This window comes from Ascidia mentula, chromosome 2 (assembly GCF_947561715.1).
Source record: "Ascidia mentula chromosome 2, kaAscMent1.1, whole genome shotgun sequence".
Classification (NCBI taxonomy): Eukaryota; Metazoa; Chordata; class Ascidiacea; order Phlebobranchia; family Ascidiidae; genus Ascidia; species Ascidia mentula.
This window is the reverse complement of record NC_138567.1, coordinates 13,690,855-13,760,664: the sequence shown is the minus strand read 5'-3', so window position 1 is coordinate 13,760,664 and position 69,810 is coordinate 13,690,855. Positions and strand designations below refer to the sequence as shown.

The 69,810-nt window shown below is 40.0% G+C and overlaps 8 protein-coding genes and 1 pseudogene across 11 annotated transcripts; 7 read left to right on the top strand and 2 right to left on the bottom strand.

The window, feature by feature from the left end:
* Positions 1-2,633: 2,633 nt before the first annotated feature.
* Positions 2,634-3,269, top strand: LOC145890195 (uncharacterized). Its single transcript, XM_082981223.1, has one exon. It carries the CDS (start codon positions 2,634-2,636, stop codon positions 3,267-3,269), a length of 636 nt encoding a protein of 211 aa, XP_082837349.1.
* Positions 3,270-7,890: 4,621 nt separating this feature from the next.
* On the bottom strand, positions 7,891-8,519 carry LOC145890194 (uncharacterized; annotated as a pseudogene).
* A 13,257-nt stretch (positions 8,520-21,776) lies between these two features.
* Positions 21,777-22,316, top strand: LOC145890411 (uncharacterized). The gene has a single exon (XM_082981403.1). It carries the CDS (start codon positions 21,777-21,779, stop codon positions 22,314-22,316), a length of 540 nt encoding a protein of 179 aa, XP_082837529.1.
* Positions 22,317-22,401: 85 nt separating this feature from the next.
* On the top strand, positions 22,402-26,125 carry LOC145890193 (uncharacterized). Its single transcript, XM_082981222.1, has 5 exons — positions 22,402-23,162; positions 23,216-23,840; positions 23,971-24,824; positions 24,960-25,508; positions 25,846-26,125. The coding sequence occupies exons 1-5, from the start codon at positions 22,402-22,404 to the stop codon at positions 26,123-26,125; spliced, it is 3,069 nt and encodes a 1,022-aa protein (XP_082837348.1).
* Positions 26,126-27,611: 1,486 nt separating this feature from the next.
* Positions 27,612-30,521, top strand: LOC145889544 (uncharacterized). Of its 2 annotated transcripts, XM_082980522.1 has the most exons (8): positions 27,612-27,765; positions 28,149-28,238; positions 28,659-28,734; positions 28,819-28,895; positions 28,961-29,126; positions 29,200-29,339; positions 29,685-29,822; positions 29,888-30,521. In XM_082980522.1, exons 1-8 carry the CDS (start codon positions 27,655-27,657, stop codon positions 30,128-30,130), a joined length of 1,041 nt encoding a protein of 346 aa, XP_082836648.1. In that variant the 5' UTR covers positions 27,612-27,654; the 3' UTR covers positions 30,131-30,521. The 2 variants fall into 2 exon arrangements, with proteins under 2 accessions (XP_082836648.1, XP_082836647.1); XM_082980521.1 differs by having other exon boundaries at positions 28,659-28,895.
* A 591-nt stretch (positions 30,522-31,112) lies between these two features.
* Positions 31,113-37,958, top strand: LOC145890192 (cysteine-rich protein 2-like). Its single transcript, XM_082981221.1, has 8 exons — positions 31,113-31,253; positions 32,832-32,926; positions 33,013-33,070; positions 36,284-36,354; positions 36,604-36,673; positions 36,931-37,025; positions 37,092-37,149; positions 37,884-37,958. The coding sequence occupies exons 1-8, from the start codon at positions 31,214-31,216 to the stop codon at positions 37,949-37,951; spliced, it is 555 nt and encodes a 184-aa protein (XP_082837347.1). The 5' UTR covers positions 31,113-31,213; the 3' UTR covers positions 37,952-37,958.
* A 1,138-nt stretch (positions 37,959-39,096) lies between these two features.
* LOC145890191 (cysteine-rich protein 2-like) lies at positions 39,097-44,966 on the top strand. Its single transcript, XM_082981220.1, has 9 exons — positions 39,097-39,201; positions 39,455-39,549; positions 39,617-39,674; positions 40,360-40,390; positions 40,942-41,038; positions 42,036-42,129; positions 43,329-43,423; positions 43,514-43,571; positions 44,487-44,966. Exons 1-9 carry the CDS (start codon positions 39,162-39,164, stop codon positions 44,522-44,524), a joined length of 606 nt encoding a protein of 201 aa, XP_082837346.1. The 5' UTR covers positions 39,097-39,161; the 3' UTR covers positions 44,525-44,966.
* A 5,141-nt stretch (positions 44,967-50,107) lies between these two features.
* On the top strand, positions 50,108-51,967 carry LOC145890404 (cysteine-rich protein 1-like). The gene is made up of 4 exons (XM_082981396.1): positions 50,108-50,217; positions 50,700-50,794; positions 51,173-51,230; positions 51,455-51,967. Exons 1-4 carry the CDS (start codon positions 50,175-50,177, stop codon positions 51,505-51,507), a joined length of 249 nt encoding a protein of 82 aa, XP_082837522.1. The 5' UTR covers positions 50,108-50,174; the 3' UTR covers positions 51,508-51,967.
* Positions 51,968-52,159: 192 nt separating this feature from the next.
* LOC145890403 (uncharacterized) lies at positions 52,160-69,053 on the bottom strand. 3 transcript variants are annotated; one of them, XM_082981394.1, is made up of 12 exons: positions 68,852-69,053; positions 68,445-68,638; positions 68,176-68,382; positions 67,848-68,010; positions 67,225-67,327; positions 58,096-58,230; positions 57,263-57,403; positions 54,619-54,756; positions 54,135-54,320; positions 53,573-53,628; positions 53,056-53,296; positions 52,160-52,808 (listed from the first exon to the last, which is right to left on the bottom strand). In XM_082981394.1, exons 1-9 carry the CDS (start codon positions 68,919-68,921, stop codon positions 54,224-54,226), a joined length of 1,248 nt encoding a protein of 415 aa, XP_082837520.1. In that variant the 5' UTR covers positions 68,922-69,053; the 3' UTR covers positions 52,160-52,808; positions 53,056-53,296; positions 53,573-53,628; positions 54,135-54,223. The 3 variants fall into 3 exon arrangements, with proteins under 3 accessions (XP_082837520.1, XP_082837519.1, XP_082837521.1); XM_082981393.1 differs by lacking the exon at positions 53,573-53,628; XM_082981395.1 differs by lacking the exon at positions 53,573-53,628 and having other exon boundaries at positions 57,344-57,403.
* Between the last annotated feature and the right edge of the window lie 757 nt (positions 69,054-69,810).

The window sequence follows — 69,810 nt, the reverse complement described above, 5'->3', positions numbered from 1 at the left end:
TTTGCTAATTTACCAGCGGTGGCACTACTATCCAGATTGTTTGGGTTTTGTTTGTACAGCTCTTCGTAAAAATTAACAAGATCGGACAAAATAAGCTTCTGGTCTGTTATAATCCCGTTTCCCGAACTTAATTTATCGATGGTTTTCTTTTGGTTGTGCCGTTTCTCTAAGTTTAAAAAGTATTTAGTATTTTTTTCCCCGTCTTCGGCCCAACGTGCTCTGCTTCTGACGATTGCGCTTTTAGTTTGGCGCACAACAAATTCGTGTAATTTGTCCTTAAGTTGCGCTAACTCGGTTAGTAAACGTTCGTCTTCCCCCTTTTCAGCTAAAGTATCTTGCACTTTTTTTATACGGTTTTCGAATTCATGTAGGGTTGCTAAACTGTTTCTTTTAGCGTTTGAGGCGTAACGAATTGTTTCCCCCCTAATCACGGCTTTTAGTGTGTCCCACCTTGTATGTGGATTTGTGTCATTTGGTGGATTTTCGCTTTCGAAGTTGGTGACTACTTGAACTATTTTCTCTCTATAGTTGGTATCATCGAGCAGGGATACATTAAGCTTCCAGTATCCTCTTCCGCAGGACGGAGGGTTGGTATTAAGTTGTAACGTTATCATACAATGGTCTGACAATATTCCAGGGTCGATATCGGCATTTGTAACATTAGAAGTGAGTTGTTTGTCTAACAAAAAGATATCAATACGTGAGGCGGCGTATGGATTTTTCTGAAATCTCGAGTATTTCTGCAGATTTGGATTTTTTTGTCGAAATATATCTTGCAAGTTTCCTAGAGTTGTATATTGCTCTAACTTTTTCTTCGCATTCCGGTTAGCATGTTTATCGGTACCCGATTTGTCGAGATTATCGTTTAATACTAAGTTAAAATCTCCGCCTAAAATGACATGGGCATTTGAGAAATTGTTTAGTGATGAAAACAAGTTATCTATAAATTCCGGTTCGTCCCTGTTTGGTCCGTAGACATTGACAAGGACCAGTTTAATAGTATTGATTGACATTTCAACCATTATGTATCGGCCATCTTGGTCTACTCGAACGTTATTTGTATGTTGCGAAGTTGACTTGTCTGAAGAATTGCAACGCCTCTACTATTAGATGTGCCATGTGCCCAAAACGCTTTACCTCCCCATTCCATTTCCCACAACTTAACTTTGTAAACACTGCTATGCGTTTCCTGCTAGAACGCAATGTTACACTTTTTACTTCGAAAATATTGAAATATCGATTTGCGTTTCATTGTGTTGTTTAAACCGCGAATATTTTGCGAAAAGATGTTGAGAGCCATAACTTGTGTAAAAAAAAATTCTCCGTTGATATTCCTATGTTCGATTTACTCCGAGTTCCATGTCCCATTCGTATTTCATGCCACAATCGCAACGGTAAGGACGACTGGGGCTAATTTGGCGTGCCGATATCTTTTTACACGTACAACTAATTATTCTGCATTTACAGATGCTATTTCTACATGCAATCCCCAACGGGGACTTAGGCACAACATTTACGGTTTCACAATCACACTTAAGAGAGTTTTTACCTTTGGCACTGCACGCATTCGAACATGTCTCCATCAAGGCGATACTCTGGTTGAAATTCTCTGCAGCAGGGCATAAGTCTCATTGCGTTCTTGCAGGCTGGGCACTCACATACTTCCATTCCCTTTTCGGCCAGGAATACTTCACTGGTGCAGCATTCCAATCCTACAGCATATTCTGAGCCACATGACCAGGATGTGAGGGTGGTTGCATTGCCAGGTAATGCTGCTTCTTTTTTGCATTTCTTGCAAGTAACCGTGTTTGTTTGTTCACACAAGCTAATTGATTTGCTTTTCGTCTCCTCCGGGCTTCTCAGACTTCTCTTTTTGCTATTACCTTTAAGAGGAGTACTTGCTTGCATTTCTCTTTCATGTTGCTTGAAGGTACCTCCTGTGGAGCTCTCTGGAGCCTCGTCGTCAGTTGCTGCGTGTTTTGCAGCCCTCTTATCAGTTGGGTCTCTGTTATCAGACTTTTTGGTTTTTGCGGCGTTTCGGTGTGGTGTTTGTGTAAACGTCTTTGTTCGTTTTTTTTCACACGCTTTATTTCTTTTTGCATTTTCACTTCACCTTCACTTTTACTCGCATGTTTTTCTTCGTTTACTTACACTCACCTTTTATAATATATTTGTAATTATTTCTATTTTACTCGTTTTTATACGCCCGAGCAGTCACGCTTGCGTGGCAAACGTGGGCTGTGATAATTGGTGTAAGTGCTGGCGGCGAAAAGAATAAGCGAAAAGCCAGGCAGTTCTCTGGTGGAGGCGAGTAGAAAGCACTGTTTTTATTGTGGCGAGAAGTAATTGTTGTGAACGCTATATGTGCAGTGGAAAGTCCTTTTTGTAAAAAAAGCAACCGTTGTTTTATCCGTACTTTTACCATTTTACTCTTTTATACTTATTAGCGTTTCCATATTATTAAAAAACTAGCCACCTTGGTCGTGTGACTCCAGGTCTTGGCGATAGGCCGCTAGTGCGGAGTAACCTGGGCGTTAGCCGGTTTAGAGAGAAGCTAATTTCGGTTACATTTGGCGGGCACGCCAGGACTCTGCTATCGTTTATAAGGGGCCACACGGCTTTCAGAGAACTTAATGTCTTTTAATTTGTTTTTATCGCCACCGCGCTTTGTACCGGGACAAGATGTTGGCCAGTTTGTTGCCTTATTTGAATCGTACTGTGAGAGTGCGAAAGCTAGTGAGGAAGTTAAGCGTCATCTTTTTTTGACGTCAATTGATGATGACCTCCGCTGGCTAGTTCAAGGAAACGACAATAATGTTTTTCAACTGAAGTACGATGAGTTAATTAGCCGCGCCCTAAAGCAAGGTTCTGACCACTCGCGCCTCCATGAAACACGCGCGATGTTGTTTGGCCGGCGGCAGTTGCCACAGGAAAGCAGTAAGGACTTTGTGAATGCTTTGAAAGCTCTTGGCGACATGGCTTATCCTACGGAGGAGACTGTTAAAAATGAGGTGTTATATTCATTACTCTTTGTTGGCATGTTGGACCAGCACATGGCCAGATCCCTGGCGCAACGGTTGGAATATAAACGGGACTTTTGGACGGCCGCTCAGATGGTCTTGTCCACGCATGTACCAGAAATGTCCCAGGTTTTAGGCGTGTGTCGTCGTGACGTTCAAGGTCCATCAGTATCAAGACAACCGGAAAAGGATGCAGACATCAGCGTTCGAGAATTCCAAAAAAATGACCGCGCTCCAGAAGGACATTGAGCTGGTACGCCGCGAGGTGCAGCGATTGGGGAAACCAACACCACATCAGATGGCAGACAGGTTGGATCGACGCTGTTTCGCCTGTGGTAAACCAGGACACTTGCAAAGATTTTGCCCAATGCAAGGCAAGCGCGGCTTTCATACCAGTTTTACGCCTCGCAGGAATTTCAATAAAAGACCTGGTACCCCTGTGACCCAAAAGGAAAAAGCAAGTGTATGTTTGAAGGACACCGAACCCAAAACTTCGAATCCTACCAATAATCAGAACACGAGCGAGAATCCCACCAAACCCCCATTAGTACGGTTTGTCAACATTTCTATCGCTTCAGAGCCGGTATGTGCTTTAGTTGATACTGGTGCAAGTGTCTCTTTGATTAGCCAAAAGTGTTTAGAGACGTTGAACAATGATCGCCTCAAAATCTCCCCGCTGGGCCAAAACGAACGTTTTTCTGGAATTAACGGTAGTTTGGTTTCAGTTATTGGGAAAATCACTGTAAATGTTAAACTGGGAGGGCTAGATGTTCCCACGTGTTTATATGTCGCGTCGGGCGTCGCTCACCACTTAATTTTGGGTTTGGATTTTCTGCAGAAGAACCGCTGCAGTGTGTGTTACGACCAAAATTTGTTGACAGCGGGCCGTGCTAAGGTGCCATTACTCTCGTCGTCTTTCGTACAACGTACCAGAGATATTTGTGTGACCGACGCCACAGAAGTCCCTCCAATGTCGGAGGTGTGGGCCACATGTCGTTACCACCTTGACGTCTGCGGAGAAGACATCCCTGACTTTGAAGTGTATATTGCGCGAAGACCGGGGTTTACAGAAAAGATTGGACTCTGTACAGCGAACTGTGTTTCAACTGTGCGGAAAAATGAGGTAAACATACGTATAGCCAATTTTACCGATGACCCAATCCTAGTACCATCAGCAACTAGGGTTGCTGTCGCGATTCCAGTACACGCTTTTGGCAACGTTGCATGTCCATTATCGGAATGGTGTGTTGTTGTTGAAGATAGCAGTGTGCAACCTACAGAGAAAGTTTGAAATATCTCCTATGCACAGACACCGACCAATGAAGAAAGCTGGGAATGCATTCACCAAGGCGTGAGTATCGGAGATGGGTTGTCAGCAACCCAGAGGGAGGATGTTTTAAAACTTCTTCGTCGCCATCAAAAAGCATTTTCGACATGTAACTTTGACCTAGGCCGGACTGATCTTGTTCGATATTCGATCGACGCCGGGGATGCGGCACCAATTCGTCAACATCCTCGAAGAATGTCCATCCATCATAAAACGGAGGTTGAGAAGATCATCAACGAAATGCGAAGCCAAGGACTCGTGAGACCTTCAACCTCGCCATGGTCAAGTTCGATTGTTCTGGTGAAAAAGAAGTCTGGTGAGTTACGATTTTGCGTCGACTATCGACAAGTAAACGAAGCAACCAAAAAAAACAGTTACCCTATTCCCCGGGTTGATGATAGCCTGGATGAAATGTCTGGGTCACGTTTCTTTTCCACCCTTGATCTAAAATCTGGCTACTGGCAGATCCCCATGGACGAACAATCAAGGGAGAAGACAGCCTTTGCCAGTCACATGGGTTTGTTTGAATTCACCGTCATGCCTATGGGATTATGCAACTCAGCGGCAAGCTTCCAACACCTAATGCGTATTGTGCTGCAGGGTATAGAGTGGCAAGGAACACTCGCATACTTGATGTGATTTGTTTATGGTAGAAATTTCAACGAACACATGCAGCGTCTTGAAGATCGTCTTGAAGATTGTTCTTTCACGCCTAGAGTCGGCTTGACTTACACTAAAGCCCACGAAGTGCGACCTGTTCAAAGATGAAGTGCGATTCCTTGGCCACGTAGTGTCAAAACATGGAATACGATGCGACCCCGATAAGGTACGATCAGTTAAAGATTGGCCAGTACCAAAATCTGTAAAACAGGTGCGTCAATTTGTTGGTCTTACATCGTATTCCAGAAAGTTTTTTAAAGATTACGCTCGTATCGCCTCCCCCTTACACAAATTGACAGAAAAGGGACGTCGTTTTGTCTGGACGGACAGTTACCAGCAGGCGTTCGCCAGCCTGAAAAGAATTCTGACAACAGCTCCAGTCCTATAGTATCCCGACTTTAGCCGACCCTTCGTGTTGGACACCGATGCCTCGGACACAGCCGTAGGTTGTGTTCTCGGTCAGGAAATTGACGGTAAGGAGCATGTGATCGCCTACGGCAGTAGATCATTGAGCAAAGCTGAAAAGCATTATTCCACAACTCGCAAGGAATTGCTGGCCGTCATATTTGCGACTAAGTTGTATCGCAGTTATTTGCTCGGATCGAAATTTTTGTTGCGCACAGACCATTCATCCCTTCGCTGGCTGTGGAGATCCAGGGAACTCTATGGACAATGTGCTCGATGGGCCGGCCCGGAAAGAAGCACACAAACGCAGACGGATTTCCTTACACAGTTCGTGAGGATGAGTCGTTGGAAGAGGTACTTGCACTTGATTTAAAGGCGGAGTACGGGTATGAGTCCACCCATGTAGCAGAAGCGCAGTATGGGGACTTAAGTTTGCGTCCTGTAGTGAAATGGGTGCAACAGGGTATAAGGCCGTCTTTTCGCCACGTCAAACGACTGTCGGCAGAGACAAAACACTTATGGAGCCTTTTCGAGCGGCTATCATGTCACGGTGGGGTGCTATTCATTACAGACGCTGGTGCGGTGCCAGGTTTAAACGATGTTCAGAAAGTGTTGGTACCCTTTGCCATGCGCAGCGAAGTGCTGTCCGCGTGCCACGACCAGGTACACGGCGGGGGACACTTGGGAATGGCTAAAACCCTGAGCAAACTGTCACAGCGTTTTTACTGGCTAAAATGGAGAGAAGAGACCGAGGCTTATTGCCGTAAATGCGAACACTGTCAACGAAATAAGAAACCAACCACTACCACCCGAGCACCGTTAGTTCCATCACAAGAAATGCGACCGATGCAACGCGTTGAGATTGATGTGCCTGGTCCACTTCCGTTAAGTAGGACAGGTTACCAGTATATCCTAGTCGCTTGTGATTTATTCACAAAATATGTCAGAGCGTGGCCTATGCGGCATCAAACCGCACATGAAACAACGAGCATTTTGTTGCACAGGTGGCTAACGGTACATGGGGTACCTGAGGTAATTCACTCCGATCAAGGGGGGAATTTCGAAAGCAAATTATTTGCAGAACTGGTGAGGTTGATGGGTTGTAAAAAGACCCGAACGACGCCATATCACCCCGCAAGCAACGGCGGAGTCGAACGCAACAACCGCACCATCATAACAATGCTCCGCAATTACGTCCAACGCGATAATAAACAATGGGATGAAGCACTGTCGGCGGTGGTGGCTTCGTACAACGCAAGCCGGCATGAAAACACGGGGGTATCCCCTCACTTTCTACTTACAGGACACGAACTGCGCCTACCCGCCGATCTCATTTCTCCAGATCACGAAGTGGCAACGACTCTGCTGGTTTATTTAGATGGGCTACGAGCTCGGTTGCGGCTGGCTGAGGAAGTAGCCAGAGAAACCCTGACGACCCAACGAGTTCACATGCAAGAACAATACAATAGACGACGGCATGGAGACGAAATCAAGAAAGGCGACATCGTTCTGTTGGAGAATCCGGTGGTTCCGCCTGGCGAGTGCCGTAAGTTTATCAGACCATACAAAGGCCCTTTCAAAGTTATGGAGCAACACGGCTTGGTGAATTACCTTATTGAAGGAGAGGATGGGAAACAACAGCAAGTACATTTCAACCGCTTGAAAAAGGCAAACATGCCTTACGATGAAAAAGAACGCCGAAACACGCAGCCGGATGAGCTCGGGCTGCACGACACAGACAATTTTGTTATCTACACACCACAAAGCGAAACACGCACGGACGCACCCACTGCGCAGGATACAGGGTTGCCTACGCGGCCATTGACGGACGTTGGTCGCGGTTTGGGCGCCGACATAAATGACGCTGCGGCGACGATGAATGATAGCCGGCCACAGCGAAATCGGCGACAAACCAAATTTTATCAAGCGTCCTAACGGAGTAGGACAATTTTTAACGTGGGGGGTGTAAACGTCTTTGTTCGTTTTGTTTTTCACACACTTTATTTCTTTTTGTATTTTCACTTCACCTTCACTTTTACTCGCATGTTTTTCTTTGTTTACTTACACTCACCTTTTATAATATATTTGTAGTTATTTCTATTTTACTCGTTTTTATACGCCCGAGCAGTCACGCTTGCGTGGCAAACGTGGGCAGTGATAATTGGTGTAAGTGCTGGCGGCGAAAAGAATAAGCGAAAAGCCAGGCAGTTCTCTGGTGGTGGCGAGTAGAAAGCACTGTTTTTATTGTGGCGAGAAGTAATTGTTGTGAACGCTATATGTGCAGTGGAAAGTCCTTTTTGTAAAAAAAGCAACCGTTGTTTTATCCGTACTTTTACCATTTTACTCTTTTATACTTATTAGCGTTTCCATATTATTACAAAACTAGCCACCTTGGTCGTGTGACTCCAGGTCTTGGCGATAGGCCGTTAGTGCGGAGTAACCTGGGCGTTAGCCGGTTAAGAGAGAAGCTAATTTCGGTTACATTTGGTTATTTTGTATTTGTGCACCTAGATCTGGGAAATCCTGTTTTCTAGCTGGACAGTTTGCTTGTTTGTGTCCTTTTCCTCCACAATACTTGCAGGTAAAAATTTGCCCATGATAGGTAACATAGAATTCGAAATTGTCAATTCTATAATGCAGCTTGTTATCGGGTTTTCTTCTACTTTGTTTAAATTCATTTGGACCACTCTCATTCTGGTCAAGAGCCCTTCCTTATCTTTTCTATTGGTAATTCTTTGGACCTTTCCATATTTCTTTGTTAGTTCGTCGACTAGGTATTCGTTAGGAAATGGAATAGGCACCCAACCGATCGCAACATTAATTTTGTCGCTTTCATACAGTCGGACATACTTAATATCTTCGTTATCAGCCAGTATGCCATAAAGCTCAATAACATTTTCTCTGCTTGTACATGTAATATCGAGGTTGTTTCCTCGCATGTCAGCTATACCAACCAATTTTTTAACCGAGTAGTTCACGCTCTTCAGGAAAGTAAGTGACTCATCTCTTTTTTGGAATTTCTCAGAACGCATAGATAAACAGTTTGGCCTTTTAAAACTTGCCGCTTTCTTGTTTACTGCCTGCGCATAACTTGTCTTGTCTGTCATTTTCGCTCCTGCTCGCGCGAGCGTCAGGCCTAGAATGACCTAGCACCAATCTACATAAGTATACTCAGTGGCAAGATCAATAGCACCATCCAGCGGTAGGCGTAATCGTATCAAGCCAACCGCATAGTAAGGCTTCATCTGTCCGCGCGTTTCGCAGCAGCAACGTAAAAGAAGATGCACAGCACAGTAACAAATCGCATCTGCGAGCGACGTCTTGAATTTGTGTATCGTCACCTCGTCGGTGTTGCGGTCTGTGACGTAACAACAACACATGTAGCGTTTGAATAAAACCTTATGATGCAACAAAGGATTCCTACTGCATTCTTCAAGAAAATATTACCTTTACTGTGTTGCGTTTGCGGATCGTTTTCAACCCGAGAAAAACAGGGAAAAAACTACGATTTCTATGTCAGTCCACGTGCTTTTTAAAGTCATTTATCTTAAGGTTAATTACCACAACTTTAAAGAACTCAAAACAAATATGAACTGATTCCACAGGATTAAAAACTATATAGAAAAAATAAGAAAAAATATGCAGTGACGTTACAACAACATGCAAACATTGATTTGTGAAAAAAGAATATCATCAGCATAAAAATATAAACTTCTGTCCACCCATTATTATCGCAAACAACAAACAAAAAGACACAACAACAATAACAACAGGAATAATAGAGTCATGTCATGCTATACCGCGTTAACTTCCTGAAATACAAAAAAGTCGGGAAATTTAACAATAAAAAGCGAATCACTCACAATTAAAGCAGTTTATCTTGTAATAATTTTACCACAAAGCTAGAAGCTACAACAGGTTTTTTAACACTTTTCGGATGTAATGTTACAGATTCGGAACACAATTATCATATACTGGTTTGTAGCGGCGTACAACTGCAGACACTGCTCTAAACATAATTTAAATACACTAAGATAATTATGTGAGAACTTTAACGTGGTAACTCCAGTGACTAAATGCAGAGGCACCATTGGATTAAATGACCTTAAGTTACCTGACTGTTGATGAACTTTAAATAAACCTCATCCAAAGTGACCTGGAGTAACCTTCCCAGTTTTCATGTCTTGGATAGGGAATTCCCTCCTAATTCTTTTTGTGTTGTGGTTCGATGGCATAGAAATTATATAAAATAAGGTTGTATTTTTCTCGATTTTGTGCGGGAAGTGACGTAAATAAATTAACAGTTTTTAACAGCGACTCGTTTCAAATAGTAGAATAATGAAGGGGAATCACCGTTATGTCTCGCGGCAGCTTCTTCGATGGCTTCTTTGACGCAATGATACAACTCTCGATGCTGAGTGAAAACAAGAAGAAATACAAGAAAAATTCGTCAGCAAACTTGAACCACAAGACTGTGTAATATAGAAATCTGTGCGAATGTTAACGGTTAGGCGTGATCAACCACCTGATATTGTTTGTTATATATTTGAATTGTTGCTAGACAACCTCCAGGGTAACGATGGCAACACCACGTTAATGCACAGATGTTACACGCGAATGAAGTTTGGCGAAGACTCTGTGTTCTGGTGTATTTTAAATGAAACACAAAGCAAAAAGATCTAAATAGAACATAGTGAGTGAGTAACTGCTTTTCTATCCAACCGGTTGAGACTGCTTCTAAATTTTGTATCTAAATGTGTTTTAAAGCTGAAAGGGTTAACCTGTAAATCCAACTGGGCAGTAACAGACATATCCACGAGTTGTGTTTGTTTTCTCGCAGATGCCACCGTTGCAGTGATTTGTTTGACATTCCACTCCCACGAATTTTTCACATCGTCAACCAGCAAAGTATTTTATACACCTACACACAATTAAGTTTTTGTGGAAGTTACGCGGCGCTTTTTGCGAAATTTTGTACACTGATTTATGGGATAATACTCGAAAACAGAAGCTTCGGACGATTTGGGTGAATGTTTTGTCATGTATGCTGTGCAATTAATGTAACCTATATAATCATTACCGAAATTAATGGTCTTCTTTTACAGGAGTTACTTACTTGCAACCGTATCGTCCACCGTGATACCGCACGCAGTGGCCATAGATGCTTTTTTTTGCCTGCAACTGGGAAAACAACGCGGGTTTTCGCTACACAGGTGAAATACGGTTTAAACACATAAAAATGTTGATAATTTAACTCATACTCATCGTTTCATAACACTGGACAACGCTTATATATCTCCCAGAAATCTATACGATTGGCAAATCAAAACAATTAGTATTGAAATCTGTACAAAATCTAGCATTTGAAGTTACAACACAATTGTGGGAAAAAACATTTGAACCAACACAAAAACTACCTGAAGCAGAAGCCAAAATCCCAGCAAAGAAGAAAGAAAGCATAAACTGAAAATGTAGCGCTTATAATCCTATTGAATTTTTGTTTGCGCTCCTAAAGTATAAAGAAAATGGATTTCAAAAGCATTCCAGTTTTCTCGATTAAAATCGTAGTACATTTGTAATACACAACGACACTTTAGGCAACTATAAATTTCCCTCAATTTAATTTAAACGCATCTCTGTCAAAACAGCAAATTCCAAGTCGAATCAGAATGGCGGCGCTTTCTTTTTTACCAGAGGGATGTTAGTTGACAAAAAAAAATCGCCAGTTAACAAAAGTTTAAACGGACGTGACTCGGCCGCCTTACGAGGTAGCGACTTACTTTTTTCACACAAAGATAGATCACAGGCTGAACTTTCCAACGAAAGAAAAATCAAAAAAAAATTTGCATTAATATTCGAATATGAATATGATATGTTTGCTATGCCATAACTATAAGTAAACATCGATTTCCGTTGACATCCTTGAGGGTAGATATTCTTTGGCGTCCATACTATCTAAAAATATTTTTTTTCGCGAGGAAAAACGGAAAGCTTCTAAAATTTGAAGAATATTAACCATAACCCCCTATACTTTTCCACGTTTTGCGCCCGCCGCGAAATGTAACAAAAAAATTCCCAGTTAACAAAACTTTGGCCGCGTGTAACTCCGCCATCACGCAGGGAATCATGGAAAAGAGTCAACAGGAATTAAAGCGGACTCGGATCAATGGCAGAAAGCTTAACGGCCTGCACGAATTTGCGAAAATGTACGACGATAAACATAAAGCGCTTATAGTTGAGTTTATGGACAGTGGGTACCGCCGAAAACCCAAGCGCAAACGCGTTAGACAGGAAGCTGAGGTCGAGGAGAAATGGGGGAAGAAGGCAAAGGTTGTTGGGACGGACAAAAGTATAGGAAGATACTTTCAAACTCCCAACAAAGCTTTGCGGGCTCCCAGCAAATCATCAGAAAAAACAGGAAGTCACGTGTGTAGAAGTGAGCTCGATCGAAATAGTTTGGCACGGCGGTGCTGCGCGCGCAAAATGGAAGCGGCGAATTGTATGAATACGTCAGATTACGCGGAGCTTTCGGCAGACAATGTTTGGCTTAGTGACAAACATATAGATGCGGCGCATTGCGTATTACATAATCAGTTCCCAGGGATCGACGGCATGCAGAGCACGTTGGCGTACTCACGCGAAATGGATAGGGTACCGACGTACACCCCACAAAAGAAGTTTATCCAAATAATTAATGTTAACAGTAGCCATTGGGTAACACTTTCAAATATTTTCGCATTAAATAACCATACCATTCAAGTATATGACAGTCAGCCGGACAAGTATCATTCGGAAGAAAAATTCGTTATTTCTAAGTTGCTAAATTTAACAAATGCCAAATACATAAATCTGGAATTCCCAAATGTGCAAAAGCAATTTGGTTCAGGTAACTGTGGGGTGTACGCCATTGCGTTTGCGGTCGCTTTATGCTTTAATCACCATCCAGAACATCTAAATTTTAACGAACCATCGCTGCGAACGGATATAGAAAAAATGTTGCGCAAAAAAGAATTTGAGCCTCTTTTTAAGGTGAAGAAGCTTATCGTAAACAGAAGAAAGAACAGCGAGACGGTTGCGATTCATTGTAATTGTAGACTTGCAGAAAATATGCAACAATATTTTATTGAGTGTAGTAAGTGTAAAGAATGGTTTCATACGGAATGTTTAGAGCGCGCCATACCGGATGAAGCTAAAATCGAGGGCGTGCATTGGTTTTGCGGAAAATGTTAACGTTTCCAGCGGGATATTGTAGTATATGCTAAGTGTAGGCTTGTCAATGTAACAAATGTGTAACATTTTTTTAAAGTATTTTTCAGGTTGGTCGCTGGGTTGTTTGTGGCCTATTTGGCTCAAACACCAAGTCATCTGTGTACCTCCTCGTGGTGCGACTGGAAGCAGCTTCGGCTGACCAAACACAGAGGCGAATTTGACAAAGAGTGTGTATCAGGTTGTTTGATTGACGGGATTTCAGCGGTTATTGTTTGTGCAACGTTGCATGGCCGAAACCTGTTCGCGGCGGGCGCAAAACGTGGAAAAGTATAGGGGGTTATGGTTGATATTCTTCAAATTTGAGAAGCTTTCCGTTTTTCCTCGCGAAAAAGTTTGATATTTTTAGATAGTATGGACGCCAAAGAATATCTACCTTCAAGGATGTCAACGGAAATCGATGTTTACTTATAGTTATGGCATAGCAAACATATCATATTCATATTCGAATATTAATGCAAATTTTTTTTTGATTTTTCTTTCGTTGGAAAGTTCAGTCTGTGATCTATCTTTGTGTGAAAAAAGTAAGTCGCTACCTCGTAAGGCGGCCGAGTCACGTCCGTTTAAACTTTTGTTAACTGGCGATTTTTTTTTGTCAACTAACATCCCTCTGGTTTCTTTTTTCTCTCGAACTTATGCGAGCTGGTCAGTTGTTTTGTTTGCGCCTTACAAAAAAATTCCTACACATTAGCGCTCTCTCATGTACATGAACTAGCAAAGTTATTAATCTGCATTTCGGTAGAAAAAATTAAGTGCATGCATACATCGACATAAAATAATACGTAGAAATGTAGCTGTAATTGTTGGAAAAAGTATTATTGTTACAACGAGAATTAACGCTTGGCTGATTTTACCTTTCACCATGTTTGTATTCAACCGCGCATGTGGCTGTCTTTAGGACGTGTAGTGAACACACATGTGTATTTTTAATATGTATTTTTATAATGTACGTTGTATTACTTGCCGATGTTATGTTTGTGCAAATTTTATACCCTGGAGCGTTTACGCACGCATTCACGTAACTCTGAACGACCATCGCTCTAAAACAATTACCTCGCTTGCGACCCCGATAAAAACGTGTCAGTGTCTCCGCCTTGTCTGGACGCAGTTATAGCGCGCTGGCACATCATGACTTGACCTAGAGGCATTTTTAACTTGAAGAAGTTTTATGTACGAAAGAAAGTTGCAAGCGGGTTTACAAAGCGATGTAATGCATTGGCTAAAAACCAGATTACTCAACTCGATGCCATTCTAACTATTTCCATACCGAACTTAAATTGATAACTCCACTCTTGGATTTGCTGTTTTGATGTCTGTGAAGTTTTTGCCATCTCAATAAAAGATTGTTTATTCTGAAATGGTGTCAGATCTATACGGAGTTTTCTAAAATAGAACACGCATCTACAAATTGGTGACCCCGACGTGATATTGGATTTTCTGCAAAGAACTGAAATCGTGTGTACTTTCTGTCTTATCTATTGAAGAACTTTAAACTGAAGAAGCATTCTCACGAAAAATCTACGCTAAAAAAAGCTATTTCCTATCTTTGCACCTTTATGATGAATTTGTGGATGATAATCTTGACTTTTTGCCATATCTAAAACAATGAATGATAAAAAGAAACTGTGTCAAAATAGTTGCAAATCAATTCTTCTCGACGATAGAGCCTGCTGTCTTTGGCTTTTCTTTTTTCTTACCGAATTTCGAAGTTGGACGAACACCGTTTGACAATTTCAATACGAACATTTCTTCATTCATTCGATGGTAACATTTTCTCTGGTTGACAACGATATTCTATATCCCTTGACGATACTGCGGACACGAATTCTACGGACACTTGTTTGCTGGTACGCTTATCTGGAGGAAATTCTTGGATTCTGCATCAACGTTGCTGTTCAAAGGAATTATACGAGGACTTGGAACTTCATCGGAAGGAATTTTATTGGAAGGAACATCGTCGTTGGATCAACTTCAATTGTTTCGTACTTGGTAAAGTGCTTGTTTTTATTTCTTATGTTTGAACGACAACTGCGTTGTTAATTAATTTGCCTACTTTGTTTTTTACGTTTAAACCTTGTTAGTTTATGGAGAAATTTATATCGTTTTTGCCTAAAATGAAACAAACACCTACTACCCCAGCTTATTTAGCGCCTGGTTTGCAAGTCAATAGGGACGATTTTAAGCCCACTGTATATAATCAAGATGGGAAAACTCTTCTTATAGGCCACCGGGTTTGTCATCTTCTCACTTAGGGGGAACGCATGTAACCGACACGGAACAAATAACACTTAAATCTCTATCCAGGTTAAATACAGCCAATACTAATGTAACTTTTTCTGAGCCTCTTATGACTAGAAACCATTCTAACACTTCTCCTTCCAGGTTACGTACGGGTATTTCAGTTTCAGATGCTCCTAAACTGCGTTTGCCGGAATTCTGGTCTAAGATGCCGAAGGTTTGGTTCAGTAGCATAGAAAAGATGCTTGCTAACAAGTGAGTCACAGAAATTGAACTACACTGTTTCTTGTCTAAATGAGGAACAAATTTCAAAGGTAGGACATGTAGTATTGAATAGGGACACTGACAGACCTCATGCTGCGCCTAAAGAGGCTTTGTTGAAATTTTATGAAAAGGATGAAATCAGTCGCTTAAACGAGTTGTTAAACAGAACATCTTTGCATGGCAAGAAACCATCTGAATTGTTGCATCAAATGTTAATTCTTCTAAACCATTCTGGAGATTTAGAACCTAGTACAGAGCGCTTGCTAAAACGTTTCTTTATTGACAAGTTGCCGCCGAATATTCGCTTAATTCTTGCTACCGATTATGATTTGGAATTGAATACTCTTGCTCTTAAAGCTGATGCCATGTTGTCTATAAGTTCTCCTAGTCAGCCTGATTCGCGTGTTGAAGAAGGAAAAATAACTGTTAATTCTCAAATGCTTATTAATGACCATCTTGATCGGAAAATAGAACAGATTAGTCAAAAGATTAGTGAATTGTCTTCTCAGCCGAAATCTTTTCCCACACATTCTTATAAACCGCAATATTCTGACAATCATTCGTATCGCCCGAGGCGTTATCGTGACCAATCTTGGGTTAACTCTGCTCGAAGAAATTGGAATAGCTATGATAATCGCTTTCGAAATTCTTTTTCATCTGCTCCCAGTCGTTTTTATGGTCATAATAGTGGAAGTCAACACATTTGTTATTACCACTCGCGTCATGGTTTTAATGCTCGGTCTTGTATTCCGCCTTGTTCTTTTTCAAATTCGTTTAATGGTCCATAAAACGAAGGCCGGCCTCCTCAAGGTGGGGTTGGAGAGGCCATAGGTTTTCTCACGAAACCTTTAACGTTTATGACCCACATTTAAATTTATCTTTTTTGGTTGACACTGGATCTGATGTATCGTTGGTTCCTTTATGGTTTGTTAAGCATTGCTTCCAACGAGTTAACACCGTATTTCGCGGCATTTCTGGCAATTGTCTTAAGATTTTTGGAATAACGCACTTGAAAGTAAATTTTGGTCAGAATCGTTCTTATTCTTGGAAGTTTTATGTTGCTGATATTGACCAAGGCATAATTGGAAGTGATTTTCTGAAATATTTTGATTTTCTTGTTGATGTCAAAGGAAGACGCTTGATCAATAATTTCAGACCTTTTTCGCGGAACAGATATAGACAGGAAGGCTTGTGTGATTACCATAATGCTCATTAAAAGCGTAATTTTTATTCCAAATTACCATCTTATGGGCGTTATAATTATTACGCACGTAATAATCGACGCAGATCTTTTTATGTAAACAATAAAAAGAAGTTTGTTCGTGTTATCCAGCGAAGTATTAATATTTGTGGTGCAGTAACGTCAGATGTTAACAACAGAAATAATTATGTGACTTTTTAACGAAAAGAAAAAGAGTTGAATGAATTTGAGAAAATTGTATCTGAATTTCCCAAGGTTACTGAACCCATGCGTATTGGTAAGCCTGTTCAACACACAGTGAAGCATAAGATAATTGCTAAAGGCTACCCAGTCAGTTGTCGTCCTAGACGTTTGTCTCCGGAAATGCTTAAGGTTGTATATGAACAGTTTGATGAACTTGAGAGCAAAGGTATTGTTTGCCCTAGCAATTCTCCTTGGTCTTCTGCCATTCATGTCGTTCCTAAACCCAATGGTAAATGGCGAATCTGTGGCGATTATCGGAGGCTAAATTTGATTACTGAGGCTGATAGATACCCAATTCCATTTTTGGCTGATTTTGTTAATAATTTAGACGGTGCTACTGTTTTTTCTAAGTTGGACCTGCGCAATGCTTATTTTCAAATTTTGCTAGATGAGGAATCAATACCAAAAACGTCTGTAGTCTTTCCACATAGATCAATGGAATACTTGCGATTGCCGTTTGGGTTGTGTAATGCGCCACAGACCTTTCAAAGATTTATGGATCAGATTTTACGTGGTTTGCCCTTTGTTTTCGTGTATTTGGATGATATCTTGATTTCAAGTAAGTCTGAAACAGAGCATAAGGAACATTTAAGGCAGGTTTTGAAACGATTGCCTGATTATGGTTTGGAGATAAATGTAGAAAAGAGTAATTTTGGAGTTTCTGAACTAACTTTTCTTGGTCACAAAATTTCTAAAGATGGTTTTTGCCCATTAAAAAGTAAAGTTGACGTAATTAAAAACTTTCCACGGCCAACTACAATTAAAGAGTTACGGCGTTATCTCGGAATGGTAAATTTCTATAGACGATTTATCCCTCATTGTGCGGAACATTTGCAGTTACTTACAAACATGCTGCGTAGGGATTCCACTAAAAACAAAAATTTAGCATGGTCCGCAGAGGCTATCGTTGCTTTCGAAAAATCTCGTGATCTTTTGAGTGACGAAACTTTGCTTCATGATCCAAAGTTAAATGGAAGTTTTTCTTTGGTGTGCGATAGCAGCAACTTTGCTATGGGTGCTGTTCTCAATCAACTTGACGATGGTAATTGGCGTCCATGCACTCGCTTTCTTCTCCCGAGGTTTGTCAAACGCTCAACGAAAATATTCCACTTTTGATAGAGAACTATTGGCTATTTACGAAGCAGTCAAGCATTTTAAACATTTGCTTCGAGGACGAAATTTTAACGTAGTTACGGATCACAAACGTCTCATCAGAGCTTTTCATTCGAAATCTGACAACCTTTCGCCGAGACAAGAGCGGCATTTTGATTACATTTCCCAGTTCACGAGTCGTATTGAACATATTCAAGGTTTTCACAATGTCGTAGCAGATTGTTTATCAAGAATTGAAGTAAATACAATATCTCTTTCTCCGGATGTATTTGATTTGACAGAATTAGCTTCAGTACAGGATTCTGATGATTTTAATGAGATGCTTTCTGAACATTGTCAGAGTTTAAGGTTAGTTAAGCGTAGACTTCCAAATTCTCATCTTAGTATTGTTGGTGACATTTCTACAGGAATGTTTAGAGCTGTTGTACCTCCTCAGTTCAGAAAACGTGTTTTTAATGTTCTTCATTCTCTTTCTCATCCTGGTATTGCCATCACTCGCAAGTTAATCAAAGAACGCTATGTCTGGCCTGGCATGAACAATGACATTCTACAATGGTGTAAAACGTGCATTCCTTGCCAATCTTGTAAGGTTCGTTTGCATAATATCTCGCCTTTAGGCCATTACATTGAGCCTCAAGAACGCTTTACCGACCTTAACGTTGATATCGTAGGTCCGATGTCAAGTTCACATGGTTATACGTATGTTATGACAGTGGTTGATAGATTTAGCCGTTGGCTTGAAGCCATACCTCTTCAGAACATTACTGCAGTCACATGTGCAAATGCTCTTCTTCTAGGATGGATTTCTCGCTTTGGAGTTCCGCTTCGCATCTCAACCGATCGAGGATCAAATTTTATTTCAGGTGTTTTTAATGACTTTTGCGAATGCTTGGGAATTAAATTAATCAACACCAGTTATAATCCAAAGGCAAACGGCCTGGTGGAACGAACGCACAGACGCCTTAAAGCAGCCTAAAGTGCATATAACGATCCTAAGGCTTGGTACACAAATTTAGGCTTAGTCTTGCTTGGAATACATGCTAGTCATAACACCGAATTAGACTCTTCTCCTGCAGAATTAGTGTACGGTACTACTCTGAGATTGCCTTGCGATTATTTTGAGAGTACAGCCTCCGTTGAGCATAGATCAGAGTATGCTAAACAGTTATGTTCCTTAATGGAAGAAATAAGATTTCCGCCTAGACGTGTTCAGTCATCACGAAGAACATATCTTGACAAGGATTTGAAATCATGCACACATGTTTTTGTTAAAGTTGGTGGCCATAGACCTCATCTCTATCCACATTATAGAGGACCTTACAAAGTTCTTGAAAAACATGACAAATATTTCAATTTAGCTATGAATGGTAAATCAAATAGCGTGTCCATAGATCGAATTAAAGTAGCTCATTTACCTTCTTTCGAAGATTTGAACGATTCTGATGAGCAAAATGAAACTGTTCCAGAGTCTGATGTTCGCCTCTTACTTTGCCTATAGCTGAAGAAGAAACAGACGAGCCAAATTCTTCTTCATCACATTCTTCTATTAACGATGGAAGCTCAGTTGATCCTGTGCCTATACCTGCTGAGCCGATTAAGATGACTCGCAGAGGTCGTGAAGTTCGTTTACCTCAGCGCTATCGCGACTAATTTTCTTTTCGCTTTACTGTCTCTAACATATTTTTTACAGTATACATTATTATACTTTCTTTGTTTTGAGATTTCTGTTGCCTACTGCATATTGTATTTCATACTTACTATACGTCTGTAACTATACTGAAACCTGAACTATCAGTACTGAGGCCTATGCTGCATTCATATCTGCATTTGTGCTTGTCTAAACGACCATTGGACATCCAAGACGGATTGTTTTTGTTTTTCAGGTCGAAGACATGTTCTGTATGAATTTATTTATATTGAATAACACTAATATTGTTTTATATTGATATGATATTACTATAACATATATGTCTATATGCTTGTTTCACAACTATTACTTTATAACGTTATGTTTAATTATGAGAATTGTATTTCCCTGGATGGACATAAAGGTATTATGTTTCGTCGCCTTTGGGTGTAAATTTTAGGTCGTGGGTTGACTAGATGACAACGCCCAAGCCGAAGTGGATGGGTAGTAACTCGTTGTTAATTACTATAGGATAACAGGTGTCCTATGCGCCTTTACATATGGTGCGGTTACAAGTTAAACCCATTGACTTGCAAACATATCACAAAGTTGTTATATTTCAATGACCTCACTTTTATGACGAATTATTACTGTTCAAATGCAATGTATGTGATATTGTATTCTTCCGTTTTGTATGTTTGTTTTGCAGAGTTCTTTTCTTCTGCATTTGCCCTTACGACACACACACCAAACATCGGAATCAATAACAACGTCGACGCAACTTGTGATCGCTATACATACGTACATCCATTGTTTCACTCATTGTGTATATTGCGTCGGTTTTGGAATTGATTTTGATCATAATTTTTTACCAAATTTTTTGGTGTGGTGCCTAATTGATAACGAAACATCTCGTACGACGGGGCGAGTGTAGTGAACACACATGTGAATTTTTAATATGTATTTTTATAATGTTCGTTGTATTACTAGCCGATGTTATGTTTGTGCAAATTTTATACCCTGGAGCGTTTACGCGCACGCATTCACGTAACTCTGAACGACCATCGCTCTAAAACAATTACCTCGCTTGCGACCCCGATAAAAACGTGTCAGTGTCTCCGCCTTGTCTGGACGCAGTTATAGCGCGCTGGCACATCATGACTTGACCTAGAGGCATTTTTAACTTGAAGAAGTTTTATGTACGAAAGAAAGTTGCAAGCGGGTTTAAAAAGCGATGTAATGCATTGCCTAAAAACCAGATTACTCAACTCGATGCCATTCTAACTATTTCGATACCGAACTTCAATTGATAACTCAACTCTTGGATTTGCTGTTTTGATGTCTGTGAAGTTTTTGCCATCTCAATAAAAGATTGTTTATTCTGAAATGGTGTCAGATCTATACGGAGTTTTCTAAAATAGAACACGCATCTACAGACGACATGTTGTGGGCGAGATTGTGCTGCTGTTGAATTGTACTGCTGTTAAAATGCTAACTATATTTATCTGGTTTATACCGTATTTACTTGATTGTTAGCCGCCCTCGAATGTAAGCCGCCCTCGATTGAAAGCCGCATGCGAAGGTGTTCAAAAATTAATATAAGCCGCCCTCGAATGTAAGCCGCACGTTAATGTTAAAGACAAACTTAGGTGCCCTATAACAATAATTGTCAACAAATCTGTCATTTAAAATTGTCAGATATGCTGACAACCTTGGGAGATAAAACATTATGGTACGATGGAGCGAGTTGACGGTAAATTTCATTAAAAAACAGAGCGCAGACAAAATATCGGCGGGACATTAAATAATGTAAGCCGCCCTCGAATATAAGCCGCCCTCGATTGTAAGCCGCACAAACGGTAGGTTAAAAAACTTTATAAGCCGCGGCTTACAATCGAGTAAATACGGTAGTCAAAATAAGGGTTAAGACGTTATTATATCTGAATTGAACGTTGGTGAAACCACTAGCCGCAGGCTAGTACAGACCTGGGTCACCCCACATTGGTACGTTTCTTTTTCCATGTGTTATGAACTTGTGAAGTGCTTTGACTCGGCGACATAATTCCCGAGTCTTGTATATTTGAAATGTTAATGATTAACGTAGATACAATTTGTAAACTGAATAAGGAGGCATATTTTGTTGTCCATTGTTTCACTACGTACATTGTGACGTTGCAATCTGCTATTTATAATTGTTGTGGTTGCAGAAAAACCGCTACGCAAGCTAATACACAAGACGACCAGGAGTGGATTGTCCTGTTGGTTATAAAGTTGGGTGGGCGCGTTTTTGCCTAGTGGGACGACAGCGCAGGACCAGGCTGCGCACAAGCGGTCGTAACATTAAAGTTTTTCAACTTGGACAACGTTCCTACTCGGACAACAACGGAGTAACGTTTCGACAGAGGTTGCAAGATGGTTGAATCTCAAAAAACCCTTGACAATTTAGTTCATCGTCTTAACCTGGCATATCAAGATGCTGAGAAAATAATGATGGACTCCTCGAATGTGCAAAAGTTAAAGGAGGTAACTTCGGCTATCGACCTTTTGTATGACGAATGTATCGACAAACATGCAATACGTTTGGATTCGGTAAAAAAGAAAAGGGACAGAAGGAAAATTAACGTTGCACTTTCAAGTTTACGAAGTGGCAAACAAGAGTTTGACGTACGTGTAAATGAATGGATGGAGCAAGTAATGCGTCCAAGGCCAACTGAACGTGACAGCAAGGCATTGTCTGTCAGCGATTTCGGTTCAAAAGGCAAAGCAAGTTCACGAGTAAGCTCAAGCTCGAGTTGCAGGCGTACCGAAGCTCTTGTAAAAAAAGAGGTTGCGCTTTTAGAAAAGGAGTTTCTGCAGAAGAAGATGGAAGCCGAGAGTAAACTTCTTCAGAAAAAGATGGAAGCTGAAAGCAATCTTTTGCAGAAGACGATGGAAGCAGAAAATGAGATATAAATTCTTGAAGCTGACCATAAATTAAAGGCTGCCACAATGGAAGCTGAAATGTGGGAACGAAAGTCATCATCGGGATCGTGCTTTGATGGATTTTCTCCGCAGCATCGGAACGTTGAGTTTTTCCCCGCCCTCTACACAGGCCAAACCGGCGGAAATAAAAGAGGAAAATCAAGCGTTTGAGTCCGACGATGTCAACGACAGTAACGACAAGGTGAAGGTGGTAATGGACAGTCCAACCTCTTCATGCAGTGAACCTAAGTCAAAACCGGATGTGGCGAATCATGAGCCGGAGGTGAGTGACTTGTACCGTGTTGCTGCTGTGTTAAAGGCAGGAATGGACCTTCCCAGACCGGAATTGTTGTATTTCGAAGGTAATCCACTAATGTATACGCGTTTCATGATAAGCTTCGACGAAAATATTGGTCGTCGCGTAGACAGTGACAGCGCAAAGCTGAACTACCTGATTCAGTACTGTCGTAAGGAAGCGTATGACATGATCTCCTTTTGTATTGGTCTGGAACCTACGTATGGTTACAGAAAGGCCCGAGAGTTGCTACACGAACGGTACAGTCGTCCTCTTTTAATCGCACGTGCGTACGTGGAAAAGTTAGGTCATTGGCCTTGCCTGAAATCCGATGATGCCGACGAATTGTCGGAACTTGCACGAGCCTTAGAGGAGTGTTTGGTGACTCTGACTCATCTGGGATACTTTGCAGACATCAACAACTTTGAAAATATGTTGAACATAGTAAAGCGGTTGCCGTTCACAATGCAGGGCCGATGGCGTAGACACGCAGCCGGCGTTGAAAGAAGTGGAGAAGAGCCTCGTTTCTGTCACCTTGTTGAGTTTGTTAAGAATCAAGCTTATGTTGGGAACACGATGTTTGGCCGTATGTTAGGTCCTCGGAAAGACAGGATATGCAGCAGAAGCGTAACAAAGGTCTTCCGACGAAGATAAGAGCATCGACCAACGCAATATCGGTTGCTCCAAGAAACGACAGAAAGTTCGAACCGAGCACCACTCAGAAATCAGGATGTCCTCTGTGCAGCAAATCGCACGACCTTGCGAATTGTGACTTATTTAAACGAAAAATCTTCGTTGAGCGAAGGAAGTTTCTTGGTCAAGCTTGGCTGTGTGATAATTGTTTTATGAAAGGCCATATAGCAAGAACTTGTAGTTTGCCAAGTTCTTGTACGATCAGCGGATGTCGCGGAAAGCATCACAATCTTCTGCACTGGACGGAATGGAAGACGTCTTCAACTGCGCCCGTATGCGAAGCATCTACGCAGTCTTCAGTGGAGACAACGTCATCGTCAAGTGCAACTGTCAGCTGGACTTGTATGAGCACTCATGCGGAAAGCGTCTATCTTAATATTGTTCCGGTAAAGGTTACGTGCAGTAATGGCAGGGAGCTGGAAACGTACGCCTTTTTGGATCAAGGATCGACTACAACCTTGTGTGATGAAAGGCTGATCAAGCAGCTAGACGTCGTGGGGAAGAAGACAACGTACTCCTTGACTACAGTAAGTGATAGGTCACAGAAAAGGGAGGGTTTGGCCGTCGATCTGACAGTAGCGTCGATTGGTGGAAAGGAATCTGTACAATTGCATGACGTTTTGAGTGTAAACAGTTTGCCGGTTTCTCCGAACAAAGTCCCAGAAGGATCGCTTTGGCGGTGGCCTCATTTACGTGATGTGGAGTTTCCTGTTTTGCCTTGGGGAAGTAATGCTGCTGATTGGAGCCAACGTTCCCGAGGTGTTCTGGATCAACGATGGAAGAAGAGGCGGACGAAAGGAGCCAAGTGCCGTGCGTTCTATGCTTGGTTGGTCACTTGTGGGTCCGTGCCATGGTCGTGGTTCAGATGATTCACAGGTATGTGTGAATTTTGTAAACTCACAGGACGAAATGTTGCACCAACAAATAAAGTGCATGTGGGAAAGCGATTTCGGTCCTACCGCGCTGTCACCTGGAACGACACTGTCGAAAGAAGACAGGTATGCATTGAAGCAGATGGAAGGCTCAGTCAAGCACCGTGATGGACATTATCAGCTGCGATTGCCATGGAGGCCAGGTGCTCCAAACCTACCGAATAACCGTTCTATGGCAATAAAGCGTTTGTCATACTTAAAACGGCGATTGGAAAATAATTCACAGCTGCATGGAAAGTACAAGCAAACGTTAGATACCTACCTGAAGGAGGGATATGCCAGGCGTTTAAAGAACGACGACAAGAATCCGGAGGATGGCGCTGTTTGGTACCTGCCGCATCACCCAGTGACACACCCGCAGAAACCGGGAAAGGTGAGGGTTGTCTTTGATTGTGCCGCCAGATTTCAGAATACGTCGCTAAACGATCAGCTTTTACAAGGCCCAGATTTAATCAACAGCCTTTTTGGGACACTTGTTCGGTTTCGCCAGGAACCAGTAGCGTTGGTCACTGACGTTGAAGCGATGTTTCATCAGGTGAGGGTGGACCAAGTTGATACATCCGTGCTGAGATTCGTTTGGTGGCCTTAAGGCAATTTGTCGTGCGAACCCGAAGACTACCAAATGCTGGTACATATATTTGGCGCAGCCTCGTCTCCTTGTTGTGCTGGGTTCTGTTTACAAAAAACGGCTGAAGATAATAAAGGTAATTTTAGTCCCGAAGCGGTCGCAACCGTGAAACGAAATTTCTATGTGGACGATTGTTTAAAATCCGTCGAAACTGAAGATAAGGCGATCAAATTGGCTGGCGAGTTGCAGGATCTGTTGCAACTTGGAGGGTTTCGGCTCAGAAAATGGGTAAGCAACAGCGAGGCTGTGTTGTCGTCAATCCCAGCCGAATATAGATCCGTGCAGTCAATTGTGTTAGATGCTGATGTGAAGAACATGGAACGTGTGCTCGGAGTGCTGTGGAATTATCGCTCCGACATGTTCGAATTCGACATCAAAGTTAAGAAGAAGCCTGCAACGAGGAGAGGAATACTTTCTATGGTCAGTTCTTTGTTTGACCCTTTAGGATTCGTTGCACCGGTAATATTGCATGCACGAATGTTGTTGCAAGAACTTTGCAAAGAAAAGTATGACTGGGATCAGGAAGTTCCACCTGATATAGGAAAAAGGTGGAATGCATGGACTTCTGAACTTCCACGTCTATCGTGTATTAAGATTGAAAGGTGCTTCCAGACAACCGCACATGAAGTCGAAAGGTGTGGTTGCATCTTCACATGTATGACTGTTCGTGCCGTGCCCTTGGAGGTTGCGCACTCGCTATACCGACTCGTTTATTGATGCCTTCAGAAGGTTCATTGGGCGACGTGGGAAGCCCAGACGCGTATTTAGTGATAATGGCACAAATTTTGTGGGTGCGGAGCGCATACTGCGCGAATCCCTGGAAAAAGGCACCTAAAACACGTCGAGGAACGTCTACGTCAGTGAAGCGTTGACTGGTCATTTAATCCACCCGCCGCCAGCCATATGGGTGGCGTCTGGAAACGCATGATTCGTTCAGTGCGCAAAATTTTGAACGTCTTGTTGGGACAACAGATGCCTTCCGACGAGACTGAGCAGGCTGCTCGTCGAGGACGAATTCATCTTGAACTCGAGGCCTCTCACCCCTGTTAGTCTTGATCCGGCCGACAGAGAGCCGCTGACGCCGAATCACCTACTGTTGATTGGGCGACAAGAAACGTCGTCACCAGGAATATTTGTGGAAGAAGACAACTATGTTCGACGACACTGGCGCCAGGTCCAATATTTGGCAGACCGGTTTTGGATCCGATGGACAAACGAGTACCTACTGACGCTACAGACACGTCAGAAATAGCAATTTCCCGAAAGGAACCTCGAGGTTGATGATCTTGTCCTGTTGGTGGACACTTCGGCCCCACGAGGAAAATGGTTAACCGGAAGGATTGTCGAAACGTACCCGGATAATTTCGGGTTCGTGCGTAGTGCTTTGGTGAAAACACACGCCGGGTCGTTCAAGCGACCAATCGCGAAGTTGTGCCTGATAATGAAGGCTTGAGTGTTTGTTTGTTCGTTCGTTTTCGTTCTCGCTGTTTGTGTGTTTAGATGTTCTCATGCGTTCGTACATCGTCGGGGGGTATGTTACAGCGAGAATTAACGCTTGGCTGATTTTACCTTTCACCGTGTTTGTATTCATCCGCGCATGTGGCTGTCTTTAGGACGACATGTTGTGCATGGGCGAGATTGTGCTGGTGTTGCATTGTACTGCTGTTGAAATGCTAACTATATTTATCTGGTTTATAGTCAAAATAAGGGTTAAGACGTTATTAAATCTGAATTGAACGTTGGTGAAACCACTAGCCGCAGGCTAGTACAGACCTGGGTCACCCCACAGTTGGTACGTTTCTTTTTACATGTGTTTTGAACTTTTGAAGTGCTTTGACTCGGCGACATAATTCCCGAGTCTTGTATATTTGAAATGTAAATGATTAACGTAGATACAATTTGTAAACTGAATAAGGAGGCATATTTTGTTGTCCATTGTTTCACTACGTACATTGTGACGTTGCAATCTGCTATTTATAATTGTTGTGGTTGCAGAAAAACCGCTACGCAACATAATACACAAGACGACCAGGAGTGGGTTGTCCTGTTGGTTATAAAGTTGGGTGGGCGCGTTTTTGCCTAGTGGGACGACAGCGCAGGACCAGGCTGCGCACAAGCAGTCGTAACAATTATGATACCTACAAACCATACGCCAGAAATTTCCAAAAGCTTTTGGGCCAAATATGGCCCGCAGCGGCATTTCACGTGACGAGTGGCTGTGATTTAACTGTGTTGTACATGGCGCGTCTAAGTTCGGATTAAAATGTTGGGTATTTTCTTCTGGTACTTACTTTTACATAGTACATACACATAATATTCACAAGAATTGGGTAAATAAAAGAAGCGTCCGTTTGTGCTAAACCTCCGTTAATATAATTCGCAAATAACTGAAAAATAAAAATTAATGTAAATGTTGGTCATACAAGATTTCTTTGATAGCCTACAATCAATGGAATGAAAAAATACATCTGCAACTGCAAATTATTTCACAAGTCACTGATACATTGATCATTGATCAGAAAAATATAAAGCGGGTACTATTTCTATCCAATATGTTTTGGCTTTACGCATGACGAATTTCTAGTTTGGAGAAAGTACTCAAATGCTAGCACAGAAAACAAAAAGCGCAGATGCAAGGTTTTCGTTTTTTTTGGAGCGAGTATGACCACCTCGTGGTGACAATGTATCGTTACAAATAATGTGTCTAACATCTGAAAATTTCCACGTTCCAGGTGTTATTTGTGTTAATTACTGATTAAAAAGAGTAATTCATCTGCAAAAATGAGTGATTATGTCCTTGATGAAGACAGCATACAAATTAACTTGCCATCAGAAATCCTGTATAAAATATTTTTATATACCACCTATGATGACATCAGCAAGCTTAGATTGGTAGGTACGATGCATGTATATATAGAGAGGTATACCTGATTGGAAAGAATGCCATGCACAGGAATTTAAATTTTTCGGAATTTTATGGAAAATCTGCACAAAAGCAATTAGCTGATGCAAAAAACATGTGCAAAACAACAGTTTTTCTGCACAATCGACATTTGCCCTCAATAAAATCCTTCGCGCAAATTAAAACTTTCCAAACTGGCATGTAGTGTATATTCTCAAGTTTGTAATTGAAGGATTTTTTTAATATGGCTCTTTTGTCCCACTACACCATAGAATGCAATTGACAGGAACAGATTTATTTACCAGAGTGATTCATATTCACAAACTAACTAGGTATGCTTGCTCAAAATTAAAGCATTTCTTTTTTATTGCAGGTATGCAAGCAATTCAACTCTTTAGCATCATTTTTACTGAACTCTGGTTTTTCGAAAGTACAAACTCTTCATTCTCAAAGCCTAAAACAGGTATAGTAACTACATTAAAGTATTTTTGTAGGAATCAGGTGTACGTGTAGAAAATGGTGAATGTGCTTTCTTTCAATATTTTATTTTTACAATTCAAAATAAACAAATGCATAAGTTTACAGCAAAAGTCGTGGCCACTAGGTGATAAGGTGTATTACACAGGTATTTGTTTTTTTTCCGCTGAGTAAATAACTGTTTGGCGGGTCGGATAAACTAGCCATGGGGGCAAAAACTGGTCTACTGGTTGTAGTTTAGTGGCCCCTTACTATGACAAACAACCATCTGTAATATTTGAGACATTTGAGTATTTTTTTTTTCAACTCTTGTATTGTTCATATACCATAAACCCTAGATAATAAATTTTACAAAAAGATATATATTGAATCAATAAATTAGTGTTTAGATAAGTTTTGTTTTTAGATAAAAGATGGGTTGCCAAGAAGAGAATCAGAGCGAAGAAAACATGCACTATACCCCAGACATGAGGCTCTCCAAGGTCTGGATACTAGAATTTCACTGCTGCGAATGACATATAATAAGTACATTTGGTCCAACATGTGTTGCTTTATTCCTGGAAAAGTGCTTGATGAGATATTTTCTGTCCTGGACAAAATCAATGCAAGTTCCCATTTGCCATCAACGGCAAGTTTATTGCAAGTATAACTACTTTTTTTAACAACAGTTGGTGCAAGTTCACTAATTTTGTTTTTTTACAATTACAGGAGGTAAGGGACATTTCCTCAATGGCAATGGAACATTTCGATGATGTTATAGCGCCATTATTTGCACATGCACTGTCAGAATTTCCTGAAGTAGGAAGTCCTCATTCCAGTCAATTTTCTAGTTCTCCGTTGTCAAAAGCTTTGAAACTTCCTTTGTCAAATTCTGGTAAAAATTTTTACTTCGTGAAAGTTACCACTAGTTAATCAGCAAGTGACCACACTGTGTTTTTATCTTACAGACACATGGTCTGGAAGCATCATGAACTTGTCATCTGCGTTTTCTTCTCCATCTCCAAACTCTCCGTCCAAATTTTGTAAAGTTCAAGTCCATAAGCTCCTTAGAATACAGAAGGCTAACAAAAGGAAATTTAAAAAAATGGTAGCTTTCTCAAAATTGCAACTTTTTTTTAAAACAATTTAATTAAGGCACATTCCAAATTTTAAACCAGAGGCAAGAAATCGCTGCATTTAGAATGTCTCTTCCTTTTTTCTTTATTTTCTTTCTATTTTAGGTGTTGTGTAACACAAAAATGGATGAAACTTTTTTTAGCAAATAAACTTGTCGCTAGACAGCTTTGCAAAAAAACACCATCTTACTAATTCTTTATTCTTTAAAAAGCTTTGGAAATGCAAGATAAAACCATTAATTGATATTTTTTTATTTGTTTACATTGTATTTAAGCTTTCAAAGTGTTTGAACAGATTTTACAAAATGTGTTTGCAGATCATTGGCCAGCGCAAAGAAACGAGATCCCTGAAAATGAAAATGGCAAGAAGTAATAAACATGTCATGTTGCTCAGATCAATAATAAGAAAACAGAAAAAGTGTGTAGAGGAGGTAAAACTTCAAATTATGGAACTGGTGAGGTTTTTTTTTGTAAACGCACATGTTTTTTGACATGCATTTTATTCTATCATTTCTTGCAGACGACACAGTTGCACTCTTTACAAGGAATACTTGCTTTAAAGGAATCTCCTGGAATGTCACTTAGTGTGGCTTCACATAAAGCAGACCACATTGGTGTCAATGCTGAAGTTTCTATTGCGAGTAGATTACAAGAACACAATGAACGTGTGAAGCGAAAACATGCAGATACTGTTTCTGCCATAGATGATGGTACTAATTCTGATTGTGATCAGCGGGTAAAAGTTTTTAAGCTGCATTCTTGATTTTTCAATGTCAATGTTATATTTGCGTCAAGGTATGTTTTTGTATTGTTTAATTGCACAGACAGTTACTGTGTGTAGGACTGTACACCAAAACTGTGACTACGTGTAATGGTGTTTTGTCAAATGATCAAATAACACTTAACTGCCATGAGACCTTTTGTTTGTAGTTGTGTACATTTTAGCTAATTCTTTTCTTTTTCTATGTCTTTTTCTAACACTTGCTTTATTTCATTTTTTGAAATTATGACAATATGAACCATTAATTCTTTCAGCTGCAAATTTGTGTCTTCATATAAGTTGCCTTTTAAGGTTGCTTCACATAACACAAATCGTTAAAATTTTGCAATCAATGTGCTTGCTCTGATCGCACATATCAAATAAAATGTCTGATAAATTACTCTTGAATTTAGTAACTTCCGCCGGTTAATCAAGTAAACAAAAGGTTGAAGAACTTCACATCAAATTTCGCGTTTTGATTAAATCACGAAGTAGTTTTGTATTAAAGCCGATCAGAACACCGCTAATCATATATGGACTTACAATCATGTAACATTTTTATGAATTGATCGTAAATCCTCTCGTGCGTGCATTTGTTTGTTCAATGAAGCGTGCATGAGTAGTGGGTGTGCCGTGCCTTCCAGTCTGGTAAAGCCACAGAAAAAAAGTCTGTTGTAGTGAGGTGACAGTGACGCATGCAGTATAAACTGGTGAAAGTGACAGAGGAAAGTTAAATAACAATCAAAACTAATATATTAAATTGAACAATTGATCAATATGTTTAACAAATGATCATGTTTGTTTTGCCATAAAACTTAATGGCAGCTTGTTTAATCTTCTGAATTAGAGCTGAACGTTTCTTGTATGCAGTTGAATAGTTGCTGTATCTATAAGCTTTGTGAGTCACCAAGAACATAAGAAATATATTTTATGCTAAAGCTATCTTAAGCATATATCTGTAATCTGTACAGTGCAAAGTTTTATATTGTCATCTGTGTTTCTTCAGAAAACCTTTACCTGTATTATTCAAATCCTGCACAAGTACATTTGATATATTTAATTGTAATATATCCATTGAACCCAGCCATGCCAAAGTGTCCCAGTTGTGGAAAAGAAGTCTACTTTGGTAAGGTGTTTGATTTTGCAGTAAACGTGTTTTCGGATGTGATACAATACAGCCTTAAATTTCCATGATCAAGTAAACACTGTGTTTAAATCATGAACATAAAAATATTGTCTAGAGTGTGTAGGGATTGGCAGGCCATTGTTATAATGTATTGAATTTAACAAAACAGACGTGTCCGTCTTACAAAAACAGCACCAGCCTGTATCTATCATTTATCATGTCACAGTAATGGAAATTGGCACTGATCAACAGGAAAGCGGCAGTTGAGTAATCTCGCGCCCGCCCAAGCAAATGCGCCAGTACGTCATTGGAAAGGAATTTTTTCAATTGTTAGTCGCGCATGTCGGCAAATACGGGCTGAACGTAGCTCGGCGGTTTGAACAATAACCGACCGTTTTATGGGAACAGAGGGTGTGTTTGGCTTAACTTTAAGCTGCGCTGAGTTTTGGCTTAACTTTAAGCTGCGCTGAGTTTTACCTCCCTTTGTCGAGTCAAAGAATGCCCACATAAAATATGGTCATGCAAATGAATAGTAAGTTGGTTCATCCTTTATTTTTTTGAATAAAAGCTTGGTAAGCATGACGCCTTTGAATAACGTTCAGTATGGGTTAGGTGTTACGAAACCGCCGTTTTGTGGTTTCTACCTTCCAAAGTGCTAAATTAAGCTTGAACCCCCTTCTCCCGCTCTCCAACACAAACACAGCGCACGCGTGTATGTGTGTGTTGCACATATTGTTTGAAGGTGTGTCCGTCTGCGGTGTGTGAGGAAAATGCATGCGACGCTTGCGTAACTGTTTTGAAGGCCAAGTGGTTGGAAGCTCAAACGCTTGCTCATGTTCAGAAAGTCTTCATTTATATGATTTTTTGTTTAACGGAACTACGTACAAAGTGAATTCCATGATGAAATATGAAGGGTTTAACGAGCTACTATCTCGATACAACTAAACACTCATCTGGCAATAAACTCGGTCATACAGGCTATGTTTTTCATGTTAAAATCACCTGGGGATGTTTATGCCATAAAGTGCAAAGGCTTGTTAATTTCCGTTTTTCCCTTGGAGCAAACGAATGCGCGGTGTTGGCATAAGCATTGTAGCGTGAACTATAATTGACGAGAGCGTGGCCCTGTTGTTTTAATAATTCACTTCGCTCACCTGTTGAACTGATTAATATTTTAACAAAGAACGGAACTCGTGTCGGAAAGTGGGCCTCGGTGGTCATGAGTGTAGCATTCTGTTGTTTAAGGACTACGTCACGAAAGCAGTTCGTTTACCTCCAAAATGGAATATAATACAATCTCCAATAACAGAACATTTTCTCTTTCCTGCACAAGAAATGCATTTTCAATGTGTAGAGACAAAATCTGTTAATTAAGATGGCCTGCAAGATATAATCAAGTATGTTAATATAAATATTGTTCCTGTTTCAGTGAAAATAAAGATCAAATAATTACCACAAAAAGGGGTCACGTAGGTTGTTTAAAAGACTTCACCATTAGAACGAGATATCTATAGTGCGCGGGGCACTTTTACTTCCAACAGCTAATTTCACTTTTAAAGCTGACATAATCTTTTGCAGCTGAGAAAGTTCAGTCCCTTGGAAAGGATTGGCACCGACCATGTCTAAGATGCGAAAAGTGTAAAAAAACTCTTAGCAGTGGAGCTCATGCTGAGGTATGTGATGGTATTTTGAACGGGGATGTTTGTTGTTTTTACTTACTTAAACAAACAATGGATATATGTAAACATTTTTATTGCAGCACCAAGGAAAGCCATATTGCCACAAACCCTGCTACGCTGCCATGTTCGGCCCAGGAGGTTGGTACTCAATATTAGCGTAGTTAATCAAGGTTAATTCGTTTTGCTTATGTCGAACGTATTGTTGTATTAAATGGACGGGGCCAGAGACAAGCATCTACACCTGAATAATTTACGTTAAAAACTATTTAATCAAGAAACAAAACAAGTAAAGACTGATGATTGTGACGTGTCATAACTCATTCATACGCATAATAACACCTTCGTAGGATCATGCCCCCAGTTTAGTTTTGTAATTTAGATATTAGCGCGTAGACCTAAGACGCCATTGGCTAACGTGACATTCAATTAATTTCCTGAACCTTCTAACCACCAAATGGTAATGCTCTTATTTAAAGGTTATCGGACACCCAAGTAAAATTCAAAGCCAGTTAAGGTAGAAAGTCGTGATATGTCTTTTAGTAGACACAAGTGCCGTAGCAGTAGTTTTGTCAGAGTGATGTGCTTTGTCATTTTGTTCACCACAGAACCGAGTGTGATTATCTCTGGTAGCTGATAAACAACCGAATGAAAATATCATCCAAATTGTTCTTGTGATATAATGGTGTTTAAATTATGTGTTGGATGTTGTGTAATTCCAAAGTTGTACCACACGAGAAAGTAGGGACTTTACAATTAAGACATACGGTTAATTGCATGCTGTGTAACATATGCACTGTTTCTGCATGAACGTTTCCGGTTGTTATTCACTATGTCAACATAACTAACGAACATTTTTCACCTAACTTTGCATGATTTTTGGTATCATACTTTGTATGGCATGTTGCCTTTCGATAAAGTCCTCCAACCAACCTACGTACAGCGGTCCAAATATTTCAACATTTTCTTGTAACCCAATGCCAGCGAACAGCTTTGTTGTTTTCCGCTGAAAGGTTTTGCGCACAGATTTCAACCGCGCCGTGAAACCTAGGTGCCCCGGGGATGTACAAGCAGCACACAAAGTTTGAACCACTGTAATCACTAGGAAAGCTGTAATTTCTTGCCAACGCCTTTACATAATTCATTTCACTGAACGCGTATGACTCCTGAACGCTGTGAGACGTGCAATATTTATGTGTGTATTCCCTGTTGGTTGAAAAGCTAGACCAATGCTACAGTCACCAGCTGCACTGCTGATTACACCATATAGTTTGAAACTCCAAATAATTATAATGACAATGTAGTTGTTGGGGTTTTAATATCATTTATACACATTTTTTTTAAGTCATCTATGTTTTTTTTAAAAAGGCAATGATAAAGTGAGGCCTAATGCTGAGAAACTCTTTATGTTTGTCGGCGCGTTTGACGTCATAAACGAAGTTAAATAAAAGCTTTTGTGAAACTAACAAAAAGGTTACAGGGAGTTTATCTTAAATGTCAATCTGCTTTTCCTTGACGTGCGAACCCAGATACACAAACCAAGTTGACGCACGAACTGAAATGTCACGTTTGTGTCACTTTAAACACCACGTCCTATTTGTAAGTTCGCAGGCAATTGGGATATGCCCTGGTGTGTGTGTGTGATGTGGCTTAACTAAACGCCCTATTCACAGACTCCACAAATTAATTGCCTGCACAATTTCTTGCAAAAAAGTTTGCATACGAAGCATGATATGTCGTGCTGGTGCATCGTAAACATGTGTCACGTGAATACTCACTGCCTTCCTGTGCATGAATTGTCCAAGACTTTGTTCGTTTGATGAAACAGCTATTTTAAACTGTGCATGTGCGTTGCTGTGGTAGATATCACGCTTACTGTCCAAACCGTACCAAACTTTTTGCTATTTGTTGCAAGTTCGTTACATCCTTCTGTCCAACTTATAAAACTTAGCAGCACCCTTACTGAGTTATTTCGCACTAGATTTACCTTATTTGTTCAGGAATTTTTTTTGCTAAACACATTTGGCACCGCAGTTGCGAATGGATGTCCTCAATGTAGAGAAGCTGTTTATTCAAAATATTTTTATTTTTTTAGGTTTTGGTCGTGGAGGTACAGAAAGCTACCAGTACAAGTAAATATGTATCGACATTTTGCCGACACTAATTTGTAGATATTCCAAACAATGTAATCGCGTAACCAATTGCTTTGCTTTGTTGTAAATGATATGTTTTTTTAAGCCGTTATCGTACGCCATTCCAAACTTAAGAATTAATTACACGTTGTCCTGACCAATAATTTTGAAAGTGCTGTTTTAATCATCTGTATATTACTGATTTTTTTCATGCAGTAGCGAACGATTTGTGCAGTGTTTGAAAGTCAAAACAACCTCATATTTTGGATTAGACGACAATAAGTAAATCATGTTGATGCAGCTATTATCAAAATTTTTCTTTTGTGTCTTGTATTCGCAAAATACATTTTGCAGTTGTACATATTTCGTAACTTAACTCAAGGTTTTTTTTATCAGTAAGACAAACACAATATAGCCCATATGGCGAATATCGGCTGTTAGAAAATTCATTGTTAGACGGTACGGTGGATGATCAGGGGTAAGCTGGAGCACCTGAGAACATGCAGTAAAACTAGGTTAAAAGTTAAAACCATATCAAAAGTTCACTCCAATACGAAGAAATATTGAAAACCGTGATTAATAGCGAGCAAAGAAGTGATTATATAATTAAAAGTGGTAATGGTGTTAACGAACACCGTCGGCATTTAGCTGCGGCTTGCATTGATGAATACAATTTGTTTCCAATAATTTTGACAAGCCACATTGCTTTCCTTTAGCTTGCCCAGGATGGTGTGGATTTCTAAGTCTACCCTATGCTTGGGGTTTTCTGTTAATTGTTTGACATAGCTCGAAAGAAGTGCTCAAACACACGTTAATGAGTCCATACTCGCGGTTACATCTTAAACCAATTAGGCGCCCAGAAATATTCATTATATATGTCAATAAGGGAACATGCTTTAACTCTAGCTAGAAGTTACAACTCGATTAAGTATTTTATGCAAACCTGACAAAGGTAACAGTATTGTTTTGTTGGGTAAAATTTATAAGATAAAAATTATATATATATATAACCCTCGTATGTCCGCTGTATAAGTAATCACGGTTTTAATGTTTCTCTGTGTTTTTTTTTCTTTGTGAGTACATTATATTGCTTCACCCTATTCCACTTTACCGTCTTGTCCACACGCCTACATTCGTTATGGAGCATTGAAAATTATACAACAGCTACATGGGTTATATTATTTGTCCTAATTGTACATATGTTTAAAGCTGTTTTTACCAGAAAATAATAAGATGCTAATTTTAGTAGTAACAGAAGTTTACTTCCGCCAGTGGGCGCTCGACAGTTTTCAGGTGCGTTAAAAAAAGACAAAAGGTTTTTCTCGCCCCAAACAAATAAGATCCCAGTTTAGCCACAGAAAAAAGTCAGTTGCAGTGTAAAGTTGAAATGAGGACATAGTGGTAGTAAACCTGGAGTTTGAAATTGTAGAAATGTATCTGTACCGTGCCGAGTTGTAGGCCTATATCGTTTATCTGTAATTTTTCAGAAAACCATTACCTGTATGCACATATTCAAATTCTGCGTTAATACATTTGATATAGTTAATTATAATATATCCACTGAACCCAGTCATGCCAAAGTGTCCCAGTTGTGGAAAAGAAGTCTACTTTGGTATGTTTTTTTGCTACTTCTACAAAAATTTACCTGTTTATTTTTGTTGTAATTTGTCTAACTAATGTGTAAGATGCAATAGCACGAAGAAATTTTACCACAAAAAAGGCATTATGACTTTGCATTGTTACTAAAATAACTGCATCGATTGTTGTCAAAATCAAGGCTTTGACATTAGAACGAGATATATAGTGCGCGGGGCGCAAATACTCCCAATAGCTAATTTAAATTTCAAAGCTGACACAAATGTTTTGCAGCTGAGAAAGTTCAGTCCCTTAGAAAGGATTGGCACCGACCATGTCTAAGATGCGAAAAGTGCAAGAAAACTCTTAACAGTGGAGGTCATGCCGAGGTATGTGATCATATTTTCACATGCGCTTCTAAGAAATTACAATGAATATATAAAATATTTTTGTAGCATGAAGGTAAGCCTTATTGCCACAATCCCTGCTACACTGTCCTGTTCGGTGTCGGAGGTTAGTATTAAACTTTTTGCTTGTGTTTGGCTTCCAATATTGGAATGAGTGATTTTGTCAGGGTACTGTCGATACTACACTTTAGGTTTTGAAACATAAAAGGTAATTGTAACCAAAACTATAACTATAAATAAAACCTGCAAACAACAGTGCACACTGTTTCTACTTCACCAATGCTGCTGTTGACAGTAGTACTTGCTTGTATATGACACCACTTCCTGTTTGTAATTTCGCAGGAAGTTGGGGAGATGCACTGGTGTTTGTTTTATGTGCCTTAACTAAACGCCCTATTCACAGGCTCCACAAATTAATTTTCTGCATATTTTTTTGCAAAATAGTTTGAATACAAAGCATGATATGTCGTGCTCGTGCCTCGTAAACATGTGTCACGTAAATACTGACTGCTTTCCTGTGCATGTGTAGTCCAAAATTTCGTCGTTCGTTTTGATGAAAAAGCTATTTTGAACTCAGCATGTGCGTTGCTGTGGTAGATATTACACTTACTGTCCAAACTATAGCAAACTATTTCCAATCTGTTTCATGTTAGTTGCATCCGCTTGTGCAACATCTATAATTTAGCAACACCCTTTTTAGTTATTTTTGCGCAAGTATCACCTTTTTTGTTCAGGATTTTTCTTTCTTGCTTGAACACATTCGGCAGAGCAGTTGCCTATGGGTTGACTCAATAAGTTTATAAAGTTGTTCTTAAGAAATCTTTACATTTCTTTGTTTAGGTTATGGTGGAAGTACGGATTTTGCCGACACAGATCTGTTGACACAACAAACCCATGTAATCGCGTAACCAGTTGCTTTGATGTGTTGTAAATAATGTATTTTTAAGCCGTCATCGTACGCCATTCCAAACTTGAAAAGTGTATACACGTTATCCTGACCAATAAGTGCTGTTTCAATCATCTGTATATGTCACTGATTTTTTCATGCAGTAACGAACGAATTGTGCAGTGTTTTAATGTCAAAATAAACTTATATTTTGGAATGGACGTCAAGAAATAAATCAAGTTGATCAAAAATTTTATCAATTTGTTTCTTTTGTGCGTTGTATATATATATATATACAAAATACACATAGCAATTGTATATATTCATCAACATAACTCACGGTTTTGTATATCATTGAGACAAACAATATAGCTGATTTGGTTGGTCCTTACTGTACAAATGTTTGACGTTGTGTTTGCTGGCAATTTAGCAAGATGCTGATCCCAGTGGTAACAGAAGTTAACTTCTTACATCCGCCAGTGGACGCTCAACAGCTTCCCTCCGGTCCCAGAGGATGGACAGAAGCCCTTTTTCCTTTTTTTTTTGTCCTAAACGAATATCCTCCCAGTTAAACCACAGAAAAAAGTCATTTGCAGAGTAATGTTTTAATGGGGTGGCGTAACCTGAACGAAAGAGCCCAAAAAAATAACAGTCGCAACCAATAAATTCATTATTCAATATGTTTGTCAAATGATCAGGCCCTTTTACCTGTATGCACATATTCAAATTCTGCGTTGGTATCATGCTGAGGTATGTGATGATATTTTCATAGTTGTAATGAGGTGGCGGTGGTGCAGCCTGAACAAACTGGTGCAAGTATTTTATCGTGTGAATAACGAAAGAGCCTATAAAAATAACAATCGCAACTAATACACTAAATTGAACAATATGTTTAACAAATGATCGTGTATGTTCTGCCATAAAATTTTATGGTAGCCTGTTTAATCTTCTACATTAGAGCTAAATATTTCTTGTATGTAATTGAATATTTGCTGTAAAAGCTTTATGAGCCATCAAAAAAATATTTGCGATAAAGCTGTCATAAACATATACGTACATAGTGGTAGTAAACCTGGAGATTTGCGCTGTAGAAATGTATCTGTAGCATGCAGAGTTGTATGTCGTTCATCTGTAATTAAAAAAAAAAACTTTATCTGTAGGCCTATACAAATATTCAAATCCTGCACAAGTATATTTGATATAGTTGGTTATAGTATTCACTGAACCCAACCATGCCAAAGTGTCCCAGTTGTGGAAAAGAAGTCTACTTTGGTAAGGTGTTTGTTTTTTCTGCTCCGTCATATAAAAATTACCTGTTTCTTTTTGTTGTATAATTGTTGAATGCAAGAACTATTACACAAAGAAGTTTTGCCACAAAAAAGGCTCAATGTTTGTGCATTGTTTTATTGCATCGATTGTTGTCAAAATTAAGGCTTTGACATTAGAACGAGATATATAGTGTGCGTGGGGCGCAAATACTTCCAATATCTAATAACAATTTTTAAGCTGACATAATTTTTTGCAGCTGAGAAAGTTCAGTCCCTTGGAAAGGATTGGCACCGACCATGTCTAAGATGCGAAAAGTGTAATAAAACTCTTAACAGTGGAGGTCATGCTGAGGTATGTGATGATATTTTCATATGCGATTCAAAGAAATTACAATGAATCTATATAATGTTTTCTGTAGCGTGACGGTAAGCCATATTGCCACAATCCCTGCTACGCTGCCCTGTTCGGGGCAGGAGGTTAGTATTGAACGTTTTTGACAAAACCTTGAATCGTTTCGATTGTATTTGATTTCCATCAATGGAACGAGTATTTTTGTCACAGAGATGTGCTTGGTCATTTTGTTCACAACAGAACCGAGAGTGATTAACTCTGGTAGTTGATAAACAACCGAATGAAAATCCTCCAAATTGTTGTGATATAGTTTGCACGTCGTGACACACATAATAATGTTTTGGCAAGGCTCATGGTCATTGTCTAAGTGACTACAAACTCCACGCGTCTGATGAGTAATTGCATAAGCATTGGCGGTTTCCCGTTATATGGTAATTGTGTGCCTTAGCCACTCGCCCAATTCTCAGGCCTATTTTCACAAAGTTTCAGGTGTGAACACTGTTTGTGTAGAGCACGAAGTTTACACAGCAGGAAGCACAATACATGCTGCGTATCAGTTACACATAAACCACGGTCACAATTATGTGTCACCTTCCTGTACCACGGCTTTGTTGTTCGTTTGATACAGTTTTAACTCTTCATATGAATTGCTGTGTTGGATACTTTCTATCTATTACGTGTACCAACCCTTTTGCGATCTGTTTCATGTATGTCACATCGGAGTGTCCAACATCCGTAACTGTTGCTTTCACACATTAGGCACCGCAGTTGCGAATATATTTGTTTAATACTTCTTATTTATTCGTTTAGGTTTTGGGAGTGGAGGTACGGAGAGCCACAAGTTCTAACAAGTATGCACCGACACCCATGTGCATTTATACCAAAACCATGTAATCGTGTAACCAATTGCTTTGATGTTTTGTAAATAGCAATGACATGTTTTCAAGTCGTCAGCGTACATCATTTCAAACTTAAGAAATGAATACACGCGTTGTCCTGACTAATATTCGTGCTGTATTTGTTTCAATCATCTGTATATTACTGATTTTTTTCCATGCAGTAACGAACGAGTTGTGCAGTGTTTTAAAGTCAAAACAACTTGGACGTCAGTAACTAAAACGTGTTAATGCAGTCCTACATAAAAATATTTCAGCATCAAAACGCCAGGTTGCATGATGCTACAAAAGTCAGTCTTTTTTAAAAGAATGCCTAATCAAGAGAATTAAGTTCGTAGACATATAAAGACTGATACGACACATTTAATAATTTGATGATGCTTTATGTAAGCTTTTAAAGGTTTGATGCAATTTGCAGAGGAGTGAAGTATCATATGTTTGTCGCTGTGTTTGCCAAAAATTCAATGAGCTGATGCTGGCCCCATTTGTAACATAGGTTTAACTTTGCTTGTTTACGTCGCCAGAGGGTGCTCAGCAGTTTCCCTCGGGTCCCAGGAGGAGATTTTTTACAGCGACAATCTTCAAATTTTGGGGTACGATCGTAGGATATCCTAGCGACGATTCCCAATCAGGTTTTCTGCTTGACCGATGTTGCCAATTGTTTTTACTTGGTCCCCAAAGCAGTAAGCATCTATATGTGACTCACGAACAAAAAGATTTCGATGCATGCCTACTGGTTTTCAATTCGCTTTCTGTTGCGTCGCCGTTAAAAATATTAATGTCCTACTCCACGGGAAAAAAATTAATATCGGTACACGCTTTTATGACTTAATAATCTGTTCTTCTGGCAAAGATAAAACGTAACTTTATTCACCGACGTTTCGCCTGTTATTCAACAAGGCTTCCTCTGTACCATTACCTTGAGGGAGCCTTGTTGAATAACAGGCGAAACGTCGGTGAATAAAGTTACGTTTTATATATGCCAGAAGAACAGATTATTAAGTTACAATATGCCTGGCAGCAACAAAATCATTATACACGCTTTTATGTTGCTAAGGTTGCATAGATTCACCTATATACCTATAGGAGATCAATATGGATTGTCAAGTGCGCACAATAACTTTAGTTGTATAATCTCTGATTCCATTTTTCACACTAGGTCGACAAAAAGGAATCACGGTTGCAATTTTATAGTGAGCAAAGCCTATGATAAATTAATTTTAGGCAATGCTTTATGTCCGTGATTGATTTTCGGTAGGAAAGGGCAAGCGAACTAAAATGCGGAAAATTTGGACTTTCGCGTTTTTTTTATTTCAGTCAAGCGTATAGCAATGGGTGTGCCTTCCAGTCAAGCTAACTATTGGTTAGAATAAGTTTGAGGTCGTGTGGCGATGGCGCAGCTTTAACGAATAGTAACAAGATGCTTTAAAACAATCACTAAAAACGATATTGGTGGCTAAAACAGGATGGTTGCTCAACAGCTAGCGTTGTAGAAAATTTATATGGTAGTTGCACATGATATATAGCAAAGTTCATTATGTTCTGTTAATCTTATTCTGTATCTAAACACCTTTCATTTTTTTTATGTAGAGTTTTAAATTCCGCGTAGGTGAAATTGAACTAAATTACCACTTACTCGCAGTCATGCCGAAGTGTCCTAATTGTGGAAAAGAAGTGTACTTTGGTAAGAGTTCAGTGCTAATCCTGCAAATATTGCTTTGTGCGATCAAAATTCTTTCCATGTAGTATCGTTGTTTTCCAATCTTTTTGGCGTGACGGTGCAGTAAAGTATTGTTATGAAATTAAGTGTTGAACATCTCAGATTTCATATGACTGAAGCTGTATTGCAACCAAGTGGTTTTAACAGCAGGCCTTATATATTCAATGCATTTTAAATTTGTTGATTACTTTGCCAAATAAACCTGCTATGAAGATGAACATTAAACATGTCATAGGTACAAAACATTCATCATAAATTGAATCGTGATTTTTTTTCTCGCATCTACAATTGTATCGCAGTCAGTCGCTTTGTGAGGTAATGGGATTTATCCCTTTGACCTAGCAATAATTTACCACGTAACAGAACTCAATTTTCGAGAAATGGGCTGGGCCTGGATAAATGTTTTATAGAAGTGGTTCCACCTTATATCGGTTAAGGCATCGTTTGTCACGAATACAGCAGTCTGTTGTTGTTGAAAAGTACGTCACGCTTCGTGGAAGAAGGTCCGAAAAGTTCGGTTAATGAACGGCTTATTTTGTTACGCTCCAATAATGTGAAGTAGGGCCGCCGGGTTTACCCAGCATACGCCTTTGGAAGTTTGTATGTGTTGACCCACAAGCGCAAAATCGCGATAATGAAGCAAATTAATATATCCCCGACGCCGAAACCAAGTGTTTCCATTTTCCATTAAGTTAATATTAACTTGTATTTAGATTACACTGTGGGTAAAATAAAATGAACGAAGGGTGGCTATGATATACGTTTTCAGCATAGAAACAGATGTATTAAACAGAGTATACCTTACGATATAAGGTTTTACTTGGAAATGTTACTATTAGCGTTGTTTTGTTAAAAGTATTGCACTCTGTTATACTATAACATAAAAGAATGATGAACTTTTAACTTTGTTTGATTAATATCAAAGAATCTGCTTCTGTTCAAAATAAAACTAAAAGTAAAGTCACGCATTTTCTGTAAAACAATACGTTTACTGGCTTTGCAGTCCAGTGCAGTGGGGCGATCCTGCCAATCATATAGGATTGCATTTACTGTAAAAGTGATCAATTAATGCGCATTGTATTGCTTGCTGTTTTCACCATCGGCACAGTTTATGTTGAGTGATCTATTAATTCAAACCTTATACATGAGTATGCCTTTTGCAGCTGAGAAAGTTCAGTCCCTTGGAAAGGATTGGCACCGACCATGTCTAAGATGCGAAAAGTGCAAGAAAACTCTTAACAGTGGAGGTCATGCTGAGGTATGTGGACATATTATTTTGAACGAGGATATTTGTTGTTTTTACTTACTTGAAGAAACAATGGATTTATGTAAAAAATTTTTATTGCAGCACCATGGAAAGCCATATTGCCACAAACCCTGCTACGCTGCCCTGTTTGGCCCAACAGGTTGGTATGCAATATGAACTCAGGCTTAACTTTTTGTTTGTGATTGACATTTAATTAACGAGATTTTAGACAAGAGATTTCACCTCCGTCTAATTTGCCAGCTGTGGTGAAATTTTTTTACCAGATATTTTATCGATCAGAACATTTTCGTACACCAAATGATATCCTTGTAGAAGTTTATAAAATTACTAAAAATCAATTTCTCATTACAATTTGGAGCACATTAGCCAAACGGTTCTTACCGAGACGGCTTTGTTTCAACACTGTATGACAGTAAAATTAGTCATTTGGCTCAGTTCGGGCAGCGGTGTCTGCAGCATCAAAAAAACTTTAGAATAGAAAAATACAATACAAATGTAAACAAATATGATGATTTCGCGTGTTTACAGAAAAGGCATGAACATGCATTCGTTTCCAATCCACAAACGAATCTTTGTAATAAACATGATAAACCCTCATTATAGTTTCAAAATGTACACACTTTAACGCAGTTAGACCACGAATGCACTTTTTCAACATAGATTTGTTAAATCCTTATATTTGTAAATCGCGATACTCTCACTTAAAGGGTATCGTAAATTTTTACTTAAAGGGTATCGTAACGTAAAATTTAAAGGCAATTAATGTAGACTGCTGGCAAATCGCTATATGTCTCCAAGTACAAGTGTTTCTCAACCGCAACTCCGGGTTAAGTTTTTCAGTGGTAATTTTGGTTTGTACATATTCTCGTTGTCAAAAACATGCTTTATCTTTCTTATCATTGTAACATCCCAATGTTCAGCATTCGCAACCGATTTTTTTGTTTTTTTTTGCACACAAAAATGCTAGCTGTTTGCATATATTGGCACAGTAGTAAAAGTATGGCTTATATAGACAAAATAAACAGGAGGTTGCAACTTATTTTTATTCTTATAGGTTTTGGTCATGGAGGTACGGAGAGCCACAAGTACTAACAAATATGCACCGAAATTTTGCCGACACTAATCTGTAGATACAAAAAAAACATATAATTGTGTAACCATAATCGCTTTGCTATTTTGCAAATGACATAATTTTTAGGCCGTCATTCCGAAATTTGGAAATAAATACGCACGTTGTGTCGACCAATATTTTTAATTGTACTACTATACTTTCAATCATATGTAAATCTCTGATTTTTGCATGCACTGGCGAACGATTTATGCGGTTTCCAAGTAAACCGACCTCATATTTTAGACGCCAATAATTAATAAATCAATGCAGCCTTTATCAAAACATTGATGTGTGATTTTCACAAGCAATTGCGGAGATGTTGCTGTAATCGGACTAAAACAGTATCAATTCCACGAAGTGCTTTTGAGAGGCTTACCAACAAATGTTCGTAATGACTCGTAATCTTGAGCATCGACTTAAAGTTTGAACTAACTTTGACCATATTATTTCACATAATTATAAATGCACTTAAAAATTTATTTGGTTCCAACCGGCAACTTCCAAATTTCTCCTCTGTCATGACGCAATTTTTCTTGCAACGTTGTATAAAGCGGTTTTACATCTGCTTGGAGACGTCCGCTAGTTAGCGCTCTTACGTTTGACTGTTTTCCCCATCATCTCGTCCCATATACTAAGAAGAAAACCTGATCGATATTTATTCCGAGAATAAGCAGGATTGGAATCCAGGTAGCGGTAGAAAAAGCGCCTCCAGAATGATTATTTTTTCTGCTCGGTCCTCATAACAAGATACCGTCATCTAACTACCTCCGTATGGAGGTAAAATCGAACTGCCGGCGAATAGAAAAGAACTCGAATCCTTTGGCGAAAAGCTTTACGTTGTGCTGCGTTAAAAATTTCGATGTCTATTAAGAGAAACTGTGTGTTTATTTACACCTGATGAAGCGAGAGGTATTCGCGAAAGCTAGTGTACATTTTTAAATACAAAAGTCAGTCTATTTTAAAAGAGTGCCAAATCAAGAGAACTCAGTTCGTAGACAAGAAGACTGATACGGCAGAGTTTAAAATTTAATAAGAGAAAGATATAGAACGATGTATACTTACAAAAGGCTAAAACGATTAAAGCGTTTGTTTTACCGCTTACATACAACAGGATAACACTTACCTAGCGCCCAAAAAACGGTCTCTACCAGCAGGCTAGAGCGCTATACAAGCCCCGTCCAACACACAATGGCGCCTCACAAAAACAATCGGTCCTCTTCGCACTACACCGCCAGAGAACTGCCGGGCTTGCCACTGATTACTGAACCCGTCAACATCTTAACCAATCAGCGTACCACACGTCTGCCAGGCAAGCACGACTGCTCAAGCGTACCAAATTAAACTGTGAAAAGGTGAAACAAATAACGATACATACTAAATGTGCAGGAAAATAACAAAGAAAAATATGTGAATTAAAGTGCATAGAGGTAAAGTGAAAACAAAGAAAGCAACAAAAACAAACAAATTCGTTCACACTTTGTTGATAAAAAGTTGTTCTAAAACGTAACTTGTGGACTACACTTTCGAAATAAAAGCAGTGTCACTGATTTAAAAGTAATACAAAAGTTTAAAAAAATGCGATTTACATGGCCACCAACGTCGCGAGGAAGCAGCCGAACAGAATATGCAACAACGTGATTCGTGGCCAGGATAACCAGGGTTCAAATCCCGGTGTGGTAAAAAAAATCTTACTTTAATCCAGTGTATTGTACAGAGAAAGGGTACTGGGCGGTGATTGTTCAAGTGATATCACTGTTGTTTGCTCGTAATTAAATCGGATTTTTACTCTATTATATCATTTGTGGAAACACATTACAGCAGTACGTAAAGCTTAAGACGAGCAAAACTACCCTACGAATGTTGTGTGATCATGTATTTTTTGGCAATTTGCATGAAATGGTAATACTCGATTAGTTTATACTACTCAATTCCCTACAAAAAACTATATTTCTGTTCGTAGCTTATCCAATAACAAAGTACACGAACTTGATCTATTGCGTGATGTATCCCCACAGCTTTATTGACGATGGTGACCTAATTGTCACGTTGTGTATTTCATTTAAACTAATCAATCATTATGTTGTGACGTCAAAGCACAATGCCGTTAATATCAGTCCCGAGTGTGATGATGTCATATCACGCGTTCTGACGATACGGACCATCAGGGCACCCCGACGCAGAGTTTGGGAACCATTGTATTATAACAGGTAATTTGTCCTAACGGACTCCTCTTAATATAGTCAGGGTAGTGTGTTTTTGTTTGTCACATAACAAGGCTGTAACATGTCCTGTAAGTTTGCAAGCTTTTAATATAAAATGTGGGGAAGCATCTTTACCGTGGAGTTTCAGAGGTTGCTGCGGTTTCCTCGACAAAGCTCTCCACAGTTTAGAACCACTGTTTTACATTTTCACAAATTTCTATCTTACTGATATTCTTGGTGCGTCGTAAATTGGTGATTCTTTGTTGTCAATCAATAGAAAAGGTGTGAGTATAGAAACATATTCCTCCAAGGAAGCGTCGAGAAAACAACAGAGTGGGTCTATTCGTGATTGCAAACATGTCAACGTTATATTAAGCGAACATAATCTGAACGCAGTCTAATGAAGTCGTGTCTTGCCGCAACCGACTTTCATTTTCTATTTGTAATTCTCATATGAAGGGCAGCGGACCACACAGTTGATACGAAGCTTCATTTAATGACGTAGCGACTATGGTAACGCTCGTTTAAGTTTCAATTGCGCCGTACCGTTGTTGTCTTTATCGTACTGCATTGGCACTTCGTCATGTACGACGATTGCTATAGGTTTCCGAGATACAGAACGGGTGTGTTTTTGTCGAACAGCTCACGGCGCCTACACATGTAACAACAATAAGATTAAGTCGAATTCGCGAGGATGCACAGCGTATTTTTATTGGCGTCGTGACGCTTATTTTCCGTTCTCAGCTGGTTTATAGTAATGTTCTGCTCATTTTACACGGCTTACATAGATAACGGAATATAACGCAAGAAATTGTTGTATTAATTGCGATGATAAGTGATCGTGTTTTTTAAAACAAATCTATTAGTTATGTGCAACTGCGCGATATTGTGCTACGGGAACCAGAACGTCACAATGCAGAGGGAACAGCGGAGAATCAATGTATGTCGATGAGGTCTCTTGTACTATGACCATCTGTGTGGAAAACCAATTTGTGCGCTTAGTTGATTAGCTGTGTTAAGCACAACACACACAATAAGTCCTCTAAATTGGAACAGTGCGCTCGGGGGTCACGCCAATCCGTTAAATAGCGTGTGGTTCATAGAGGCGCCCGGAGATTAGCAGTTTAAGCAACAGCACTAAGCTAATTACTTGCTTTACTTCAGGCAAAGTGACCATGCATAATGCAGCACGCCTGTGGCACGACGTAATGAACCGAACAGGCGTCCATATACAGTGAAATACTTGAAAGTGACACACCGCGCCTGGATTTCTTATCGCTGCTGGCGATAGCCTAGACATGGGGGCCAAGAAAAGGTTTAGCTGTATGTGGAGTTCGACCATACGTTGCAACGATAACCAAATTGAACAACCAGGCGACGAAACGCTGCGCTGAGGTCGTTGGTTTCTGTTCGGTATTCATGTTATCGTGTTTGCTTAGGTCCGTGACAGAGTCGCAAGTGAACGCAGTGCATAGTGAGTATACCATGCTTCGTGTCTCTGTCGAAATGTATGAGTTGATTTTGGTCATCTATTACATTGGCAACGATACTTGTATACACTTGCACAGTACGGCGAAATTCGTGGCGATTCGTAGCATAGAGTGAAAGGATTTACTCACTATTCTGATAATGACGAGACTGGTCCATACTGTAAAAAAATTGACTCGCTTTATTTATTTGAAGACGTTTCGGCAAAAAACGTATATTTCATCATTGGTCAGTGTTTTTTACAGTATGAGTCTGTCTCTTCATTCTCAGACTTATGTTGTGTATGAATAGCTAATATAATGTGATGCGATGATCGCTCGCAGTATATCCGCTGTAATTAAACTAAATAGGTCAGACTGTTGGTACCAACACAAAGCGTTTATTGACATATTCTGGAATCAAATACTTTACAAGTGAAAGAAACTGTTGTCGAAACTTTAGTGTCTGTGCTTTGAAACGGAAGATTTCATGCAGATGTCATTTTGTCAAGAGTTGATGTGCAGAATATAAATCTTCCTGTCTCCTAAAACTGTGCAGCAATTGGCAATCTAAAATCCCTTGGTGGTTGTCACGTACGTTCGCGCGCCTGCGTTGCGTCGATGCGCGTGAATCGTTTTAATGCAATTTTGGGTGCTGGATGCACATCTGTCACTCGGGAAGCTGTGGTTGAGAATGACCTTCTACCCTCGTTCTGTTGAGCGGGTTAAAAGCTTTGTAACTAACACTATTTCCTTGGCAATGTAAAGACGTACATTTGTTTGTTAAGATCACTAATGTATTAAAATTATGTTGTTTTCACGTTTGTTTGGTTTGTGTATTGAATCAGCGGACAATGTCTAGAGTTAGGGTCCTGTAGTATACTCGATGTAGTTGTTTGGGAAGTTTGGGAGATTCGTGAATTGCGTCAGGAGACGATCTTGAAAAGGGTGAATACGTAAGCGCTAAAACCACTTTCAAGAAATGCCCTTTGCAACCCAAAGCCACAGTGCAGTTTTAAGCGAAGTTGCGGTATAGATTATCCATGTAAAACCAGTTTGCGATCAATGCTAAACCATTGCAAGCGGAACAAGAATTTAATTTTCGCCTCAACTAATATCGACTTGGCCCGTAACAGAATCCGACGCCCTCAGCACCGACAGTCTCCATTGCGTAAACAGATCCCTGTTATCATTTGGCGACAATGTACGGCGCGAGTCACGTGACTTGCTGACGTCATTGGCATAGAAAGCGATTCGTCGGGTCCGGTTTAGATAATGGTCCTCGAGGGACGCCTGTTGACTGGCGGGCGTCGGAGCCAGACGGGCCGCAGCAAAGGAAACGTTGAAGTACCGGTCGAGGTTGTTGAGATATGGTCAGATATGCCAGCTATTCCTGAAGGGTCTTTGTTTACAGATACCGGCTAAGATTTAAGTGATAGCGGAAGTGGCATACGGATGATGCTCCGGTAGTTTAAACAGTTTCAGGTATTTTTGATTTGGCTGGATACGGATAGCAAATACGGGTTCGGTCTAAGCTTATTTTTAATGATATAACTGGTGTAGAATTAAAAAGGACCTAGATATATTAAATACTTAAATACATGGCACAAGACACACACCTTCTAACGTACTCAAACGGTATTTTTGCGGCTAGTCAATTTGCAATCTTATGCTTTCGGGTAGGAGTTTGAAAATAGTTTTTTGAGTTAACTCGCGTTCGTTGCGACAGTGCAAAGCTGCAGGTGTAAACATTTCGTGGTCAACTCCTTATGCTGCTTTGTTGTATAGCTTGTGCAAAACCATCCATCCATAACTTTAAGAAAAAGTTAATTTGTTGTCAGCAATCATTGTGTTTCAAAATAAACCTATAGGCCTACTAATTAAAACTTTTCTCTTCAGAATTTTAGTCACTATTTGATTAGTTTGTGTTTCTTAACCACCCACGGTTTTAGTTGTCAGCAGAAATGTCGGAGAAGTGTGCTGGATGTGGCAAAACTGTTTATTTTGGTGAGTGAACTATAGCCGCCTTTCGGTCCCTAGTGGTTTCACTGAAGTGTGTACTTGCGATTGGTCGGCGACTTTTCGCTCAAAAAATTCGTGATGATATTCTGCTTTTAACAGTACACGAATTTCCTCATTGCACTTGCAAAACTCAATAAACACTTGTCCAGGTTATTTATTTTCAAATTTTAAATAAAATCCTAATACCTTGACATACAAATTTGTGTAAACATTTTCGGAAAGGATTTCATTTGCGACAAACATTATTATGGTTGGAATAAAAGTTATAAACGTAATACATATAAGGTTTGCAAAACCTAATGTAAAAGTGTCTGTCAGAACATGGAAATATTGCAAAATCATGTAGGAGTGAGCCTATAGTTCAAACAATAACAACTCGGGCACTGAAACAAAAAACGCCTTTGTGAGGTCATAAATAAATAATCATTTGGAAAATAAAGCAACTCTGCAATGGTTTATGTTTACAGCTGAAAAGATCAAGTCGATTAACAAGACGTGGCACAAGTGTTGTTTGCGTTGTGAAAAGTGCAAGAAAACTTTGACACCAGGTCGACACTCAGAGGTAAAAAAGAATCACGGTTACGTTTCGGAAACGTGCTGAGCCTATGATAAATTATTCACAAGCACTGTTTCACACCGGCAATTGATTTTGGGCGACAAATTGTGCGATATTTAAGTACTACAGCAGGCATGCATACCGTTGAAACACAAAAAAATTTAATATCTTTATCATTTGGGAACGCGTTGTTTGTCAAAATCTTATGATTCCCACTGTGTTCAGTTCCTATTAAAACAGTTAATGTTATCTCTTTGGTTGAGAAAATTACAAAACAATTTGCTGTTTCGACGATTTTTTAAATCTCTGCATATAAAAGTCTGCATTTAAAGATTTGTATGGGCATGTGAGTTCAAAATTGTAACACCGCAAATGTTTTTTCAGCACAACAATAAGCCCTACTGCGACATCCCGTGCTACTCCGCCCTCTTTGGCCCCAAAGGTGAGTAACCCTAAAGCAATGCCACATTAGTCCGTAACATAATTGCTGCTCCGTGCTATGGCAACATGCTGAACCAAGCAGCAGCTTTTGGTCCTAACTAATTAGAAGTGGCATAGTTTGTTATGTGTGTGGTATATGGTCCGTTAGTAACAGTTACTAACCAAACCACCTGAGAATTTTAATATGTTGAATGATGTAGCGACGAGTTATGACCCCATTTGTAGGATACGGACATGGCGGAACTGAAAGTCACTCTTACGACACGGAACAACAGTAAGCGCATCACATAGGAAGTGTGCCTGATCGGACGGTCAACTTCTCCATACACTTGCACACAACTGTACACATGTCTGTTACGCCACTCGCAATTGCCATAAAACGCTGCCTACCGAACCAACACTTTAAAATGATGTTTATTTTCCGTAGTAAATACCTATGATTAGATAATAGATTGTGATAGGCAATAGATCTCGTGTCGTATGAACTTTCAACCTTTTTAAAATTGAAGCTGCACCAGCGCTTTTCTGTTGTACTTAGTTGCGACACCTAGAGGCACGAACCTACAGACTATAACACCAAATGGCGGTGCCCTTCCAAAACTTGCCTAAAATTCAAAATTGTCGCTTGTTGGCTTTGGTATTAACCTTGTGTTCTGTGTACCGTGAATGTATTTTCATGTAATGGCTTTTCCCGTCGTTCTTCAGTGTATCGACACCTCACGAAACACCTGTACTAGTTTATTGCGTAGAAATAAAGCAATTGCGTTTGTCGTTTTGAAGTAACTTGCACCAATAACTCAGCAGCGACACCCAACTTCAAAAGACGCTTACGTAATAAAAACGTTTGGTTGAATTGGCAAACGACAACATATTAGGGCCTTGTAAATAGTAAAAGGTAAGAGTCACACTATTTATGACCTGTTGGTCGTTTGAGGATAATTACATGTATTGCAATATATGAAATGGAGGCAACAATATCACAAATCGCTAAAAAAAAGTACTGGTAAAATTATGCATAATCTGATATTTGGCAACAGACAATATACACGCAACGGGAATATAATGATATTAGCATGATAGATAAGAGCACAAAATCCGTGTGCAAATAAATCATCACAATAAGGCAGGAGTTTTAACCCTCAGTTCTCAACCACAAGTTATGGTTTTGAGTGAGCAAGTAGTAATGTAGAAATATGTACTGACACCAAAAACGAAGAAAGCGTAATCAAGGTCACGAGAAATGTGTCTTGCCGTGAAAGCGCTTCGCAAGAAAAACGGTTGAGAAACCCTCGTGTCTTAAACCACGATATGCCGACTGTCGGTATAAAGTGCACTGACTTTTACTTGTTTTTTGTACATTCATTATGTATATAAATGAATGCGTAATAGTTCGCCTGGTTTTAGGGCAATTTCGTTCATATAGGAACCGTTTCATTTAGCATAGTTTCGCTTCTTCAAAGTAGGTGTTGCAAACATTCTGTGGTCAACTTTTTTTTGTGGTCATGATTTTGATGACGCAATTACATTCCACTACATCTTCCTTACGAACGATTCGGGAATTTCCTTCTGTTGTCCGAACCTGTGTGTAGATAAAAAATTATATTGGTGAAATTTTATGAAAAAAAATACCCTTGACGGTGTTATTTCTCGTTTAAAAAAAGTTCAACTTCTGTTCCGTTGAATCAGGTGTGTAAAAAGTAGCTAAACTTATTTGTCGAAAGGAATATTTTAATGTTTTTTTCTTAGTACAGGTTCCCCATTATTGAATGCATTTTCATTATCAGCGTAACCGACAATATGCGCAAAAAACAACCACTGCAACTAACCTCTGCACGGACGAAGTTGCCCTTTAATAAGTGATAATGATGGACCATCAGTGTGTAAAGGTGTTTTACTGTAGTACCCGGTTTCACAACCAGGCAATCCCTCATCACCCCTGAACTCTGACCTTTGTGAACGGGGTCATGTGACATCAGAGTGGAGAGGTCACGTACGGGAAAAACGTAAGTGGGACTGCGTAGCTCAACCGCTTGATTTAAAGCGCGGTCTACATTGGTTCCTCCGTACCTGAAACACATATAAATAAAGTCTCACAACTTTCCGATAACACTATGTACACATCCTTTGTGTTTGTGCTATTTCGACATGTCGTCCACTACAAACTACTTTAAAATATACATCTCCTGTTTGCCTGCATGCGAAGATTACTGATTATACAATTACAAGACACTGAATTTGATGGAAACGGCATGCGCATAATAGCTTATATGGGAACCTATTGGTAAATTAATAGTAAGCGAATTTTCTGCATAATATTAAGGTTTAATAGTAGAAGAGTTGTACCTCTTGTTGCTACTGCTTCACAATTTTGCGAGAAGTCTCGTTTGGTAAAAGTAAAACTGAAACATCTTTTATTGCAATAGTGGGAGGCAAGTAAGGTGGTAATATTATCAGTGTACTGAAATTGTTTTTCTTAGCAGCAAAATCCTTATGAGTTATATAACAAATTCTGGGTTTGAAGTAGTTTAGGGCAGTGGTTTACAAGCTTTTTGCACATGATGACCGGAAAATTAAAAACCTCTACGGCCCGCGATATTTTTATGAATCTTAAACAAAAATTTCAACAGCTGCACTGATGAGACCTTACAGGTCAAAACAGTGCGTGTACACACACCCTGTCTGCAGCTCCTAAACAAAAATGTAGTGAACAAAACATAAGAAGATAAAAAAGAATATTTAACAAGGAAAGTATGCACTTCGTAACTCGCAGGACATTCATTCAACAAGAAATTATTATAAAGTGGACCGGTAAAAAAAACTACCGCGGGGTGGCGGTAAAGAACCACTGTTGTAAGCATGTTACGATACACATGCCATTATTGACATCAAGTAAACTTTTGCTAACCTGTGAACCAAATCCTTGTACTGGGCTTGAAGGGTTTCAAAATCGCTGGCGGGCATTCCGGTATTGGTTAGTTCACACTTACTCGTGTCCTATTTAATTCGACCAGCCGACACGTGAGTCTGGAGCAGGCATTCCGTTTTGGCGCTCAATGCGATTTGTGGAATGGCAGGAAAATCTCTGCGCAATCTACAAAAAAACGAATGTCAGAAGTTGTGCGTTGCTGTGGTTAATTGAGTAAGCTGTTGCATAATATAAAACTGCGCCATAGTATTTTAGGTGAAAAAAAAACTGCATGATAAAGCTATAGCCGAAAGTTCAGCAGTACATTACATAATCACCATAAAGTAGAATAATCTTTGCTTGGCTAGTTTACCGCCAAAACCAGATAAGGCCTACTGTAATAGCTCGAACAGTGTGCATACTATACAGCTCACTGGAATATATGGCTTCAACAAACAATAATGTGAAAACAAGTATCTTATACTTCTCGATGTGAGCGGGAGAACTTTCCACGTCACTCTTATTCAGAAGCAGCAAGATTGGAAACCTCACGTCGATAAAAGCATCCACCAAACGGTGTGTGACGTCACTTGACCACGTGGGTAACGTTTCTGCCAAGTTCCTGCGACACGAAAGAAAACGGATAACACTTTACCGAGTACTGATTTGCCTGTTTTATACCTAGCATTTGTGGAAATGTTGTTGTCAGTTTAAGGTTTCACATACGACAATGGCATTCTACGTAGGAAGCTCAAATGTCCGTGAAACTGAACAATTTACCGAAACTGGTAACGATTAACTGAACGTTATCGGCGTTTTGTTCTGCCGCGCAGGCAACAACAACCCAATGACAAGAATCGTGGAAATTTCTACTTGAATTCCCGGTTCTTATTGGCAGCCACGCATGCGTCACATCGTCAACTACTTCTATACTGAGAAGTAAGAATTTTCGTTATCCAATTTCCTTGGAATTTTACCAAACATTAATCCAACACAAGGTGTCGCCCCGGAGGTAGAACATCGCTGAATATGAATCACGTGATTTCGTGCAGTCCAATATTCCGCTCACTGCTTTGAGCTACTACGTGAACAACAATTTTGTACATCTCCCTTAGCAATGAAATTTTGTGACCTATGTCTTAGCAAAGTTTTGACAAATGTTCGAACCCAAAACTTGCCACAAATACTGGCATTTGTAACACCAAGTGTAAAACGTCTATTTTCACGAGCGGACTTAGTATCACTGTCGCTTTATACTGAAATGTTTGGCTGAAAACTGACAGTTTATTTCTTTAAAATCCCCCTTCCAAGTTTGTGTTTGTCTTTAACTTACGGCCCGCGTATAAAAGATGGTTGGAAAAGGCCCTTTTTTTAAAACGTGTTTTGCATTTTTCTACCACGTGCTAGGAGCAGCTTAGATGCGAAACTAACCCCTCCATTGTTCCAAGAACCAAGCCTAATAGCCGCGTTAAAAATAAACAAACCATTGTTTGGGCTTTTGCGCCATTCATGAGCATATACAGCCGAAGGAAGTCCTTAATGCGGCTAAAATACGCTGATCATCCACTCTCAGAATACGAGCGACGTCGTGCATTCAATGTAAATGCAAAAGCGAAACCGGGAGAGTTTTGAATCCAGCTCACCGGATTTCGGCGTCACGTTACCTCCCCTGCTTGTGCGCTGCACCTTATGCTCTGCCCACGCCGTAAAACTCAACAAACATCGTGTGATGCTAGATCACGTGCTAAACATGTGATAGTGGCGCCAGACGTGGTGGCACATTCTCCCCTTATAACGCTACAGTCATGAGATGTGGTTGGGCGTTATTTCATCGGTCACGAATGTGGCAAAATTACTCCTCCTTTGTATTTATTTCTGACTACTGAGGCTGGAGGAATGCGAAATTCACTTATAACCAAGTTCCGCTAATTGTTGGTAAAATGTTAATCAGGAATTCGGAAAGTGGAATATGCGTATTGCTGCCCTGTGTCTCTATTGCTGCTGCCGAAGGTGCAGAAAGCGGTCATTCACTCGCCGCAATTGCTAATGGCCGCAACAAATGGACCCGCACAAATCCGCACCATTCACTGAGCTATAAATTCATACAAAAATGCGCCAGAACATCAAAACTTTCGTTACAATAACAAACATTTGGTCATTGGTCAAGTCATTGGCGCCAATGCGACACAAAACCCGCAGATGGAAGTATTACGCTTGTTTACACAAAGTACACAGTAACGATGTGACTGACGCATGGGGAGGGCGGTTTCGAACGTCCACATTGTTTCCAGAAGCCGATAGTTAAACAACACCTCGATTTTATAAGCAAACAACCAGGGCCATTACAGAAGCACGTTTAACGTTTTTTCGCGATTACAATAACATGTCTGGCGAGGTCCTTCGCGGCAACGACGCGTAACGAGGTTGTGGGTGCGTCACGTGCAAATAATTCTAAGCGCGATTTCGATTATCGCGAGTCCGACCTTTTCCGCGAAACGCGACCTACACAAACGCGTGCGGCTCACGACGTTCCGAAATAAAAACAAACGCAATTACCCGAAAATTTGAGCAAGAGTTGAAACTTGAACCAACATATAGTGCGCGCGGCATTCGGCATTACTGGCCAGACTTGGCCTACGTGACAATAGTCGCTAAGAAAACTGAGAGCACTTACGAAACTTTCATATCCATAGATGCATATTATGTGCATGATATTAAAGAAATGCACGGCAGAGGTAATACATATGCGCCTGGTATAACTGTCGGCCATCCCCTTGTTGATAGTTCGCAGATTTATGCATATGTCGAGTTTGGTGTACCATCATACAACCTTCGCTGCGTACGAGATTGCACGACCATTTTTCATGCTATTGATTATTGGATCGTTAAACACGACATTAGGCAACATAGGAGGTGATTTTAGGTTATTTTGGTTGGATTTTAATTTTTAAGTGTTAATTTGTGTCAGCTTTTACGTTAATTTGTCATTGGGATAAACGAAAATTTATTCGATTCACCTATATTCACAATATATTTTCTTTCAATTCCCTACATATAAGTGGTAGGGACATGTAAGCGATATGGCCTTACAGTGGTAAGGCGTTATATTGTTAGAAAATAAAGTGTACCTGATTGCAATGTTGGCACGTGCGAATGCTTTCTGTACTACCTGAGGCGAGCAATGATACCCAGTAAACATGTCAGGCAACCTCTCAGGGCGTCTTGAAATAGTTTCCCATTTTCTCATCAGGTTGTCGAAAATCCAGCTACTAAAAATGGAAAACCACGAGTCAAGTTTCAGAAGCCGAGTTGGAAAGGAAGCAGCATTTTACGCAACACCGGGAGCGATTTCGGCGCAGAACTCGTTCCTGGTTTCGCATCACGGGAAAGCACCGTCACGTGATCGAAAACGGCCGCATGAGGTCGGCAGAGGGGTTGGCGCGCGAAAGCATTGGTGTTGTTTTCACGCATGGCATTGATTGACATCGGAACAAGGTGAAATTAAGGCCAACTGTTTGTTACCTTTGAAACTAATTTGGTCAACACTGTCGAGGTTCCCCATGCTCCTTGTGACAGTAATTGGTCCGAAACAATCCATCAGCGTAAATTTGACTCACAAACAATGTTGTGCCTATAGTCGTACATCCCACCCCAACCTAACAGTTGTTACAGGGTAAAACTAATTTATTTAAAGAGGCCCTTTTTGAAATCCCATAAACCATAACAGGTTTGTTTGACGAGAGAAAACGTAAGCTTAAGCTTGTGCAACTCAAACATCATATACCGACTCCCACAGTTACACTGAAAAGCCATATAGGCACATCAGACGGCATCAATTCTCTCACAAGTGCCGTCAAGGAATCGTTCCCAGCCGAATTCTTTACCACAAATCGACAGGCGCAGCATTTTGCGCACCTGCAAGCACCAAAATCACAGGACGATGACGTTTGGGGGGACTTACTGGATTTCACCAAGCAACCATGTGACGTCATCGGAGGGGTCGTGCGCGTCTGTGACTTCGCCACAAGCGTTGGTTCGGCCGGAAACATCGAGGACATGAACAAGGACGTCTGCGTCGCACAGATCGTTCAGGAAACTGAAGGCAAATGCGCGAAATGTTACTTGCGTTCGGGAACGGCTGTTCACCATTAAATGTCGTATGCAACAGATGCATGTCGTGTGCAAATAAGTTCGGCGTTGTTGTTTAACACATTACCTTATTTGTATGAAAAAAGGTTTGATCTAAGAAAAAGGACCCATGTCGTTACTACAGGAACGAGTCATTTTTTGCAAAATCTATGTACGGTATTTTATTTGAAATTCACCGAAGACAGTGCATGACACTTGATTTCTATGTTGGGCAATGTGGCCAAAAAAAGCAAAAAAATAAACTAAACCGGTTAACAACACAGTAGCCATGTTGCTGTATAAATAAATTCACGTGGATGCTTGAAGAATCAAATTTTTTCCTCGGCATGCCACATGTCAACAACAACCGCAATCACTTCGACCATTAATAAGGTCAACATGTGGAAAATTACTTTGTGATACATCAGGCAGATAAAGACCCGCTGATCTACACAGTAAACGCGAATTTGAAAATCATGTTTGAAGCCAGATATATACGCACCAACCACAAATGTAAACTAAAATAAGTTTAACACGGGGAGAAATGCTGAAACGATAAGATTAAAATTCAATCTGTCTTGAGTACATCGCATACCCTTCAAACGACCCTCTGCACTTTCACTTTGGCTTTGTTTGCACAGTAAACGAGGGAGCAGGAATTTGAACACCCCCCGGATTGCAATAAACAAATTGCACTCTGCAAAGCTTCCCATTGTAAAATGAGGGGCTTGTCCTTTTCCTTGACATTGTGTTTGCTTGAATCTGTGGTTCATTCTTTGCTATGCACGAGGCTAATTATACGGTAAAACGGGATAACTATCATGTCAAAACAAGGGCAGATATCGGAATAACAGACTAGACGGGCGGTTAAGTGGTAATTTGTGGTTGGGCGCTGAGTGGTCTCTTGTCATTGGAATGGTTTCTCAACCTTCTATTTTGTGGCAGTTCGAAAAGCCTTTGTCTGCAAATTATGAATTTAAGGATATTTTGTCGGAAGAGGCGTGTTTTCTGGGCATGGTCGGCAATTTGTTCATTGTCGAACGACTTGATTACGGGTTTTTCTTTGTCGTTTTAACAATTAGGTACAAGGTTTTATTGACGTGCTGACATCTTCAAGTATGCATACATGTGGGGAATTTCTAACGGTAACGGTGAAACTACGGCCAACGGCAGTGCTTTAGTTGCCAACATTGTAACAAGGCACAAAGTAATTGACGAAGCACAAACAAAATACTATCGGATTTGTTATAATACCTTCCTATTTTTCAGCTGAACCATTTACAAAACTTGCAGAGGGGTCGCTATACAACAGCTATTAATATAAGCTTACAACAGGCGATTCGTTACAGCATGTCAAAATGAGTGGCATCTGTTTACTTATATTTGCAAAACCCTTTCCCCGTTTGAGGCAAATTTTTCCTCTCAATTATTAGGTTACGCGACAGGGTCCAGTGGAAAAAAGGGAAACTGTCGGATTTCGGACAATAATATCCGGGGCACAGTAGGGACATGCTTCAATACAAAGGATAAAACCGTCGCTCGAAAAGTGGGCAATTTTGTTAAACACAGTCCTGGCTTTACAGAGTATCTCCACAATCTCGATGGCCGCAGAGACGAATTGTGCAACTTTCAAACGCACTCCTCGCGGCCAAGCCCAAATTACACCGTATGTGACCTTGAGTTTCGCGAAGACACGAGCCCGAAGAATAATAAACAAGGGGGTCGCGCCCTTTTCGACAAAAGCAAGCGAACGACGAGCGATCTCGCGACCAAACAATGGGGAGCGACCTTGAATTTTTCAGAAGCGAAAGGAATGGTTGATTATCCGCTGGTGGGGCTTTTGTGACGCACTGCATCACCTGGGTTATAAAAAAGGTGTTTTATAAATAGTATTAATGGCACACGTCGCGAAGGTTTGGGCAGATGGCCCGTAATTGGCGCTTGTTTGGAAAAAATCTAGCTTCCTGATAATCGATAAAGATGTTGACAATTCGACCCACATCAGTGTCAAAGCAGAAAAATAAACCAACGAAGAACTACATTTTGCAGAATTGTTCCATTATAGGTGGCGTGCAAATTGTTTCTGTTTTTTTTTAAGTATTTGTTTTCGGCCTTCTGCAGCAAGAGATTATCCCTTTATACCTGTGAAATCAAATTCAGACCGATATAAGCAATAAACGGAAACTGTGTGGGGAGATTCGAGGTCGTTTCATTCTAGTTCTTGCCTCCACTTCGGATATAGATGTATATTACTTATATTGCCAACCCTCATGATTCTGCATCTCCGCGCCGCCTAGAAATACTTCGCGCACAAACAACAGTGGTTTGCTGGCAAATCACAAGAAAACAATTTTTGTTAGAAGTACAAAACATGTCAAAAAACTTCAAACTGTGGTTTGGTAAACCGCAAGAAGTTTGTCATGTTGGAAATAGTTTTCTCCCAATAGCGAACATCTCGAGGGTTGCGTCATCGCAAGTCAGGAAATTACCTGCACGTGAAGCGAACACGAATAGTAAGCCAAGAGGATTGTCATATTGCACTGCACATACCACACATGTCAACACTATGGGGCTATGTGAGGCACTTTTTCATCGCTATTGTAACCGAGAACGTACAACCCGGTAAAAACACACAGAGCATGACCAGGCGCTTCGCGCACTCGTGATAGCTTGTGACTAAACCACGTGTTCGTCTGTTTGCCCAACGTCGATTTTGCATCGTCACGGCTTGCGGCCAGCGCCATTGTGCATCGCCGGATACAGAATCGAGAATTCGCGTCACAACAATTCTGGTGACTCGGCGTTTCAGGGTCCGAGCCGACTTAACGTTTGCATTTTAACAATGTCATTGCCGCTAACGTCAATTGCTGAACTGCCAACTCACTGTAATTGTGGACTTAGTAGTATATTTAGGGAGTCGATAATTTTTCGTGTATCGAAAATTAAGAGAAAAATTATCGTGCATTGATTGACAAAATCTCGTAGTCTGGCAACTGATGTATGAGAAAGGCCTGGCGTATTTTCAATCAAAACATTGTATTAGACAAATTCAACTGCAAATTATACTGGTATCGATTACCGGTTTCATCTTTGCATGCAGTGTCCTGCTATGTATCTTCGGCTTAACGAAAAAGTCTCTTATTGGGTTACAACGCAACGTGTTTTGTAACAACGGCCAGTTCAAGCACAATACGTTTTAGCAGAACGCAGAAGAAAGTGCTGGTTTTTACTTTTGATTTTGACAAAAATTTAATATGATTGCGTAAATTTAGCTATAACACAGATAAAACTTATTTAACAAAAGGTCCATCCGGATGGACCCCTTGTATACGCTATTGCTTTAAGAATGCAATCAGTTTTTGTCGTTACGTAAACGGTGAGTTAAATGCTGTTGTTTAATAATGACTCCTAATACAAGTTTCACCCATATAATTATTTTCGGTTTAAAATTAAACGACTTGTACAGACATCAACATCCTCTAATAGTTTTGCCATCAGAATGTCCTTCGAAAATTGACAACTTTGGAAATTGGACATTTTTTTGCAATACACAAAAATTTCAACCCGAAACAAAATTTAATAAAACAGTGTTTAAATCATGCCTTGAACGAAAACTAGCTTTTAGACATGGAGCAATAACTACAATGACCAAAAAAGAAAAGTTCTTGGCTCCCCTCGACCCGCACGTGAACTTTCATGAATAATTTTAAGCCGAAAAATGTCACGTCTATATAGGATAAGTAGAAATAATTTCCACGTGAGCCGGATCTCAAAGGTCAGCGATTCTGTAAATGTCCCACGAGCCGAAAGTTAAAGTGAAAGTGTATGGAGGTGTGAATGGTGTCACGTATATGGAATCGAAACACATGGAAATAAAGCAATGCCCAAGTTTGGCCTCCCTTTACGTAACCGCCGGCAGGTTGCTGAAAGTTCACGACCAAGAACTGAAAATGCCAAGGTCTCAACCACAAGTAGTTTCGTTCAAAACGTACAGGTATGCTGACGAAACGTACATAATTTGCTTGATTTTAAACTATTTATCCCGAGTCTGGGACGTCAGTCGAGCTGCGAAGACTTTCACGACAGCGAGATGTTTGCGACAAGAGCGCGTGTTCTCATAAAGAAAAAGCGAGGAGACAAAAAAGCCGCGTTTTCTAACTCATGGAGGGTTCGGCAGAAGGTTGTGCCTTGCATTTGACCGACCCTCGCCCACGCCTTGTCCCCTGCTGCACAAACTTACGGCAGTAATTGGTGTTTTTGCAGCCGCCAGTAAGAAGGAAACGACCATTGAAATTCGGCTGCGTTTGAGGTGTATTTCGATGATTAATTGCCCGCAATAGCGACGACGTGGTTACGGAAATATTACAATTGGTCACAGATTTCCGATCGCCTCTTTCTCGTTTTGACTTTTTAATAAGCAACGTTTCATCATCCACGTTGTTTCCTATATTTTTATTGGCGAAACATCAAATATGTCCAAGTTTGCCGCAACCGCCAAGAATTATACTAAAGTATGGTCTTCAATAACTGTTTTCATTTTTTTTGTTGCTCAAATCAAGACAGAAAAATGCTTTTCTCATGAAAGATTTAACATTTGTTCCAAGCCGAAAAGCACTGACCAAAAGATGTACACCAAACTGACCAGACAGAATACCTCATCTTATACATAGAAAATATCAAAAATACCCAATTAAAGCAGAATTAGATTTAGCTCTTTTCCGAAAATAATATGATATTGATCTTCATGTGATGTTTTTCATTCTTGCTGTTATCACTTTGCATTCGCGGGTATTGTCAAACTGCCAAGCAAAACACTTCCACATAAAATAATTGTAAACGAAGAATAACTGTATACACGGCATAAGCGCAATCACCGTATATATGTCAACAACACAAGTAAGTTTGTTCTGTTTTGCAGCGCATCGTGGACGGATTTTGAACCAGCGAATCGAAACGAAACTACCAACGGGAACATCTTTCAATAAATTCAAAACTTAAATTTTTCATCCCACGCAAAACAATTAAAACGCTCATAAAATCAACTGCAAGAAAGCAATCCGGACGCCAACCGGATTGAGTCTAGTCATTAACAGGAACGATACGCCGATAAACAAATAATGGTCGCCCCACGTTAATAGTTTACCTACGATGTACCTAAGTCAACGGAAGTGCTCGTCTATGGTCATTTTCTCCTTAAAACTTCATTCAACGCACTCAAAGCACTTAGTTATGAGCGCGCTGGTGGTTGTAAGCTATAGCGGTTTTTACTGCTTTGTAACTTATTTTTACCTTACAGAGGTGCATTGTTACGGGTTTATCAATCCTGGGTGTGAATCCACCCTTTCTCACAAGTTGACTTACGTCAAGGCGGTGTCGCTCGGCAACCGCACTTCTTGCGGTTTTATCGTAAAAGTAGAACGCGTCGTCACTCGAGCGAAACCGAGGCCATTGTTTCTTCACAATTTGTTGGCGATGCCGGCAAATGCAAACTTGACCTTTAAACCAGGGGATTACAGTGTGGTTGCATTAATATATCAACTTCGCTTGTGGCAAGACGACACCAACCCCTTAAACAGTTACCCAACTGTCCGAAATAGGACGTGCCCACAACTGCGCGTGTTTTAACACTATAGCGTGAAAGGGCCTGTAGAATCCGTGTTGGATAACATTAGATGGCAATCTTGCGAAACCTTTCCGAAATAGGCGCGGCCAAAGTGTATTTTTCGGTATGTGAGGTACGGGGAAGTTGAGCCGGAACAGGACGGAGACGAAAATACATGGGTACCAAGTCACTAAAAGGTTCTGTTGTATGCAAGAAAATGTCAAAACGTATAAGACGGAAAATGTGACGGTTTTTATTGGGTCTAAAATAAACTTAGGTAAGTATGAAACATGACAGGAAGTTGTGTGTTAGTGTCTGAAGAACACCCTCCAACAAGTTCATGACGTCGTTTGTTACGTCACAATGCGACAGTTGTACACGTCAGTTTGCCAAAATTTTGTTGTGTAACCGAGTTGAAACTCCGTTTTTTTTGACGCAAATCTTTACCCAACCACTGGTTTCTGAACCATGTCTGCGGTTTGTTCGCACAGACAAGCTTCATCTGCAGGTGACCTTTTGCGGATGTATTTCTAGGCGGCCATTTGCGTCAAATCAGTGTTAAATGCGAAGGTGCTATTAATAGAAGGTGGGAAGGGTAAACTGCTTTCTTCCTGCACCGTGGTCGAACTTAAAAGTGAAGAACAAAGCAGCGGAAGTACGAAAAATATCTTTGACGTCGACTGCGTTGTTTCCACTTAAGGTCAAGAGCTGGAAATCAAACTCCGGATTGTAAAATGTTTTACCCTTTATAAAACATGTTTACCAACAACGAAATATAAGCAGGTGTTCAGCAAAACGTATGAACATGTGATGGTTTGCGCGATTTACGAGATATACAAAAATATACCGGTATTTGTTTTTGCACGATAATGATTGCTCCAAGTTTGGTTAAAATAAATGTGTAATTTTAGTCGACTTATTGGAATAATAAACTGATAGGTTCCTGAATATTCCAGCGAGGTAAACACCTCGTTCATGACATTGTGATAATAATTTGTATTTAGCTCGTGTATCCCCAAAATCGATCGAAACAAAAATGATTTTTTTTGTACGTCACATTTATGACGTAGGTCCCCAAATGACTCAACAGTCGAGAATGTTATTATTGCGTTTTGATAAACGTACAAGAGAAAAGAACACATGTAATTATATTATTTAGTGTTGATTTCGCAATCCTAAATGGTAGGGTTACCATATACCGTGCTTTTTTCTACGATTTGTGCTTATATGTGCAAGCAGTGTCTTGTAAAATACAGATCTGCTTAATTCAGAGAAGAGTGATTATTTAGCAGTTGCGTGCTTGGCTTATCTAAACCCAAACGTGTTTACTTTTTCCATATATACGGATTATTTGTGATATTGGCGTATTTGGACCAGTCGGACTGAAACACAAATTTAGATAAATTATCACTGCAAAAAAGCCTACCATGCTATACCGCCGTAATTCACACAATGTCCTCAAAAATCAGACCAAGTTTCTCAAATTAATCCTTATAATTTTTGGCCCAGGCCGATGGTAAACCCTGGTTCCGTGCAATAAAAACACTGCCATGCTTTTATAAAAAGCGAAATATGTATTCTAAAACTAGAAGCGTGGACACAAAGTTGTTCTAGCAACATTTAAAATTGACTGCCAATTCTTTCATTTACATTTGCGGGATCGTCCACCCCCAAACAAGGGGCATATTTTTAGCAACTATTAAACGCGCAACGAACATAAACAATACCACGCATAAACCCTAAATGACAGAGAAAGAGAACTTGCGGTTGATAAACTGTATACTTAAACCACGGAAATCCCTTGCACGAAGGTTTTTCTCCACCGGCACGAAGGCTGTTAGTAAACACCCGACAAATTCTCTCACACCCCTACAACACCGTAGAACCGGGTTTAAAAAATGGCGTTTAGTTTGATAAGCGGGAAACACAAACAAAGTCGAGGAAGTAGCTATGACCAATCCAATTTGCCCAAGCCGCGTAATGAAACCGCAATTTTCCAGTTTCTCTATAGAAGGCGCGGGTGGCCGCGTTTCTCCACAATCGTGCGTTGAGATATTACAGTTAGGATGGGTTCGATGACTGGCTTATAACTCACGGGTCCCTTTTTTGGAATAATTCGAGCGAATTTAGGTGACGTACTACCGCTATCGTCACGTTGTAAACGAAATGCTTGCACTGGAATGACTAGAAGGGTTTACAGAAGCCCTAATGACGCGCATCACAACATCATGGGAATCAGCGTAAGTTTTATTTGATGGTCAAACATCGTTTATGGATGGGTACAGCAGGATAAAATAGGGATTTTCTCATTTCAGTGGAAATGGCCGTGAATTTTTGTGACGCCAGCAATATGGGCAGGGAGAGCAAGCGTTGAGTCATGGTGTTACGTCACACGGGCAGGACGTCCGGGGCGTTATTGTGACATTAAAAACATGCTCACTAACTGCCCGGAAACGCAGCTTCTTAATCAAAGGGGTTTGAACTCGATTGATGCTCGAGAGAGCTTTTTTTAGGTTTTTTTGCGTCATGCCTCCCCCAAGTCCTTCGGGTTCGCTCCCAGGTACTTTTGCCAAACCATTTTTGGTTGCTGGGAAAACAAATTGCCGCCGTAATTGGCTTTTCGCACTCACAGCTTCCGCCAAAATATTAAGTTTCCGTAAAAAAACAGTAGAAACGAAATTAACCGTTCCCTCATTCATGAAGATATTTCACAAAATTCCACAAAAAAGGTCAAGTCGACAAACAAACAAATTCGGGACGCTTGCGTCTAAATCTTGTCAAATCAATCAAGGTATGCGCGTCAATTTTAGTCCATTCTACGTCACATGCGTCCTTTGCCATCTGCGCACTGGCGATGAAGGATCAATATCTTTAAGACCACGATATACACAAAAAACCGCTCAATATTGTTAACATTCCAAACATTCTGGTCAATATAAATATATAAATATAGTTTTGGCGTAGTTTGTTATCGATATTTTGATGCACACATAACGGAATTGCTTCACTGAAATGTAACGCATTGATTATAGGTCGGGCGTTTCGCAGACAAACCTTCGTGCACAAAACTTGTTAAATGATCTATATACACAGCAATTCAAAATTATGCGTTATTTCGCATGTGATTATTTACTTAGGTGTAAGTTTTTTTTTTTTTTAAAAGTACTCGATTCCGACGGGTGTAATATTGACAAAATATCACAGAAAAAAAAGTGCTTCCACTGAAAGATCCCCAAAAGGACTTTAAAATTGATTGTAAATTTGGTAATTTTTTATAGGATGATGAAACAAGAATCTGTCAGAGCGCTAATGTAACGCAACCAAAAAACGTTGATTTCGACATTGCAATGACGTCCTTACCGATTTCCCCGGCCTTTTCCGTCAGATGCGCCCGGCACAAGGCCCGCGACGTCTTTGAGAAGCAAAGGAACATATCTGGACCCATCTTGGGCCTTTCCGTATGCTGTTAACGAGAATGTACATCCGAATTAAACCCAATCCCGTACAGAAACGGCACCATAAACCTCTTGAAAAACACACAGTTTCCACGCCGGGCGGAGAAACTGCCGGTAGGGCGAGCGGTGATTATGAAAGCAAAATATGCACAGTGGGGAGAAACTGTACAACCACCGGTTGAAATTTTCCCGTTTGTTGTTTGTTCAGCAATTTAGTCATATCCCGGGGGCGATGGTTATAGCATCATTCTTTACAACGCAATTCTACTATTGAGCAATTAAATCAAAAACCAAATTAGCCTGGAAATGCCTGTTTCCTTAATGAGTACAGGAAACTGAAATTGGGCCTATTCAGGCATAGGCTAAACTGCTCAAGGCAAAATTTGGCATGTTATTTCCGATGTTTCATAAGCGGCAAGTTACAGCAGAGCAAAAAAGGGCATTTTGAAGTACACAACACCCACATAGGACGTGTACATGTTTTTGAACACCATATACATTACCAGACTTATAAAAGGTTTCACAAACCTGGTTGTGATTGAACTTGAGGAATGACAGGTGGATCCCAAATGGAATAAAATGCCTGGGAGAAGTTCGGTTCAATTGTGGTAAATGGGTGAACACCAACCTTTGCTTTGTTGCTGTTGGTGGCAGCATTGAAGAATGTGCTTTTGCCAGCCGATGGTTTGCCCTGTTAAAATAAACATCAAACGTTACATTCTGTACAAAGTCATGGAATACATAAATGCCTTGTAACAATCATATTGATAAACACATTTAAACTATGTTTAAATTCTAGATATTAACACCAAGCATTGCAGTTAGACAGCAAGTTTGTAAGTAAAAATTGACTCACCACCAAACCAATGACAAAGTCCCATTTTCCTTCAGGTCCAGAGGAAGAATTCTCTGGTTCAAAAGGTATACCATGTGATGTTTCTTCATGTATTTCGACCTGGGCAACCTCATGTGAGCGAGTGTACTTGCAAAGATTTTCTTCCAACCATGCTTTTGACTCCTCAACCAAAGTATACACATGGGGTGTCCCAATATTCTCTGTGGCCTGCAAACAAAAATATTATTACAAGTACTTTGGTTGTAGTATTCTGAAAACAGCATACTTACAACAGAACTCAAAAATAGCAACATATCTGATTTGAGAGTTTCATCATAAATGTGGCTCCTCATTGGAATGTCAATAGCAGGTATTGCATCAGGATATTTAGGTGGGAGAGTGATTTTGAGTTGAAATGTTGCTTTTGGATCACAGGCTAAGTCACTTAAGCCAACCATGCATGACTTTGGAGTGGTGGCCAAATCTGCAAAAGTAAACATGAAACATCCTCTGTTCAAGCAGTTTAATTGGTTGGTGAGCATACAAACATGGTTTTCTCCTATGTTTACTGACAAGAAATTCTTGTAGGCCTACTCTTGTGCAGTTTACACTTTATATTTATCTCTTATGCAATTTATATTACAAAATGTTGCATGGATTATCATTTTATTTTGTTTACAAACTGATAAAAACCAACCAACAAATTCATCCAAAAATATTGCAGAAAGGGCTTCAAACTCTTGCAGTTGTTCTTCGTGGTAGTCCATTTTTATTCATTTGTTGTGGAAATAAAATGCCATGATGTTAATTATCACAAAAATACAGTCCCACACATACCTTGTACGAGTCTAAAAACAACTTGTTAATAATTTATATTCGTACAGACAAAATTAGGTTAGAATGGTGGCCCAGATGTGCCGGAAAGTGATCCTCTACAAATTTGGTGAAGTAAACAAGAGGAAAATGTTATTCATTTTCAGCTCCAAGCCAATGTTGACCGCGCTCATGTGATGCGACCAAGTGTTAAAGAGTAAGCTACATACAGCGGTCACAAAATTAGGGATATTTCCGATACGACGGCATCATCTCATTAATTAGTAATGCTCTGCCATCCCGTTATGTCCGCCTTCCTTCGACGTCACAAATTCCACGTCACGTTACGCTGACTTTCGTCGCAGGGAGGCTGAAAAACCTATCAGTCGCAAAAACCGCCCAGAGCAGTAAATTGTGTGGGGATGCACCAACCAAAACATGCCCGTATGTCACAAGACTTGCGAGGCCCCAGATCTTTTTGAAAACTTTCTGTCGCGGAACGATTTCGCCTGGGGAATCCCGTTTCGTCATAATTGGAGGCGTGTCGACAGTGACACAACCAAAGCTGGTTGTGCTGAGGCTGGATTGTTTTGGTCAATAGTCTTTTCAAACTTAACACCTCCCGCATTCAAACAAAATTATACTTTAGGACGTTAAACATGTAAACATTATACCTTTCAAAAATATACAGACTTAGGTATTGAATACTTGTCTACACCATACGTTTTTCTCCAATAGTGTTTTGGGTGATAAGAAAGTAATTACCAAAACCTTTCTTATAAAGTTTTTTCGTAGAGAACGCCCAAGGCCGAAATATTTCAAATAATACAACATTGATTGGGC

Excerpts from the sequence above, each read along its gene's own strand:
- LOC145890404 (XM_082981396.1), top strand. The coding sequence starts at position 50,175 with ATGTCGGAGAAGTGTGCTGGATGTGGCAAAACTGTTTATTTTG. Across the intron at positions 50,218-50,699 it reads TGGCAAAACTGTTTATTTTG|CTGAAAAGATCAAGTCGATT; the intron begins GTGAGTGAACTA and ends TTATGTTTACAG. Across the intron at positions 51,231-51,454 it reads CGCCCTCTTTGGCCCCAAAG|GATACGGACATGGCGGAACT; the intron begins GTGAGTAACCCT and ends CCCCATTTGTAG.
- LOC145890411 (XM_082981403.1), top strand. The coding sequence starts at position 21,777 with ATGGTTGAATCTCAAAAAACCCTTGACAATTTAGTTCATCGTCTTAAC.
- LOC145890191 (XM_082981220.1), top strand. The coding sequence starts at position 39,162 with ATGCCAAAGTGTCCCAGTTGTGGAAAAGAAGTCTACTTTG. Across the intron at positions 39,675-40,359 it reads TGCCCTGTTCGGGGCAGGAG|GTTTTGGGAGTGGAGGTACG; the intron begins GTTAGTATTGAA and ends TTATTCGTTTAG. Across the intron at positions 40,391-40,941 it reads GGAGGTACGGAGAGCCACAA|GTTTAACTTTGCTTGTTTAC; the intron begins GTTCTAACAAGT and ends TTTGTAACATAG.
- LOC145890195 (XM_082981223.1), top strand. The coding sequence starts at position 2,634 with ATGTCTTTTAATTTGTTTTTATCGCCACCGCGCTTTGTACCGGGACAA.
- LOC145890193 (XM_082981222.1), top strand. The coding sequence starts at position 22,402 with ATGGATTTTCTCCGCAGCATCGGAACGTTGAGTTTTTCCCCGCCCTCT. Across the intron at positions 23,163-23,215 it reads CGTTTCTGTCACCTTGTTGA|GTCCTCGGAAAGACAGGATA; the intron begins GTTTGTTAAGAA and ends GCCGTATGTTAG. Across the intron at positions 25,509-25,845 it reads ACCGCACATGAAGTCGAAAG|ATGCCTTCCGACGAGACTGA; the intron begins GTGTGGTTGCAT and ends TTGGGACAACAG.
- LOC145889544 (XM_082980521.1), top strand. The coding sequence starts at position 27,655 with ATGAGTGATTATGTCCTTGATGAAGACAGCATACAAATTAACTTGCCA. Across the intron at positions 28,239-28,658 it reads ATTCTCAAAGCCTAAAACAG|ATAAAAGATGGGTTGCCAAG; the intron begins GTATAGTAACTA and ends TTTTGTTTTTAG. Across the intron at positions 28,896-28,960 it reads CAACGGCAAGTTTATTGCAA|GAGGTAAGGGACATTTCCTC; the intron begins GTATAACTACTT and ends TTACAATTACAG.
- LOC145890403 (XM_082981394.1), bottom strand. The coding sequence starts at position 68,921 with ATGGACTACCACGAAGAACAACTGCAAGAGTTTGAAGCCCTTTCTGCA. Across the intron at positions 68,011-68,175 it reads ACTTTGTCATTGGTTTGGTG|GGCAAACCATCGGCTGGCAA; the intron begins GTGAGTCAATTT and ends TTATTTTAACAG. Across the intron at positions 58,231-67,224 it reads GGAAAAGGCCGGGGAAATCG|TTTCCTGAACGATCTGTGCG; the intron begins GTAAGGACGTCA and ends ATTTGCCTTCAG.
- LOC145890192 (XM_082981221.1), top strand. The coding sequence starts at position 31,214 with ATGCCAAAGTGTCCCAGTTGTGGAAAAGAAGTCTACTTTG. Across the intron at positions 31,254-32,831 it reads TGGAAAAGAAGTCTACTTTG|CTGAGAAAGTTCAGTCCCTT; the intron begins GTAAGGTGTTTG and ends AATCTTTTGCAG. Across the intron at positions 37,150-37,883 it reads TGTCCTGTTCGGTGTCGGAG|GTTATGGTGGAAGTACGGAT; the intron begins GTTAGTATTAAA and ends TTCTTTGTTTAG.